Source organism: Zingiber officinale, chromosome 6B, assembly GCF_018446385.1.
Source record: "Zingiber officinale cultivar Zhangliang chromosome 6B, Zo_v1.1, whole genome shotgun sequence".
NCBI lineage: Eukaryota > Viridiplantae > Streptophyta > Magnoliopsida > Zingiberales > Zingiberaceae > Zingiber > Zingiber officinale.
Genome location: NC_055996.1, coordinates 29,797,095 through 29,868,669, shown reverse-complemented (window position 1 = coordinate 29,868,669; position 71,575 = coordinate 29,797,095). Strand labels below are relative to the sequence as shown.

General features: G+C 37.2%; 6 protein-coding genes and 2 non-coding genes across 10 annotated transcripts; 3 read left to right on the top strand and 5 right to left on the bottom strand.

The window, feature by feature from the left end:
• Positions 1-8,107: 8,107 nt before the first annotated feature.
• LOC121992327 (FCS-Like Zinc finger 7-like) lies at positions 8,108-8,742 on the top strand. The gene is made up of 2 exons (XM_042546621.1): positions 8,108-8,445; positions 8,551-8,742. The coding sequence occupies exons 1-2, from the start codon at positions 8,126-8,128 to the stop codon at positions 8,636-8,638; spliced, it is 408 nt and encodes a 135-aa protein (XP_042402555.1). The 5' UTR covers positions 8,108-8,125; the 3' UTR covers positions 8,639-8,742.
• A 6-nt stretch (positions 8,743-8,748) lies between these two features.
• On the bottom strand, positions 8,749-11,828 carry LOC121992326 (helicase swr-1-like). Its single transcript, XM_042546620.1, has 3 exons — positions 11,689-11,828; positions 9,289-11,150; positions 8,749-9,215 (listed from the first exon to the last, which is right to left on the bottom strand). Exons 2-3 carry the CDS (start codon positions 11,093-11,095, stop codon positions 8,872-8,874), a joined length of 2,151 nt encoding a protein of 716 aa, XP_042402554.1. The 5' UTR covers positions 11,096-11,150; positions 11,689-11,828; the 3' UTR covers positions 8,749-8,871.
• A 7,091-nt stretch (positions 11,829-18,919) lies between these two features.
• On the bottom strand, positions 18,920-23,700 carry LOC121992321. 2 transcript variants are annotated; one of them, XM_042546615.1, is made up of 3 exons: positions 23,420-23,700; positions 23,106-23,357; positions 18,920-21,412 (listed from the first exon to the last, which is right to left on the bottom strand). In XM_042546615.1, exon 3 carries the CDS (start codon positions 21,240-21,242, stop codon positions 19,305-19,307), a length of 1,938 nt encoding a protein of 645 aa, XP_042402549.1. In that variant the 5' UTR covers positions 21,243-21,412; positions 23,106-23,357; positions 23,420-23,700; the 3' UTR covers positions 18,920-19,304. The 2 variants fall into 2 exon arrangements, with proteins under 2 accessions (XP_042402549.1, XP_042402548.1); XM_042546614.1 differs by lacking the exon at positions 23,106-23,357.
• Positions 23,701-27,159: 3,459 nt separating this feature from the next.
• Positions 27,160-31,783, top strand: LOC121992322 (CBL-interacting protein kinase 32-like). 2 transcript variants are annotated; one of them, XM_042546616.1, is made up of 15 exons: positions 27,160-27,341; positions 27,802-28,019; positions 28,201-28,263; positions 28,720-28,791; positions 29,033-29,140; positions 29,231-29,311; positions 29,379-29,432; positions 29,523-29,648; positions 29,727-29,816; positions 29,961-30,083; positions 30,206-30,316; positions 30,408-30,545; positions 30,740-30,796; positions 30,876-30,950; positions 31,455-31,783. In XM_042546616.1, exons 2-15 carry the CDS (start codon positions 27,849-27,851, stop codon positions 31,527-31,529), a joined length of 1,344 nt encoding a protein of 447 aa, XP_042402550.1. In that variant the 5' UTR covers positions 27,160-27,341; positions 27,802-27,848; the 3' UTR covers positions 31,530-31,783. The 2 variants fall into 2 exon arrangements, with proteins under 2 accessions (XP_042402550.1, XP_042402551.1); XM_042546617.1 differs by having other exon boundaries at positions 27,160-28,019; positions 30,408-30,521.
• A 256-nt stretch (positions 31,784-32,039) lies between these two features.
• On the bottom strand, positions 32,040-35,121 carry LOC121992323 (calmodulin-3-like). The gene is made up of 2 exons (XM_042546618.1): positions 34,863-35,121; positions 32,040-32,615 (listed from the first exon to the last, which is right to left on the bottom strand). Exons 1-2 carry the CDS (start codon positions 34,936-34,938, stop codon positions 32,242-32,244), a joined length of 450 nt encoding a protein of 149 aa, XP_042402552.1. The 5' UTR covers positions 34,939-35,121; the 3' UTR covers positions 32,040-32,241.
• Positions 35,122-35,368: 247 nt separating this feature from the next.
• On the top strand, positions 35,369-45,385 carry LOC121992324 (trafficking protein particle complex subunit 2-like). The gene is made up of 6 exons (XM_042546619.1): positions 35,369-35,527; positions 35,827-35,930; positions 36,881-36,966; positions 37,075-37,136; positions 37,453-37,538; positions 44,949-45,385. Exons 2-6 carry the CDS (start codon positions 35,850-35,852, stop codon positions 45,039-45,041), a joined length of 408 nt encoding a protein of 135 aa, XP_042402553.1. The 5' UTR covers positions 35,369-35,527; positions 35,827-35,849; the 3' UTR covers positions 45,042-45,385.
• Positions 45,386-47,488: 2,103 nt separating this feature from the next.
• On the bottom strand, positions 47,489-47,562 carry TRNAN-GUU. The gene has a single exon. It is a non-coding gene; the product is annotated as a tRNA-Asn (tRNA).
• An 8,367-nt stretch (positions 47,563-55,929) lies between these two features.
• Positions 55,930-56,003, bottom strand: TRNAN-GUU. The gene has a single exon. It is a non-coding gene; the product is annotated as a tRNA-Asn (tRNA).
• Between the last annotated feature and the right edge of the window lie 15,572 nt (positions 56,004-71,575).

Here is a 71,575-nt window from a genome sequence, read left to right as displayed (position 1 = left end):
AAATCTAAGGATGGGTGACCTCCTGGGAAGTTTTCCAAGGTGCGTGCGAGTGAGGACAAAGCACGCTGAAAGGACCTCCGGTGGTCTGTGGAGCTAGTCGTCAACCCAATGGGCAATTTAGGTAACGTTCCCGGTTCGGTTCGGGTGGAGCCCGCCTAGGGCCGGGGTGTTACATTATGGATAACAAATCAGCCCAAGTTAGTGTAAGTTAACATAGTTAATTGTTTATTAATATTTTATTATATCATATTGGCATCTCACTTGTCTATTTTTATATTTATTAAACATTATAAGTTATTGTAATATGGACATTGTAACAAAAAAGGTGATTGAGTTCACTCGGGTAACCCTCACAATCCGTCCCTAGGTTATCTAAATGAAGATAAATTATCAACTGATAGTTAACTGCTAAGTTAGGGGTGGAAGGAGTTTTTCCTCGAGGGCATATGCCCGCAGGGATTTGATTCATGCCCCATTTAGTAAATCTATCACCCTTTAAAAAACTGGGTACCCCCGTGGGGACTATTGTAATATGGACATGAACAATATAGAACAGAAAAAATGTTGATGATCACTCTACTCATCTTCCATTCAATCTCAAATCATGGTGTCATATTGTGGGTGACCAATGTAAGGGGAGGGTATATGGATTTGAACGTAATCAACACTTTGGAAGATCATGCATTAAAAGTTCCAATAAAATGTGTTACAATGAGAAGAACAAAGAACTTTCACAAGAAATTGAAGGCATGCATGCTACTAGCAAGAGAATGGAAAAAGGAATTATTGAAGCACAAAAAATGGAACTCGTTATCACATAAAATAGGCAGAGGGAAGAAAAACTTATTGAGGAAGGTAGAAGAAAATCTCAAGGAGATGGTTTGTAAAATAATTCAAGAGGTGGGATATACAAATCATTTGTATCCAGTAGGATCTGATCCTTGTGAGCGTCGTGATAAATAACATAAAGATTAAAATTAAATTAATTGGATGATATGAATATTTGGATGATGTGAGTATTTATTCAGGTCAGATCCGCTGGACCATTTTTTGTGGTCCAGGGGATGATCCCTTGATGTGGATTGGTGGGGATGAATGATCCCCACCTATTTTATGAATGAGGATCATTCATTTCACCAATCCATGCTAAGGGACCATCCCCTGGACCGCAAAAAATGGTCCAGAGGATCTGCCCTTGTATTTATTTATCTTAATGTTAATCATATGATACTTTTAGATTAAAAATTTAATTTTTAAAAATATTTTTAATTATTTGAAATCTGTGGTTGTTTTTGGTAAAATAATATGTAGATGAGAAATATAGAAATAAAATCTAATAAAAATTAGTGATAAATTTAAATATGAATTTTGTAAATAGATTTATAAACAAGTTAAAATTATTTTTGATACCTTATTTGAGACTGACTAATGATAGAATTAAAATAAACTTGGAGACAAAGTTTATATATGAATTTATAAACAAGATTGTAAATATATTTATAAATAGATTAAAATTATATTTATTATATAATTTAAAACACACTAATGATGGATTTAAAATAAAATTAGAGATGAAATTTATATACAGATTTATAAACAAGATTGAAAATGAATTTATAAACAGATTAAAATTATAAACAGAGATAGACTAATAACAGATTTAAGAAAAAAATAGAAATATAATTTGTATTCAAAATTACTTTTATTTGGTTAAATTAAAAACTTATTTATAAATAATTTCCCAATCTATTTATAAAATTAGAGATGGAATATTTTTATAGGAAGAGAAGTTAGGAAAGGAAGATAGCCTTGCCTAACTAGAATGAAAATGCTTGTTAAAAAAAAAAGTTAGTGGGAAGAAGCAATCAAAGGTTGTTGTTAATTAGATTGATAGCGAGGGAATTCGATGAAACAAATTCTCAAAGATTGACAGCTGATTGGACTTAAATATTGTTGAAAAGAGAAGTAGCAAAAGTCATTTGGAAGAGAATATATGAGATTAAGAGAAAGGTATTTGTATAGAAAAATTAACATTGAAATTCCACAGTCCTCACTGCAAATTCCACTAACTCTTTTCTTTCCGACCTCAGCTAAAAATAGATATAAATTTAAGCACAGAAACTGATAATAAATCAAAATACTTTATACGGATTCGTAGAAAAGTGATCAGTATATCCTCTAGGTCTGTTAAAATTGTTTTCTTTTTCTAATTGTAGATTGTGAAGAAGAACGACTTTGTATTAAGATCAAGATCTCTCCTACAAAGATCTTCAACAGAGAACAACAGAATAGAAAATTTTCAACAGCTTTGCTTTTGTTTTTCTTTTGTTGTGCATCCTTTTTTTGTGTGTGCAAATTCGGCAATATTTTTTTATGATTTTTACCATCAATTGATTGATTGAACGTGATCTTATTGTATTTTTTTCCATTTTAGGGTATGTCAAGGTCTTCAATCAAATGTGTTGCTGGTTAGTCAATTCCTTGAGCCAACTATTCATCCTTCTGTTTCTTCTCTAGTACCTCGACTTTTTAACCTTCTATTTCTTTTCTGAGTTCATCAGTTGACTAACCAATTGATTGTTCATCCTTCTATTTATTTTTTGAGTTCATTAAACTGTTCATCCTTCGAATTCAAATATATTGAGGTTTTTATCAGTTTAACGGGATACAAACCACAATCTTCAATGACCATTCTACAGGATAGAAGCAATAAACAAAAACAATAATAACACAATTCCTTTTTTAATTGGTTCACAGCATGTGCTGGTAATTCAAGACTCGTGATTATTGATTGTTTTCGTTGGACAATTCATTAAAGATTCGATAAGTACAAGAATTTGAATGTTTATAAAAAGAATAATAATACCGACAACACAACAAAGTAAAAGCTTGAGTGTTTGTTGTCAAAGCAGCACTTTAGCGTCATGGTAGAGTTTCAAATCAACACTAGAGTTGTTCAGCGTAGAAGATTGTTGTATTTGAGCTCCTAGTCGAGGGTCCTTTTTATAGCCTTTTCTAGGTGCCTGGACAGATCCAAGGCATCTCAACTTAAGCCTATCTGACCCTCTGACCCCCCCCCCACCAACTTCATCGTTGAGCTGACGTAGTTTCACCAGGGTGAAACTCTAATCGTGTTGTCTTTATCCCTTCTTGGGCGCATGCATGGATCCCTTTCGAGCACCTGGAAGATGACGTGCTCTAGCCAACCAGAATCTGGCACCTCACATGTTGGACAACAACCGTTCCAGGCACCTGAATCAACTGGTTTTGGGGTGTCTGGAACCATTCTAGCCGCCTGGATCAGTTTGTCCAAAAGCGTCTCCTGCATCACAAAGTTAGCATAACAAGTACAATAATAAAAATAAGTATAAAACATTTTGACAGTCTCGACACTGTCTAATCTTGACTTTTAAATTTCAAATGAAACCCTAGGTTTAACCGACACTCACTGTTCCCTTCAAGGGAACGTGTTCTCACCTATTTTTTTCAGGAGAAGTTACCTAACTTAACAAATATCCGATCCTCTAGACCTATTTGGACTCTCCGCTCGGCATTCGATCCTCTGACCCCCTGGCTTCCTCTCGATGTCCGGTCCTCTAGACCCATCAAACTGCTAGACGTCCAGTCCTCCAGACTCGTTTAGATTTTCACCTAGTGTACTCGATCTGCCAAGTTTTCCTACCTAGTCCCACTGACCCGAAATTCCTTGCCCAGTCCCACAGACCAGAACTTTCTTGTCTAGCCACAATTAGGGCTTTCTCTTTTTTTAGTATCAACTACGACTTTTGTCTTGCCTAGTATCTAGTCAACTTGACCTACTAGAACCTTCTAGTTGAACTACTTGCACACTTAGCCAACTTTGTTAGATCATAATACAACTTAAGTTTAAACCCCTTGCTAATATCAAAATCAAGTTTGATTATCTGGTGCTTCCAATACCAACACATTCATGGTATCGGTCAATCAGCTCCAATAGTGCATGCAATAAGTTGATTTCATACAACAAGTCTTAACTTGTTTGAATTCAAAATTTGTAAACTCTCATGCCACAGTCAATTAAATATTAGTCGAATGAGACACCACCACTCAACCCATTTACAAGTTGAGTCCACTTAGCTCTAAAAGTTTTATTTTGGACTAATTAAGCATGAGTTTCCGAAGTTAGCTTCTAGGTTGTCGTGAGATATAGAGATCTTCTTGAATATCAGAACAATAACCGCTTTCTTAGACAAAACTAATTTAAGAATCTAAAAGTAAATCAACTTTAATACAATGTCTTAGTTTAATTGGTTTAAAGTGAGGTGAGTTAGCTTCTTCTAATTCCACTTGACTAGATTTTACCATGTCGATTGTAAAATAACATATAACGAGCATAAAATTCTTATGCATAATACAACCTAAGCAAGCATGAATTTCAACAAAGGGCCTATAGGAAAAATTTTATGCACAAACCAGATCTACTAAAAATCATGACTGAATATACAAAGAAGGATTCCCTTATGCTTTTGTGAATGTCATAAATAAAGCAAAATGTCTAAATTTTGTATACAAAGCACAAATAGCAAGCTAAATTAAGTATTGTCAGCTTCAAGCTGAATTTTATTAAACTCCTGTACCACAGTCGACTAAGTATTAAAGTGCATGAACCACTTGACTTAAAAATAGAAGACCTCTATGCCAACTGGACTTTCATGCTTGGAGTCTCACCAGCCGGGTCTTCCTCGCCAAGATCTTTCTTGGACTTTCTTCACCTAGTACTCGACACTCTTTGTCTGCTAAATCTTCTAGCTCTCTGCTCAACCTCTGACATTCCATGTCTGTTAGGACTTTCATCATATCCATATGCTTAACTTTCAGCATCTCATGCCTACTAATTAAGACTTCTCTGTCTGCCCAATATTTGACATTCCATGTCTGCTAGAACTTCCATCGTATCGATCTGTCTAGCTCCTAATATCTCATTCTTGTTAGGACTTCTATGAAATTTGTCTAATCATCTGGCATACTTGACACACAATATTAGTTACAACATTAGTTCACAATAAGTACTTAATTTAAACTTGATCCAAACATTAAAATTATACAACACAGCAATGTAATGTCATCATGCATGCACCCATCAGGTAGGTTTCTTTCCCTTTCCTTATCATCTTGATTAATTAATGGTCTCTTTCTTTCAATTGTCAAACATCGTTGTGTGTGTGTATATATATATATATCAATTGCCAAGCATGTCTGTGAGTTTGGCATGGCAAGTTAAGCTATTGGACAGTGAGATTAGTGGTAGAGCTTGTCTGTTTGCCATCATCAAGCCACTTTAAGAATATAGCTAAAGAGTTGAGTTAGAAGAGTATACGGTTTATCTAAAAAGAAAGTTTAATTTATGGGAATAATTATTTGTTCATGACTAATTTTTATGAAATAATTGTTTCTGTGTTTTTTTATTATGAAATAGTTTTTTTTATTATGAAATTTTTACGATTTATTTTCTCTGTGTTGGTTCTGGGACGGACTGGCAGAGACACTGAGGATGAGTGTATTCACCTTTTGCCGCATGAACAAGTATGAAATTGCAGAAAAAAATCCCTTCAACCCCTACCTAATTTGGCAGCCTAACTATAGGTTGATTCAATAATTTTTTCTCCTTCACATAACCTAGGGACGAACTGTGAGGTGTTTGAGATGTGCATAATTACCTTTTACTATAATGAACCAAGTACGAAAACAAAATGTCTCCTAAGCATGGCGCAATGGTAAGAAGTACGATGGGTTCTCATGTAATGAGGGTTCGAAATTCACGCAGGGTACCTCATACATTCGTGGTGTTCGAACCGCTCATCATACTGGGCCATTCGACAGGACTCATATATGCTTCTTGGATTTATCTTGATGACTAAATTAGTCATCTTTAAAATTAATCGATTTCAAGAATTAGATACGTTGATTAAAATAAGGTAAGAAAACAAAAACTTATTTTTTATTCTTTACCTATTTTATTCCTCATAAAATAACTATATCATTCCTTACCTATGATTCTATCCTGAGAACCAATGTGTTTCCTAGAGTGGAATGAAACGAATGAGAAAAAAATGCTCCATTCTTTCCCTGTCAATTCAATTAAAATTTAAATGTTTAAATAGACAACCAATGACAATGTACTCTCTGAAAAATACCGCCATTGAAGTCTCTCCCTCTCCATTCCAAGACATTAATGCTCTGATTTTTTTTTTTAAAAAAAAATAGTTGGTATTATAATTTTGAAAATGATTGATTTAATCTCACGGAAGTTTTTTACTAACTACCATATTAAATTAAAAAGTGCCTGTAGCAGTAGTCCATCAACCCAACGTTCTTAGGTTAACCGCCTATTAAAAAAATTCATTCATTAATTTATTAAAATTGAGATTCAATCCTTAGATATATGAGAAATTGAAAAAATGTTAAATCATTGTACCATTATACCGAGAGTAATATTAATGATTACTTTGGCGAGAGAGGGGAGAAAGAATCAATTATATAAAAATTGAGATGTTTTTCTCTATTTACCCCCATAAAAACAATAGAGAGATCATTTAAAAATTCATATATATGAAGTATTTTGAACAACAAATTTAAAAGATGTCCCAAGTAAATGTCTCTTTAAAAGTCAAATGGGTACCCACAAGATATTTATTTTGAGAATATCTTTATTTTCAGTGTGATTGTAACAACTACAACTAACTGTTACAATATATAAAAGCTATTAGATAGTTGTTATAATATATTAATATACTATTATTATAATATTGTAGTAGTTATTTGGTATCTTCTACACATTATAGCAGCTACCTAGTTAGCTACTATAATTATTTTCAATTGATTTTAATCCATTTAAAATGATTTTAATGAAGTTTAAATCATTTTGAATAAGTTGGTAAATAATATTTTAATATAATAGTATTCAAAGTTTATGATTTAAGATGCAAGATATTAGTGAAATAGTTGATTTTTTGTAATAACTTCTAGTAGTTTATATACGATGTAACAGCTATCGAGTAGCTTCTACATATTATGGCTAAATCTTAAATTTTAAAATTTTGAACCCTAAATCTTAAACTCTAAAATAGTTTATTTTTCACTTTGTTGCAACTAACAAGTATTTTTTACGCACTATAGTAACTATCCAGTAACTTCTACATGCTATGACTAAACCTTAAATCTTTAAAATTTTAAATCCTAAACCTAAAGTCTAAATACTATTATATCAAAATACTCATTAACAAGTTAGTCAAAATTATTTAAACTTCATCAAAATTATTTTAAATTAATCAAAATTATTTTAAAACAATTTTAACAGTTACCTAGTAGCTTCTAGTAACTACTATAAGATATGTTAGATAAGCGATATTTTGGGATGAAATATCTTATGAGACCCTCTTTTGATTTATTTATTTTTTTAAAGGGATTATCATTTATATAATTTAGGATGCTCCTTTAATTTTTACCCAATTACTTTTTAAAAAATAAGAAAATGAATTTTCCTGCCTCTCCAGTGGCCTCACACAGCAGTGAATTTCTCGTGGTCGATTCAGGCCACAATCTCTCGCAGCCACCATGAACTCACGGCTAAGTTATCACAAATTTAGTAAAGTTGCAATTATTGAATCTAACAATCTCCTTTGCTTTCTTCTTTCTATCTTTGGTTTTTTTTTTCCTTTGCTATCTTTTTCTTTCCTTTTTGTGTGACAAAAGATGATTCGCGTTTACCCTTAATGTTTCTGTCAATATGTTTCTAGGTCAATACTGAGAAGATAAATCATGAATGACTACTAGCCATTAATATAAATAACCAAAATATAAAGAAAGATATGTTCAAACGCGCTTTGCGTATAAACATCAATAACATTTATTTAATTTTGGGCCTACATTAACATTAAAAAAAAATCCAGTGTTTGGCAATGGTGGCGGCTCACCTGGCCACTCCTCCACCAGATTGTTTGTTGTTAGCATGTCAAATCAAAGTCATGTCACTTCCCTCTCGCCATGAATTACCAGCCCTGCTTATATTTTGTCGTGAAGCCAACAATACTGGGTCCTTGGGATAAACTTGCTTCGTTACTAATCATTCACAGCGATTAATGAATGAATGGTGTTCTTCATAATGGATCCTATAAATCAATGGTCTCGCCACAAATCTAGCACTTCTTCTTCCACATGCATGCGATCAATAAGTGGCAAGGTAGTAATGTCTGCGCAACACCATCCATCCACAAACTTATCGAGAACAAGAAGCCAAAGGGACATACAATTCCCCAAACTTGATCCCCCAACCAAAGTAGTTTCTTCTTCTTCTCCTTCTTCGGAACAACTCAGCACAAGAAGCACAACTCCCACTCTCCACTTCTTGAAAACTTGTGGAGTGTGCCGACGATCACTTGGAACTGGACATGACATTTATATTTACAGGTAATTACATCTTTCATAGTCGATGAAACTTTATTTTATTTGATGATCCAAACTTATTTATGCAAATTCCCTGACTGTATTCCTTTTTTTTTATTTGTTTTACAGGGGAGAGATTGCATTTTGCAGCAATGAGTGCCGTGAGCTACACATGAAACATGAAATCAACAAGGGAACTTACCATCTGCACCATTGACAGAGCTTTGCAGTCATAAATTAAGCTACAAGTATCTGTAACATCTGATTGTAAATTCTTAATATTAAGCATTGAAGTTTGTTTTCTTCTGATGGATTCAAAAAGTTCAATGCCATGACAAGAAACAGTGTGTGGTTCTAATCTTTGGGTATGAGCAAATGGCTCAATGAAAATGCCATAAATGATGAACAAGTGTAACACAAAGTTAAGCAACACAATCTATTGGACCAAGACTACAAGTCAGATTCAGCTATCTTCTCTTCTTTTGCTTCATTCTCCACAGCAGCTGACGAATTTGAGTGCAGCATTCTCTCCATTTCTGCTTGATCAGGTAAAGGTGTCAAAGCTGGACCATCAAAATCATCATGAACTCTGGTTAGCTCATCGCCGATCACATCGCGCTCATTGATCATCGATACCTCCTTTGACACCGACTCATTCTGGTCTACATACGCCAGGCTTGTGGGTGCAACCCATGGAATTTCATGCTCAGGTTCCTGTGCACTTTCTTCTGTTCTTGTTGTGATCGATGAGGCATCTGTTTCATCTGTTTCCCGAGGGGGACTTCCTCCTTTATCTGCAAAAGATGAGGTATAATCGTTGAGGTGCTGAAGGGGAATAAGAATTCAAAACTGAGAGATGTGAATCACCGGAAATGTGGAAAGCTTCATCGAGTGCTAAATTGGAGTGTGATCGCTCAGTTTCTGTTGGACTCGAATCATAAACAGGTTCAACATGGTTCTCGTGATTGCGATTGGCTTCCACCTCCATGAAATTTGATCCGGATGCACCATCCATTGGGTCTGTCTCTTGCTTCTCTGCATCTGATGTGTTGGAGGAATTCGACTCATTGTCTTCATCAACCATTCCAACTCGTTCTGAATATGAAGTGGGTGAATTTAGCACTGAAGCTTCACTGGTATCGCCTTCCATTTCGGTATCTCGGTCAGTATGCTCTGTCGTGACAACGGCGCCATTTGAAGGAACTGCATGGTCTTTGTTCATGGTTTGGCTGGCTTTCTCGGTTGTTTCTGGATCATGTTTAACAGGAGTTGCATTGTCTTGATTGGCAACTGAAGAAACTGAATTGAATTGTTGCATTGAATTAACTTTGCTAGGACCCTCATAGTCCTTTTTCTCTGATCCAATCTTTTCTGCACCGAAGTAAGGCTTGAATGCCATCGGTTGTCGAAACTCGAAAATTGAACCGACGCTGAAGCTTTCATGCCTTCTGAAGAAAGAATCACGCGGTGGAACTGCAACAAACTCTTTTTGGTTCGAGTTATCTTCACCGACTGCTGGCTCAAATGGAATATCAAACGGGTTTTGCCTCAGCAGAGGCATAGAAGGAGCTGAGCCTGGAACTTCATCTAGCTCAGGGATGTCAAATGGATTCCTTCTAGCTGCATTGATCGAGAGAAGTCGGCCATGAGCTTGCAACCTCTCCTCCATGTCATCGTCCAAGTCGATTAGATTCTTCTCAAGGATCTTCCTCGCCTTTCGTTTTTCGAGCAAGTTCTCCAAACGTTGATTCCTTTCGAGTTCAGAATTGCCAAGCTCCACAAGGCTCCTCTGGTCATCTGCAGTCCATGTTACTGCTACTGGGTTTCCTCCTTTCTCCTCCTCCTCCTCCTCCTCCTCCTGTGCCTCATCATCATCTTCATCATCTTGGTTTTCAGCTTCCTCTTCCACACTACCATCTTCGGTTTCATGATCACCGGAGAATACAGTCGATCCGCCATCGGAATTCTTCCCGGAGACAAGCGGGTCAAGCTCATCGAGCAGCGGTATGCCAGTTGCTGCCGAGTTATCGGAGCTCAAAGCTTCATCCGATTCACTCTCCTCCAAAGTAACACCCTTGCGATCGACATGACATGAAGGAGAACCAACACAAGAATCATAACCACTCTCCACTTTTGTTTCATCCTCCACTTGTTTCTTCTCCACAGAATCTTCATCACCTGTAACAGAGTTCCTCTTGCTCACTGGATCTTCTTCCTCGCCGCAGCAACTCGATGAAACTGAAGTGGCAGCAGCATCTATCTGATCGACTTTGCATTGTTCTACTTCTTTTCCATCTGCATTGTGCTGCCTCTCATTGCCCAGCACAATTGTCCTGACTCCTGTTCTTCTTGTCTCCTTTCTGCTTCCACCATGAGCTTTGCCTTTCAACTTTCTATCACTCTTGGTGCCGAGGCCATTTGCAACCAAAGAAAGCTTCACCGACGTCTCTGCTGCTGCACAGCTACCGTCTTGATCGTGGCCAGGGATGTTCAGTTCGCTGTAGCTCAAAAGGATTCCAAGGAGAAGAATCGTGCAGACGATTACGGGGACACAATTCAGAACTAGAGAGAATAGAGAAGGGAGGAACTTGTGCAGCAAGAACAGGAAGCATGCCAAACCAAGAGTAAGAAGATGGCATATTACAGATATCCAGCTTGTCTTCCTGAAGCACATCACAAATATTTCATCAATTGTTGTATCCAACTTCTTTTCTCTTTTCGATTTCCTTCTGCGAGGTCGATGTGAAGGTAAGAACAAACCAACAGCATCAAGAATGGCAAGAGAAATGATAAAATTGCATACATATAACTGAAGAGGATGATGAACCGAATCGATATGAATCGTTTGTCGTAAATATAAACTTACTATTCACTGAGGCATACAATCAAACACTTGAAGTGCACGATCCTTTTACCTTCCTTCAAATCATCATAAAGTTCATATTCATCTAAAAATTTCTCATGAACAATACCATAAACATGATCTTATGAGATGATCAGTAGATCTCGCAATACATTATTTATATACAATTAATTTCCAGAAACAATGTGATCATTTGGAAGACAAAACATTAGACATGGATATAGATTTCTAACATCAGTGATCATTTCTATTACATACCAAATTAACCAGGCAAATGATTGCAAAAAATATTTTTTTAAGAAAATCATATCGTCTATTAAATAAACACCATTGAACACCAGAGAATAGTAAACACTTTTTCGTGAAAAAAAAAAATGAAAATTGGATTTGGTTTAAGCACTTACTTTTGTGGAAAAGAGATCTCTTTGGTGTAGAATGAAGAGGAAAAAATTGAAAGAAGGGAGTGAAGAGAGAGGAGAACTAATTAAGTCGAGCTCATCTAATTGAAATAGTGGTTGAGAGACGAAGAGAATTAAACCATGATTCTTCCACCAACCATGTGTCACTAGATTAATGCGCCATGTTTATTGTTTACCATGAGATTTGGATTACCAAATTATATGATAAAACAATTTGATATCTTAAAAAAAAATCATGGGAACCATAAACTTATGATAAAATTTTTAACTATGTTATTCAAGTGCTAGTTGTATTTTACATTTAGCACATGAATGATAAATAGAGAATTAATTATGATCTTGTTTTAACCATAGAAGAATAATTTGTTTGAATGGTTTATGAAAAAAAGGTTAGAGTTGAACAAAATATCCATTTACCGGCCAATCCATTCTAAATCGAAAGTCCGATTAATTTAATTTTTTTTTAAAAAAAAATATTGATTAATTTAATTAGTTCAGTTCCATTCTAGATTTGGGCATTACCTGTAAAGCGCTATTCTACTACCCCATTACTGGGATTAGACTGGGTAATACGACCAACGCAAATATGTATTCTCATGCAATCAATGGAGGTAAACAGTCGAAATTTAGTGGATGACAGAATATATGTTAGCTTTACTAACTATATTGCAGCTTGAGAACAAAATGATGAAATTGAGCACGAGCTTCTGGTAGCTTTGAAAGAAAAAACCATCAAAATTAATTATGAGGATGATCCAACACAATATCCTGAAGCTTCAAATCAGGAAAGTTTTCCTTATATACTAGTTCATAAGTTAACTAGTACAGCAGTGATGATGAAGAATAAAACCTCTGGAGCAGCAGGATTTGACCTTGCCGCTAACCAAAGCATTATTATAGAACCCAGAGGACGAGCCTTAGTTCCAACAGAGCTTAGCCTGGAAATTCCATGGGGAACTTATGGAAGAATTGCAGCTCGATCCAGCATAGCTTGGAATCTTGGGCTTGACATTGGAGCCGAAGTAATAGACTCTGATTATCGAGGTGAAATATTTGTTTTACTTTTCAATCATTCTGATGAAAGAGTTTTTCTCCCACAGGGTATGACAATAACACAAATAATCTTTGAATAAATTATTCACCTAAATATATATGAAGTTACTCAGCTGTCAACCACTAATAGAGGAACTGGTGGGTTCGGATCCACAGATGCCCAATTATCCGCAGGAAGTAATTCTAAAAAGTCAAAATCAAAATCAAAGGCTAAATATGCTACCGGACGATGAGATACCTTGGGTCAACCAAGTGGGAAGTTTGACTATTATGTTAATTATGATATTCCCAAAACTCTTCCGGATTTGGAACTATCCCCACCTTCATGGGATGACGAAGTGGTTGAGGAATCTAAACCAAATTTGGATGTGCAACTACCAAAAGAGAAACATGCGTTATCTACATTCTTGGAAGAGGAAGCTCTGCCACCAAAGGAAGCATCTAAAAACCTTGCAGGGACTACAAGCCCATGGGCCTCTGTACCCCGGTCCAAGGACCCTTTTGATGATATTCCGGAGGGAGATAGTGATTTCTCATATATTCAATATTTGGCACAATTATCTCAACCAAAGGATGCACAATTATCTCCGCCAAAGGACATAATATAGGATTCTTACGAAGACATTGAAGAATTTAGTAATCCTTTTGCCTCTAAATCTTCTCAACTTATAGCAACAGGCTATGAAATGGAATACCCGATATTACGAAACTTAATAAATTCCATACCAAGGGAAGAAGCAAATCAATAAATATACTCAACAAGTACAGTAGTTTCGCCCTATCAACCACTTGCTGATACAGCTATGGGGCTACCGGGATATCCTCCAGCAGTACAAGATGCAGACCCAGCTACACAGCAGCAATCCACACAACCCATATTTCGAAACCCAAAATTCCAGAGAAATTGAAATACTGAAATGTGGACTCTTCCTTCCGCACAACAACAAAGAGGGGCAATTTTTGTTATACCAGAGCAGCTGGGATTATTTCAAGATGTTTGCTCCAGATGGGAATCGATAACTTTAAATCATGTTGCTGCTCAAGGATTTACTTATCCAGCAGAAAAGATTGAATATATGGAGAACCTGCTAGGAGAAATGAAAAAATTAGTCTGGGTACAATGGCGAATGACATATCCTAATGAATATGATGCCCTTATTCAAGCAGCAGACGGAAGACGAAGAACTCAAAATATACTATCTCAAATGAGGAGGGTTTTTTCATCAGAAGACCCTACACAAGGGTCAACTGTGATTCAGGATGAAGCCTACCGAGATTTAGAAAAACTCTCATGCGATAATATGAAGAATATTCTCCAATACATGAACGACTATATGCGTCTTGCATCAAAAACATGTCGCTTATATACAGGACTTGAATTATCAGAAAAATTCTGGTTTAAAATGCCTGGAGATCTTGGTAAGCGAATTAAGGAAGCCTTCGACGAAAAATATAAGGGACTAACAGTCGGTGTAATTCCTAGGGTATTATTTGCATATAAATTTTTGGAACAGGAATGCAAGGATGCTGCTTTCAAAAGATCTTTCCTTCTGCAGTCAAATACCCATCCCAGGGTATTATAAGGTATCAGGAGGATCAGGAATGAAGAAATATGGCCTCCGAAGGAGCAGGACTTATAAAGGGAAACCACACGATACCCATGCGCGAGTAGGAAAACGTAAGCATTTATTAAAAAATAAGAAATGCAAATGTTATCTTTGTGGACAGGAAGGCCATTTTTCAAGGGATTGCCCAAATGATAAAAGAAGCAGCAAAAGAGTTGTCATGTTTGAGCAACTTGATATCCCTGATGACTGTGAAATACTATCAGTACAAGAAGGAGAAAACTTAAGTGATGCCATTTATAGTATTTCAGAAGGAGAAGAAACAAATGATCTACAAAGATCAATACAAATGTTGGTACTCTCTGAAAATATTTTTATCCTGCTGGGACAAATAGATGGAGGTTACAGGCCATAAATTAAAGTAACATATCAGCAGTATGAGTGTGCTCATCAATGGATAGCCAATGGGGGCAAATAGATGGAGGTTACAGGCCACAAATTAAAGTAACATATCAGCAGTATGAGTGTGCTCATCAATGGATAGCCAATGGGGACACTTATCCCCCACAACCAACAAAATGCACGGGATGCCAACGAGACACACAAAAGAGGGCACGAATTCATTGCCCAAATTGTTTAATCACCTCATGCAATTTATGTGGTCCATATTATTTTGGACAAAAGGTACCTATATTACCTCCCTCCTCTACGCCTTTCTTCCCTAACAAATTGTTACAGGAACAACAAAAATACATTCTATGGTGTGAAGTTGAGATGGAAAGGCTACAGCAAGAAGTAACCTATTATAAAAAGCTTTATGAGGAGATGGTTCTGGAACATGATCTGCAGCACGACTTTAATAATCTTGCAAACACTCATATTGAGGAAGATGATGAGGATAATATACAGCTTGCACATGTTCTTTTTACTGAAGCAACGGAAAAGATCTCGGCAGTACAAGGAGGTAAAAATCCTCGATTAGTTAAAAATTTACTGTATAATCTGCAAGTGGAAATTGATATTCCAGGAATTCCTAAGTTCACCCTAAAGGCAATCTTAGACACTGACGCTACAACTTGCTGTGTTGATCAACATTCCGTACCAAGAAATGCTCTTGAAGAAAATTCATTTTTGGTACATTTTTCTGGAATTAATTCTCAGCAAATAGCAAGATTAAAGTTAAAACAAGGGAGGATGATGATTGGTGATAACAATTTCCGAATATCATACACATACAGTTTTCCTATGGTATTGGGAGATAAGATCCAAATGATTATTGGCTGCAACTTTATTCGAGTAATGAATGGGGGAGTTAGAATAGAAGGTAACATTGTTACTTTTTATAAAAAAAATCTCACTATTATCAATACTTTTCCAGAAGTAGATACGCAAGCAGCAGCCATTCAGGAATTAAATCTTGATGAAGAAGAATATTTACAAATAAAAGAAGTGGTTTTCTATTCTCTTGGTCAATCATCACAAGCCTTTTCAGAACAGTTCGGACCTCTATTAAAGGAGTTAGAACAACAAGGCTATATTGGGGAAAACTCATTGCAGCATTGGGCCAAAAATAAGATTCTGTGCAGATTAGACATCAAAAACCCAAATTTCATTATTGAAGATCAACATATTAAGCATCTAACGCCGACACAGAAATCTGCTTTCACCAAGCATGTAGATGCATTATTAAAACTTGGAGTTATACGACCAAGCAAAAGTCAACATCGGACCACAGCAATCATTGTCAACTCTGGCACAACCATTGACCCAGTTACTGGAAAGGAAAAGAAGGGCAAGGAACGACTAGTCTTTAACTATAGCGTCTTAATGATTTAACCAACAATGACCAATATAGTTTACCAGGAATCAACACGATTCTCCAAAAGGTTGGTACAAGTTCAATTTATTCAAAATTTGATTTAAAAAGCGATTTTCATTAGGTAGCAATGCACCCAGACTCTATAGAATGGACGGCCTTTTGGGTACCAAATGGGCTTTTTGAATGGCTCGTAATGCCTTTCGGCCTGAAAAATGCTCCTGCAGTTTTCCAGAGAAAAATGGATGAATGTTTTAAAGGCACTGAAGATTTTATTGCGGTGTACATTGATGATATATTGGTTTTCTCGAAATCAGAACAAGAACATGCAAAACACCTGAAGATTATGCTCTCTATATGCCAAGATAACGGGCTAATTCTTAGTCCTACCAAATTAAAAATAGTAGTTCCTGAGATTGAGTTCCTACGTGCTATACTAGGAAATCGGCGTATAAAACTTCAGCCGCATATTATTACAAAAATCACCAAATTCCAAGAAGAGGATTTGATGAACAAAAAGGGGATGCGATCATGGCTAGGGATTCTTAATTACGCAAGGAATTATATTCCCAATCTAAGCAAGTTACTCAGCCCCCTTTATGATAAAATAAGCTCCACTGGGAATAAACGTATGAATTCCCATGACTGACTATTAGTACAGCAAATCAAAAATATAGTCAGAAATCTTCCTTATCTGGAAATTCCCCCAGAAGAAAGCTTTATTATTCTTGAAACTGATAGCTGTTCTGATGGTTGGGGAGGGGTTTGTAAATGGAAACACTGTAAGTATGATCCTCAATCTTCTGAAAAGATATGTGCTTACGCAAGTGGCAAATTTTCTCCCTCAAAATCAGCCATAGACGCAGAAATCTATGCTGTTATGAACTCCCTTGAGGCATTAAAGATTTATTATCTTGATAAAAAAAGAGCTAGTGATCCAAACAGATTGTCAGACAATCATTAGCCTCTTCGGAAAAACAACAACAAATAAACCTTCGAGGATCCGTTGGCTTGCATTTACGGATTACATAACGGGCATCGACATTCCCATTAAATTTGAACACATTGAAGGCAAGGATAATTTACTCGCGGATTCTTTATCTCGACTAATTACTTACCTTACTGTTTCAGAATGGCCGGAAGCAGTTCTCAATGGTCTGGAATTAATCCCCCAGACTCTCCAGGAAGCCCAACAAGCACCAACACCGAAAGCAGAAGCGAGTCTTTTGGAGGCAATCAACAGCCTCTCTCACTGGTTGAACAATACCAGCAAAAACTCAAGACAAAAACATACCCTATAAGTCTTGAGGACGATAACAGAAGACAAGAAAAATTACATCAACTACAACAACAAATCGCGGTACAAGCACAAAATGCACTATAGCAATTACGTATAATACATATGCTCAAAGTACGTGAATGTCGGTCTCTCAGTACCAAAGACAATTGGTGGCATGGCTGGTTGCCTGTTACAAAATAAATCGATAAACAACTGGAGCAAACAGCGTATTTACTTAGTGATGCAGTACGACGCATGTCCAACTTCAAAGTTTAGAATAACTTTGTGTCGTGTCAACTTTATGTGCTGTAAAGAAGGAATATATTCCTTCTTTAAGTTATGTCAACTTTATGTGCTGTAAAAGAGGGAATATATTCCCTCTTTATGTCGTGTCATGTTTATAAAGTGTGTCGTGTATAAAGGAATATATTTCTTCTTTAGTCATGTCAAGACATCTCATGTCATTCGCTCTTATCAGATAAGGATGATAGCCTGTCGATGGGGCCCACTGAGCACCCGAGGCTTTCTTCCCTGTCTATATAAGACGAAGAGAGAAGCCTTTGCAAAAGCATTCAAGTCTAACTTGAGCTTTACTTAGGCAAAGCTATTTGAAGTAAGAAGCGTCTGTAATTTAGTATGTGCTTTAAAGTTCTTATCTAAGTTCTTATCTCTTTTACTTCAATTCTCTTTCCGCATCGTTTTTGATATTTTTCGCATCGTTTTTGGTATCATTTAAAATATCAATTTAACCAATTAAATCGAACTCGAGGTCATCAGTCCGAACCACGACTACAATATTTTAATAGTCAATATTTTAATTTTTAATCAAATTAATTAATTTTTTATATGTTCCATTTTCAGAAGAGAATTAACTAATTTTTTATATGTTCAATTTTCTCAATTCAGTTAATTAAAAAAAATGATTTATTCAATTTTAATTTAATTAGTTCGGTTATTAACAGGTAACTTATCCAATAACAAAAGATACACGGTGGATGAGTGGACTATACCTCACCTGTTAAATAGGTGAGGTCCAGTTCATCCCACCAATGAACATACAGGACCTCCTTTGGTCCAGAAGATTCTGAACTAGAGGATCTGACCTCGTCAGATGAGCCTAGCACGGAGGTGGCCTATGTTCACGTTGGGCACGAACTCGTGTGTTGGCTTCACCTGAACCTAGCTGAGTTTGGACGTGAGCCATCGGTCGGCCAGGCCAGCCTGCACGCTAGGTTTGGCACAAGCCCACGCTTTAAAATAACTTTTTATTCAGAATCTTTGAACATTTAAAACAATAAAGATATTCCTAAGAATTAACACTAAAGATATCATTTTATCTTAAAGAGATATTCTAATTAACCAAGCCAAATTAAGATAAATTATATGTTCCAGTGAAGAAAATAGTCATGGGAGAGAGAACTCGCAACCTGACGTTTGAATCACTTGGCATGGAGAATAGAATCTTGTTAGTATTTGTTAGAAAATGAAACCCCGCACATTTACTTACAGGAAGGTCAACGTGCTGTTGAAACTGGAGACGACAGTCGTTGGGACTAAGCCACTACAAATATTACAGTGTAAAAACAATGAGAAACAGATGAAATCACTGCAAGAGGTTGTTTCCGAAACCACGCAGAGATCGCGTTGGTCGGATGACAAGGGCATTGGGCTGGTGGTAGTGACTGGAACACAACAATTCGAGCAAATATGTGAAGCAAATCAAACTAACTAAATCGTGTGCAAAAAATGACGACAAGGCAGAGCTTTGTTTTGGTGGAAAATACCTATTGGCTCGATAAAGAAGCTAGCCACGAGTAACACTTGGACAGTACATGTCGCCACTACCGTGAGAGAGATGGGTCACCTACCAATTGGTTGCCTTGAAAATTTAGTTTGACGTGCTGATTTCTTTACCATGATCTTCGTCAATGCTTCTTAGCAACCTCCTCAACCATATGTCGTGATTGAGGGTATAAGGAGTTCTACATAGTGTATCGACATAATCAGCAAAAGCTTTCAGGACGGCTGAGATATCCCCAAGCTTCTGTTGTATGACCCTTTTTGACAAAGATTGTTCTCTCCAGTAGAGTGCAGATTCAACCGAATCCAGCTCTGGAAATTCTCCACCACATGAGTAGTATAGCAAGTAGATGAGACTTTCTGCATCAGATGAAGCATACAGCTTTCCTTCTTGTAGAGCGTATGTGGAGGAAAAGAAAAGATTCAGCGATGGACGATCCCTATCTTCAAGAACAGCATGACCCCAACCAATCAGGCAAAAGAATGGATGCCTCCTGCCATTGTTCACAAGGATCACATTCTCTGGACGGATGTCACCATGTTTTATTCCGGCTGACGATGCAATTGCCAAAGCAGATAAGCAATCATGACAACATCTGAGAGCTTTTTCAGGTCCAAATAAGCCATTTCTTGTCAAATTAGAAACAGTCTCGCCAACAGGAGAGATCACAAGGATTGGGGTACCACACCAAGGGTGACTGCAAATTCCACCTAAAGCTGATTTGTTACACTGGCCAGAGTGAATCATTCTTCCAGATGCAACAATTTGAGAAAGATACTGACTGGCTAAACCTCTTTGTTTCATTAGAGTCAACACCTTAGTTTGTCTTTGAACCAGGTACCACAGATCCATGTCCTCCCAAGCAGATTCTAAATTAGAAGTAACTGAACCAACATAAAGCATAAATTTCTCCCCCGGTTCTTCTACAGGAGTGACGATATAGATTCGAACATCACTATCTCTTATTATTTCAACAATCTCAAAACCCTTCTGAGCCCCTGAGTCTTCCATCCATACAACTGATCCTTTTTCTAGCTTCAGAGATTCTTCAGAATTAAGTTTTACAGATTCTTCCTGGATTTCTACAATTTCAGGGGAATGGCTTCGTTTCTGGAAATGGAACAAACCAGTACCATTAGCATGCACATCAACTAATTGCCTTTCACTTCTACGATTCTGGAGACGAGAACTATGTTCTGTGGCCAAATCCTCAAGTAGATGTTTTGGCATACCACAAAACTGAATCATACAATGAAAGGTTGCAAGAAGAACCTGTAGAGTTCCAATATCACCCCAGTTGGCATTCCCAAGCTTGTTCCAGATGCGATCAACTGTTGAAACTGAGACTTTTGCATGCTTCTCAATCCATTTTGTAGCAGATTCATAGACATCACTGCCATCAAAATCTAACCTACTAACATCACCTTTGACTTTTACTACGCCACCATATTGTGAATCAACAAGAAGCAAAAATACACAGTTTGCGTTATGGGACACAGTGGATGACTTGCTAAGGCTTCTGGCTAACAACACACGGAGTGCAAAGAAAAGTGCTTCTCCAAGAATCGATGAAGAAGGCCACTGATCATTCTGCACTAAGATACCGACATCAGGCCTCAATAAAGCCAACTCAACAATTTGATCCCATTTCCCATGGTAATCCCTACTGCTTTGTTGCAAAATAGCAGTCGCACAAATACCTTCAAGTTTTCCTCTAGCAATAGCCTTTTCAGCAGGATAAAATTTCGAACTTGTGCTGTGTATACAGGCCACTGAGAAAGGCACTGGTTCATCATGACTCCAAAAAATCTCCCACAATCCCTTCACACTAGCATGTAAGAAATCTTCAACGGCAAGATGTACTGTAGCTTCCACCACATCAGATGTTGATGCATAGACAGTGCTAGGCATTCGTATCAACTGCTGAAATGAAACACCTTCAAGTGCATAATCAAAATTTTGGAGTTCTCCAAGTTTGAATGGAACATCAAAAGTTGGCTTCCTGAATTCTGATTCGTCAGACATTCCTGAAAGCCAATCTTCAAGGTTTGCTGTCAAAATTTCACTATCCACAAATTTCCGAAGAAAATCCTTATAAGTGGAAGATGATGAACCCCATTGTCTAGCTCTTGATGAAACACTAGATCTTTTCAGCCCAGACTCAACTGAGTTACGGTCTGGATCTGGGGGTCGACCTGGCAACAATAATGGGTAGGAACTTGAGCTTCGGAATGAAAGAGTAAACTTTCCACTAACAAATAAAAACTAACTTAATGCAGGCAGCAACTTGTAGCTAACAGTACCATAATAGACATATCTAGGAATCCCTTAGCATCAAAAGATTGGGTTAAAACACAAGAAATTCTTAGGAGTTGTTAAAAGTCAATATGCAGATAAAACATTGAATACCAGATAAGGGAACAGTTTAATTTTCCATCCACTCGTGTAATAACATAAATTTCATGAAGGTTAACATTCTTGAATTCAAATGTACCAAATAGAAAAATTATGTATTTTTCTTTGTTTCTTAGCTAATTAGGATGGCAAACGAACACCCTAATACTACACAATAAAAGAGGAAGCTATTCTACTGTGTTTCCTTTCAGGTATTCTGATAAAGAAAGCTCTTGAGACCAGTTATATTCACTTTTTGTGCTTCAATAATTTCTTAATTGTTATTTTATATAAAAGAGAAAGGCATTGCTAACATAGAATGAAATTGTTCTGCTCATTTCTTTCTTTTAGAGAAACCATGGGCTTAAAATTGGTCATTTCTTTCTTTTAGAGAAACCATGGGCTTAAAATTGGATGTATGAAGAAATTTTCACCAAGAAAGTTTCTTGTTCTAGGTGGGAACTATCTAATCAATTGGAGACAGGGTAGATCATAAAGGTTTAGTCCAATTTCACTTTCATTACAAATACCTATAATAGATTAGATGGCCACAAGAAGAACTTGGAGAGGAACATAATTATGGAAAAATTATAATATTTAAAATATGTGTTTTGCGCGGCACTAACTTCTCATATGTAAAGCCTCAAGAATGGGTCCCCACTATGTAACCAAAGGTTCAAGTCTATTAATGCAAATAATGGAACCGTGGTTATTATGGTGTATTGAACAAGAAGACATTAATGGCGTCATGCAAAGATAGAGTGATTAAAATGAAGAAAAGATTCAAGAGTACTGTGCAACCTCTCTGTATCCCTTATGGAAAATCAAATTTTAATTAATTAATATATATAATATTTTTCAACAATTTGCCAATTAACTACCATTCCCATCAAGAAAGTATTTTGAAACAGACAATATATAAATATCCATTTATATACTTAAACCTTATACATAGGTTATGTGGGTGTCGTGGATGAATAGAGAAGAGTATATCCGTCTAAGAAAACTAGAATACTACATCTATTACCCTGAAAGGGAAAGATGTCTCCTAATTGAATATTGCAAGAATAGTATGAATATCCATGACATTCCAACACGAATAGTCATATCAATACCAGAAGTATAAAGAATAAGGATGTCAAACCCCTATTCAAATGCCCACTCCATAGCGAGATGTGTTAGCGGAAATGGACACAACAACTAAAGATTTTTTTTTTCCATTTGCCATCACTAGTAATTTTTATTTTAAATACAAAGGGATTTATTCACTAGCCTTTATAAGTTTATCGAGATTGCAGGATCTCAAATTCATTGGCATATCATTTTAAGTATACTTTATTATGGTCAATTTCCATATTAAATAGTGAACTTCCTAATATCTTTATTAATCTAGTTAGTTCAGGTTTATATTGATGGCGAACTTTGAATCTTGTTGGTTAACTGGGACTATTGATTGGTTTTTGAACAAAGGGATTATTGTTAGGCCAGCTTTACCTGCGTCTCACGATGCCAAGGTTCTCGGTAGGCCTGGGTATGCCAATAGTTGTGATATCATAGTGTGGGCACAAACTCGCAAGGAAAATAAGTTACACTGACGTCAAACGAAAAAGTAAAGTGCGGGCGAAGCAAGAAACAAGCCCTAACTTTCCGATCCCAGCAAGCTCAATGTAACCACCAATTCGGTCACGGATTCTTCAAATTTCCATAGCGGATGGACCATTACAGGGGCAGTACAAATCGGCAGATCTAAAATACCCACAATTTCCCATAAGCAACGTCCGAGAATTGAACGAAAAACGACGTCTAACCTTCCATTTAAAAGAAGCAACGGATCAGAAACGGAAATGGTGATTAGGGCTTCTTTCGCGGCAAAAAGGGAGAGGAGAAGGAGAGCAACCCTTGCTGTCGTCGCTGTCAAAGAAGTAAAACCCGAAGTAACAGTCGTTGGAGTTCGTCCTCCTCCTCCTCTTCGTCTTCCTCCAGGTCCTCCTCCTCCTCCTCCTCTCTCTCTCTCTCTCTCTCTCTCTCTCCTTCCTCTTGCCTCGCCGTCGCTCGTCACTCGTCGCTCACAGTTTGGTTGTACTTGTGACGCTTCAGAAAAAGGAAAAGAAAAATTAAATTAATAAATCCATTTTTCATTCTCTAAATAAATTATTCGAAACTAATCCTCTCCTGCTCTGGTTCAATTACCGTTGCAAGTTACTCCATAGGCTACCTGGCTTTTAATTGGGTAAAATATCTGGGTTCCACGTTGACTGAAATCACATTCCCACTCAAAACGGTGCAGGCCCACCAAGACCTTCCATTAATAAAGCAGGTAATTTTCGTGTGACAAAGTTGTTCGGCAAGGCAGCCAGTTTCTACTAAATCTGTTGAACACGTGAAGTACTTGACCCATTCCAAGACCCACAAATCACCTCCCTATGCTATCCGGACCCAACTGGCCCGCCCGTCCAAAGCTGGGTCAAAGGGACGAGTAAAAAAGAACCAGTTTGACTTCTTCATCATTTCCACCTCAACTTCTTTTTGTTAAAAAGAAACGAAAATTTTGTTTTAAATAAACTCAAATCATTGTGAGCGAAGGTAAGCAATAATTTATGAAAAAAATTAAAATGACCTCTCCGTAAGCTTTCTGTTATTCTCTCCGGGGCCATATAATTAGATTATCATCTAAATATTTATAATTTAATCTTTAATTATTACTTATTTATAAAAAAAATTAAATAAGCATATAATTAAAAAAATACTAGACTTATTATTATTTTTAATATTAATTTATTATTATAAAGATATTCCATCTCCTTATAAGATGATAGTGCTCTCTAATTTATTCTTATTAATTATTACAATTAAATTGTCACGCAGTCATAACAAACTTAGCTACTATAACTAAGGGTAGTTAGCTAAGATGTTGATGAAGAATTTTTATATATATTCACATTATGTCTTTTATTAATTAGATTAACATATTATTAATCAAATATTTCTAATATCTATAGTATATTTATAGAAATTTTAACTCTAAATGAAATACGCAATCAAAAAATATTGGGTCTCTAAGTTGTCCACTACATGCACTTCCTGATTTATCTTGTTGGCCCATGAAAAAATTTCATAGGACATAACCGGTCATCCAGGGCTAACTAATGATGCTAATTGACTTTATTAATTTTTTATATATATTAATTTATTATTAAAAAGATAATCCATCTCCTTATAAAATGATAGCACTCTCCTCCAATAGTAATTTATTCTTATTATATTTATCTCCTATTTTTTTTATTTAAATCGACATGTTATTACAACTATAAATATATATCTGCTGCACAATTATAAGAGTACCCACAATGGGGTGTTAAATGGGTGTTATAACACCCATTTAACACCCTCTCTCCATTGTGAGTGGGCATTATAATGCCCACTCACAAGAGAGAGGAGAGAGGGTGTTCAAAGGTTTGAACACCTTTGAACACCCTCTTTCTTAATTTTTTAATATTTTTTTTTCTTTTTTAAATTATAAAATTTTTAATATTATTTAAAAATTAATAAAAGGGATGAATAAGTGGATGGCGGGACCCATATTAATGTTAAAAGGGATGTGAGTAAAAGAGATATGTTGTTATAATGAATATGTGACAGTGAGTCCCATATCTTTTGATGATGTGATGAATGTTATAACGCATTAGCGTTGCGGATGCTCTAATAGTTATAATGCCCTAGCTACTACAATTAAACTTGTCACACATGGTTGTAATAACTACGAACCGTAACTATTACAATTGATCAGGATGGTTAATTAAGGTGTTGATGAAAAATTCCCATATCTATTCTCATTATATCTTTTATTAATTAGATTGACAAATTATTAACCAAACATTTCTAATATCTGAATGTCTTTCCATCACCCTTGGGATAGAGTTGAGTTGGTTAGTATTGGGTAAAGTTACTACCATAAGATAAGAGTTCGAATATCAACAAACTCGAGGAAAAAAGTCCTCCCCACATCGACCAACTATAATTTTCCAATTTACCTTCTCATAGATGATCGTGAACCCGATCGTACAAAGCTAATGGGATGATAGATTTTACAATTTACTATTATAAATATTCTTTCATCCAACTCTCTTAGTTATTGATGTAAAGAACTTTATGAGAGAATTTAAAAGACTCTGACAATTGAAAACTTAATTACATCAAATTAATTTTTAATCAGGACTCAGATTAATTTATCATAAATTAACTATACATTGGATTAGTTTCTCGATGAGACTCAGATTAGTTTATCAGAAACAAACTCAAAGATGCATATATCAAATTTATTTCTTGATCCGTAATAATTTTAGATTAAAAAAAATGTTCTTTTCAAGGGTTATAAGAAAACTTAGTGCTTAATTTTTTTTTCAACTACAGTAATACAGTTACTTATAATATTGTGACACCTATGAAATTACAACTACTACAATTACAACGTCACAACAGCTGCAAACCAACAACTACTACAATTACAATCCATGCATGATTTTTTTAATTGAGAGAAGAGTGACAATTCCAAAGATAGTTGCTTGTTCATAAATCTTAAAATCTAAATCTTAAAAAGAACAAATCAATGAATTTTTGTTATGTATATGCTATATGTGCCAAGTGATTCGATGAGTCATTAAATAATTATGATATATCATCTCTAACTTAACATGATGAGATAATTAAGAAATGAACTTAATATTTGAGATATATTTTTTACCTCAAAAGTCTCTAACACTATTAAAAGAATGAAAATATTAAAAGAGAAACTCATATGTTCGAAGTTATTCTGCTACAACACAATTTGTTGTTCAGTTATATAACAGCTACAATTTATTAGTATTACAATATAGTTTACTGTTTAATTATAGTAATTACGGTTTCATAGCTACTATAAAATAATTTATTATTTAATTTTAATAGTTATGTATAATGTGAACAAATTTAATAGGAAAAATAGGTGGAAGTAAACATGTGGGGATGAGTTGCCCTTTTAATAAAAAATTAAAGTGGAGCTCGACTCTAACGATCTAACGATTCTGGAAAAATGGGACGCTTCTGTGATTTCTGCCCATAATTTATTATTTCAAATTTATCATAATTCAACGTAAAAGATATCTGCTTTAAGAATAGATTGGGCCCTGATAGAATTAATTACAAGCTTATATAAGAGAATACTTTATATGGTTAATTGCTTGTTTCAGCAAATCTTTTCATAGCAAGCAAACAATATATCGATCGGTTGGTGGAACAACCATAGCTCCATTAAATCGATAAAAATGTTTAATTGCAACAGAAGTTCGACGATTCAATCTTCTTCAACTAGTCTTTGATATCTGTTTGCGCTGAGTGATGAACTAATGAAGATTGCATCAGATGATAAATAAGCAAAACATGTGATTGGCAGCTTTTTTCTTCACCGTGCTGTGATTCCTTGTAAAGCTGTAAAACAGTAGTGAGTGAGATCAAGAAAAAGTGCTGCACTGAAGAGCGAAGAGCTATAAATGACCACATGCTTCTCTTCCTCCTTGGCCTTTGCCAGATCCTTCTCATTTCTGCTGCTTTTTTTCTTTCTTTGCTTCTCTCCTTTTCTTTTCACTTTGAGGAATCCTCTGTGACTATCCACAGCCACACTGCTCACTGTTCTGCTGGCTTAGGGTTGTTGTCGTTCTGTGGATTTGTTTTCTTTCTTTCAGGGAAGGTAAGAAGGTAGGTTCCAGTCCTCTCTCTATTTCCCTTTTTCCTTGATGAATCAAAGGTTGTTTGGCTGCTTCTTCTTCCTACCAAGACTGGAAATTTCTGGTATTGTCATTACGTTGCTTGGTGATTTTGAAAACTTGTGTGCAACATTATTTCTTCTTCCTTGTTGAATCTATGGTAGCGAGCTCAAAGATCAAACTTTCTTCCTCTATTTGACAAGATCTTACTGTTTTTTTTTCTCTGTTATTTGTATAATTGCCTTCAGCTCAAATGCCAGTTTATCAGGTTCTTGTTGTTTCACAGTGACATCCTCTTCATTCACTATCAATCTGTTGCTTTAACTGCTTTTTTTCTTCTGGAATTTGTGCTATCAATCATGCTTGGTATCTTGCAAAATCTTCTTGTCTTCTTTCTAGCTTGTGTGTGTTTTCTGATATAAGAAAATTTGGGACATTGGGCATTGGCATAGTGTTCATAGCTCCATACCTCTTAAGAGCACTCCTAAAGATATAGGGGATGAATACAACCAAAGTCAAGCGACGAGTCAGTAAATATGAGCTGGGGCGCACGATCGGAGAAGGAACCTTTGCCAAGGTCAAGTTTGCAAGGAATATCGAAACTGGAGAGCCTGTTGCAATCAAGATTCTCGACAAGGAGAAAGTTCTCAAACACAAATTAGTAGAACAGGTGGCTAAATTTTTCAAAAAGTTTACAGTTTCTTATGTGTTTGCCATATTAGATTTCAGACAGTTGAGCTTGCATTGATGTGGTTGAAAACTTCTAAATGTATTTCTGAATATTGTCACCATAGAAGTAGCTTTCTAAGTATTCCTTGATTGCATCCTGCTAACCTACAAGCTCTGTGCAGATCAAGCGAGAAGTAGCCACTATGAAGTTAATAAAGCATCCTAATGTCGTTCGCATCTATGAGGTTGCCTTCAAAAGCCTTTTTCCATGTCATCTATTTTCCCTTAGGTTCCTACACTGTGATACTCTTTTTGGATCCTCATGCCATCTATTTCATGATACATTTTACTTATCATCTAGTGACTTGTCGCTGTAGTTTGATAGTTAATCATCAACTATGGTCCTGTGGTCCATTCATTCATCTCTTAAGTGATTGAAACTTATTTAAAGATGATGTTCAAAGGATCAATTGTGCCACAAAACAAAGTTTTGATCCAAAAAACAATTCTATGGTCTCATTTTGGTTCCATTTTTCCCATCAACCTAAACATTTTATGGTTGGTTCTTGAACCTTTCTATCTAAGACTAGAACTAGGCAATAAACACACACGGTTGCCGCCGGAATATAAAGTTTCTGTCGATGTCTTTATGAGTGTGCGTGTGTGTTAATCTAGCTAATAAATGGTTTTACCTATTTCAGGTGATGGGAAGCAAATCAAAGATTTTTATTGTACTTGAATTTGCTACAGGAGGAGAGCTTTTCGACAAAATAGTAAGATCAAATTTCCAGAAGGAAAATATATACTTTCTGAAATAGACCATGAATTTGGTTAGGTAACAAAAGCTTTAGTTATCAAGAAAGAGAGTACTAATTTATGTTTTAATGAGATTCAAGTGATCGAAGCCCGACATGAGAATCAATAGTGAACATATTGCCAAGGCCATGGAATTCAAAGATAGGACCTTTCTTTTCTTCATTTACACTAATGTTGTCTAACAATTGTATCATGCAGGTAAACCATGGTCGGATGAGGGAAGACAAAGCACGAAGATATTTCCAACAACTTATCAATGCAGTTGATTATTGCCATAGCAGGGGAGTTTACCATCGCGATCTAAAAGTAAACTCACTAACCTCATACACTTGTTATGATGAGTGGTTCAAGTCATCAAGCAACAATAATCAGATTGTGTAAAATGCATTTCCGCAGCCGGAAAACTTATTACTCGATGCCTGCGGTAACCTGAAAGTTTCAGACTTTGGATTAAGTGCATTGTCGCAGCAAGTCAGGGTAACTTCATCCTTATCTTCATCTAACTTATTATCGAAATTCTGAAACTATTTGGTGTTTCTTCCAGGATGATGGCTTGCTTCATACTACTTGTGGCACTCCAAATTATGTTGCTCCTGAGGTTGAGATAATTGTCTCGTAACGAATGTTTTGTTCCTAATTCAAAGATCAAAAGTGTAATTGACTAGAACAATTCTGCTCGAGTTATTAGGTTCTCAACGACAGAGGCTACGATGGAGCAACTGCAGATTTATGGTCATGTGGAGTCATCCTATTTGTGTTGCTTGCAGGTTACTTGCCCTTTGAGGATTCTAATATTATGACCTTGTACAAGAAAGTGAGCATTATATTGTAGACAGGATTTCTACATGGCATTGCATTTTCGAAAAGTTGTACTCATCCATTTTACATGCAGATCTCATCTGCTGAATTCAAATGCCCATCTTGGCTTTCCTTTGGTGCCATGAGATTGTTGGCAAGAATCCTCCACCCAAATCCATCGACTGTAAGGACTTTGTTCATTCAACTGGTTAAACTCACTACATTTGATTCCTTTGGTTTCTTTTTGATTGATTTTGGACAATACTGTTTCCAAGTTTCGATTACTTTGAGTTGTGAAAATCAGTTACTTCTTTCAAACTAATTGCAGCGTGTTACTATTCCGGAGATATTGGAGGATGAATGGTTCAAGAAAGATTACGAGCCTCCTGTTTTTGAAGAGAACTATGCTGCAAATTCAGATGATGTGGGAGCTGTTTTCAAGGATTCGGAAGTGAGTCAAAGACAACTTCCGCCGCCATTTCTAGAATACATTTCAAACTTGTGATTTCGTGAAAGAGGACGCAACAAACATGGTCTCATATCGTGTGAAGCTTATTGGTGTTGCTGTTACAGGAACATCATGTAACCGAGAAGAAAGAGGAGCAACCAACACCCATGAATGCCTTTGAACTGATCTCGATGTCAAAAGGGCTAGATCTTGGCAATTTGTTCAGCCAAGAGCAGGTTCAGATGCCGAACCAAATTTCGATTACTCATGAACTGCATAGAGTTTCTTATTTAGTAGCTTCTCATTTGAAATGCCTCTTTGAAACAGGAATTTAAAAGAGAAACAAGATTCACATCCACTTGCTCGGCCAAAGAGATTATTACTATGATCGAAGAGGTTGCAAAGCCACTTGGATTCGATATTCAGAAGAAGAACTACAAGGTCCGTCTTATAAAAAGAAAAATGGTACGAGAGATCTGTGTATAAGTAGTAATATAGCATAGCATTAAGCATAAATGATGGATAGGAAATGTGCAACTGAATCCACACAATTGGGACTAATGTGGTTCGATATCATGATGATTCAAGAAATATAGTGAAGTACATCATAAGAAGTACACTTTGTTTGCAATTTCTCATTGTTAACGATGCTTATTCAGATGAGGCTGGAAAATGTAAAAGCTGGAAGGAAGGGAAATCTCAAAGTTGCTACTGAGGTAGCCGAAAGATGCATCACTTTTTGCCAAGACACTGCAAGATTCCATTTCGCTAATGTTTGTTCCAACAAACTTGTAGGTATTTCAAGTCGCCCCATCTCTACATATGGTTGAGTTACGGAAAGCTAAAGGCGACACTTTGGAATTCCACAAGGTACAAACTGAAACTTCATCTATGTTCTTCGCATTTTTCTGGACTTGCAGGAAGTTGCCAGTGCATTCTTCATAGCTAACACAAGAAAAATATCTATAAAAGCAAACTCGAATTATCACGAAAAGCTAAAGAAGATACTCTGGGATTATTAAGACAAACCTACTCCATGTTCTTAGCATCGGTCAAAGGTTGTCGTAAGTTGGTGGTGGTGGAGGATCGACATAGAGTGATGATGAAATCTGAATGTTTCTTCACACGATCTATCGACTAAGTATAAACAAGTATATACATTGTGCATCAAGTAAAACCTACAGAAACGAACCAAACCTGGCTTGACAAAATCAGTTATGCCTTCTAAAATCTTAGAATCATGAATCTGAAAATGAGCATCCTAAATGTCAATAAACTTGATTTTTGCAGTTATCTTTTCCTTTGGCACGAATGTGTTTCGGTTGTTCCTTTTGGTAGATCGGTTATCTCTACCATCTCTTCTCTACTATGCAGTTTTACAAGAATCTCTCTAGCAGCCTCAAGGATGTTGTATGGATATCCGAGGACAGGCAGGAGCAAGCTAAGTAGGATCACAACTTACAGGCAGCTAAGGAATATACTGTGGCTACATACAAAAGAGTATGATTTCTTCATTGTTTATTATGTTGCCCTTTTTTGGAGCAGACCAAGATGAACTAGTCCTTTTCTTGAACACCATGCACATTTCTCCTCTAATTTCCTTTTCCCTCTACTAAAATGATGCTTCCCTGTATCCACTAAACGAAAAAATAGGATCTTTTCTGCAACCGTTTGACGATTCGGATGTGTCACTGTCACTGAACAGAGAGAGAGCACTTATCTTGTTATTTTTGGTGTCCCATTTGTTTTCTCTCCTATTTTCTCCAAGTGAATAGGCCACAATGGATGATGATGATCCAGAATCCAAGTGGGATAAATTTTTAGCATGCCAATATTAATGCTAGAAGCTGACATATCCTGTAACAAGTACTCTGGATAGAGCAAGCAATACTATCCACTGAAACTATATCAAATCCAACTTCGTACGTTACAAAAAAGTCAAAGACAACGAAGGGCAGATAAACATAAAAAGTTCTATAAAATTTCACGGGCATAATAAGACAGCCAACAACAGAATGCAAGAAGAAATTAAGCATCGTCTATCCTGGCGCCTAGGGATAAAGATAACCAAACTAGTACAAACATTACAAATTGAGAAATGCCACACGCACAACGTACATATCTGCCATGAAAGTTGCGGACGGTTTATATGGAAGTCACGTTACTTGGCCATCATGACTTTAACAAACTCGTCGTAGTTGATTTGGCCATCACCATCCACATCCGCTTCACGAATCATCTCGTCGACCTCCTCATCAGTCAACTTTTCCCCCAGGTTGGTCATGACATGACGGAGCTCAGCTGCAGAAATAAAACCATTCTGGTCCTTGTCGAACACTCTAAAGGCCTCCCTGAGTTCTTCCTCAGAGTCGGTGTCTTTCATCTTGCGCGCCATCAGGTTAAGGAACTCTGGGAAATCAATAGTTCCATTGCCATCAGCATCAACCTCGTTGATCATGTCTTGCAGTTCTGCTTCTGTAGGATTCTGCCCCAAGGATCGCATCACAGTCCCAAGCTCCTTGGTTGTGATACAACCTGACAAGTTTCAACAATATCATGAAATTATTGAAATAGTTTGCTGAAGAGCATGCATTATGGGCTCTAGTTGAACAAAATGAATGTCATGACTATTCTATCCAATAGATGAAAAGTTATAGAATTACAGGATGATGACAAGCAATATGTGGTTTACAAAAGCTAGCAACCCAATAAAAAATAAAAAGGATGGTGAACTTGAGAAATTACAAGCGTTACTGTGAGTATTTTGCGCAATTTTTTAAAAATGACCACAAATACTGAATATAAGTGAACTTTCTCTACATCAACACTCAAACTAAAAATAAAGTAGAAAAAAAAGAGAGGCACAAAACAAAGATAAAGACGCTTCATATGTAAGGTGATCCATCTTCTAAGAGAGCTATTAAGCATGCTGAAAGCTGATGAGCTTGGGTGGAAAGCTTTTTCTCATTTCCAATGTTTGTCCCGATGTAAAATCATAGTAGAGCTTTTCAGAGGAAAACAAATTCCACTTAACCCGGCTACTTCTCTCTCATGCAGGCCTCCCAAGCAGTAGGAAAGAGGAAACAAACAATTTGTTGCAGTGATATTGTGATATCTCTAATGCTCTAATGGAACCTTTGACATCGATTTTAAACTTTCAGTGGCTTTATGATTCCTTGCAGGAATGCAGAAACAGGATACAAATTGAAATTGGAGATGCCCTAAAGTCAAAAAATATGACCAAATCTTTTTTATCTTTAGCTCTCTATGTACTCTGATACTACCATCAAAATGACCAAGTAATTTGGGGGTTAAAAATTTTAAATAAGAACATTAAAGCCAACCATGCAGTCAGCATAGTTATTTGATATTTTGCTATAGATTATCTTATTATTATGTAAAATTTGAATTTTGTATTGGTTCTTTAAACATGCAATATATCATGTTGTACCCCTTTATGTTTTGTGTGTTGTATTAATATTATAGAGATCAGTGACGCCTAAATTGAGCCCTACAACTTTTTTATCTTTTTAGTTATGTTAGTAGAAAAAATTTTGTGATTGCACTTTCTTTATATCCATAGGACACTACTTCAAGGTTTAAATTGTATTGACTATTGAAGAACAAGATGTTCATTACTTGTATCACGCTAAGTTTCATTTATGTTTACAATTGTTCAGGTATCAAGCCATACTTTCATCTGTTATAAATTCAAATTCATTGATACTAATATTGCCCAGTATGATGTAATATTTAACTTTATGTTATCCTTATTAACTAACCGTTTATTATTTTACAGAAACAAGAGAAACGAAATGTGAAATTGTAAGTAGGAAAACTCCAGTGAGATTCCAGATTCTTACATATAGTGCTATGGAATTGAAAAGGGAATAGAACATTATTATTATTCAAATATGGGCATCCAATCACTGATTCTAATATTCACTCCCTCATTTTTTATGCTAAAAATAAATGATTAGTTGAATCAGACTAAACAAAGGAAGTTCACTATCCCTTGCGTCTGGAACTGATGGAGAGGCCCAAACTTTCAGTCACTCTCGAACAGACTAAAGTGGAGGGATTTACAAAGTGCAAGGCACGGAGAATCAATCTAATTTTAGGACCCACCTTAGCATAAAGGAATTCAAAACAAGCTCGAGCAGACATGCTAGTCAACAGAATATAGCACAGTGATGACTACGAAAGGTTAAATGGACTAAGACAGGGTTACGATCGTTCATTATTCAAACACTCAACTGAGATCCTTTCTTGTCAAAGGAACATAAATCATGATGGAACTCCTACTCACACTCTATCCTGAATAGTATAATAATAAAAAAGTGTGTATCTTATCGAATTCGGGAGGCTTGTTTTGCTTCAACTAATCGAGCAGCATAAAAGGATTACTAACAGCGCCAAATAATAACTAACCCGAGTCAATTCATGGTGTAGGAAACGGACACGACTATGTAAAGATCGAAACAGATAACTGGTCACGAGCCGATCTGTCTATCACAGATCGATTAGAAAGAGCAAGCGAAACCTAAGCAACCCAGTCTGGGTAATGCATCAGCGAGATCCATCGAGCACCATCAAGACAGATTCCTTAAGCGAGGTTCATCTAGCAAAACACACACACAAAAAAAAAACTAATCCACAGCACGGCTGGCGAAAGATAGAGTAAGAAGGCCACCGATCGGGGGATAAATGAACTGCGAAGAAACAAAAGAAGGAGGTCCAAGAAAATGAAAGAAAAAGGGGGAAAGGAGAGGGAGATCTTACCATCTCCGTCCTTGTCGAAGAGGCTGAAAGCTTCCTTGAACTCGGCGATCTGGTCATCCGTCAACTGCTCCGCCATCGGCGACCTTCGGTTCCAGCAGTAGCGACGGCAGGGTGGAGGAGAAGGAGAAAGATTTTGTGGCAGATCGGAAGCGGAACGGTGCAGAGAACCTGTTAAGTAGAAAAGGGTTAAAAAAACCCGCAGTGGCGACCACGACGGCGAGGAGACAAGTCTTGGAAGACAAGTTTCATTTTGCCTCTCAACATTTATCTTTTTTGACATATTTAAAATTATTAATTTACCAATTTGTTTTATTTGAATCAAGTCAATTACCTTTTCAGCAATTTTCGCCTGTATTTTTTATTTTCTTTTTTGGAAACAATAATTAATATACTATGCGTAAAAAAATTGATTTAATTTTCGATAATTGTTAAATTTTATTTCTGAAAAGCCAAAATGGAAACAGAAGATTGGACACGTGGTCCCAAACCAGTTAACTCGAATTTGAATCGGCTTAGTTCGACCGAGCCGAGCCGGTTCCCTCGGGGAAAAAGGGATCTCATCCCAGCTTCCGCATTCTCGATCTCCTTCTTCCTCCTGAACGGCTGTCGACGACAACCCTCCGGCGAGATCCCTTTGTGGCTTCAGTCTTCATGTTGTAATTGAGGTATGTTTGATCTCCAGGTTTTAGGTTGTTTTGGGGGTTCGATTTGTATGCCCTTACTTCGAATTTGTTTCTGTTTGGGCGGATGGTTTAGCTGTACTCATCCACTGGAGTTGTTTTCCTCCGAAGTATCTGATTTTGTTTAGGCCTTGCATTGTCTATTTGGTTATGTTTACATGTTCATGTATGCTTGTTTAAGCAGAGTTTACTTCCTCGCGTGAAATTTTATTATTAAGGAGTCTATAAAATTGAAGGAAACCTTTTTCAGTAGAGAATGATCTCGAAACTACTTTATTTTACAGGTTTTGGAGTACAGCTTCTTGTTATGGCCGGTACAGCATGCTTCATTATCGTCAGTAAAAATGACATTCCAATTTACGAAGCTGAAGTTGGCTCTGCAGCGAAGGTATTAACTTTCACTTTGATCGTTCATTTCATATTCCTCTTTTTCACTCCACTGTTCTTTGATAACAATGGTACTACTTGGACAAGTAATTTTCCTCGTGGCGCTACTGATAGAAAAGCCTATTACTTCATAGCATATTCATTTTTTAATGACTGAAAGTTGCATAATACATAGTCCCTACCACATTTCTTTTGGTCAAGAATGTTCACTTATAGAGGACTTTGATAATGCTCTGTAGCATTCAGAAAAGATGCTGCTGCCTTCTGGGTTGTGTGTGCATGATATAAAATATGTATTCGAGCATTCGCCTTATCACTTCAGATTGTGTATATATATATTTATATTGTAGTTTTTTCTTTGGATCATCTCATCCAGGTCTGTACTTCTGTACATATTCTGTTTCTTTTGCTTATTTATGTAGGTATTAGTGGTCATTTCTCTTCAAGCCCTTCCATTCATAAAAGAAAATTGGAAATTTAGTTGTTCGGATTAACTAGTTCATTACATGTTCCTCACTTACTCTGGATAAAATTTCACCAAAAATTTCCCTGAGTCATCTTAAGGTTTAGTCTAAATCCAATTTTAGCTGGGCAGGAGTGATTGATGACAATGATCCTTATCAATCCAACACTTCCTGTGTATCATTATGCAAGACTTCCATTTTGACACTTGAAGTGCATCTGTTTCTCTTTTATGCTGGTCCTTTTCTCACACAAAGAATCTGTTTTACTGTCATATCAAAAAAAAAAAATTATTAATTTTTTGATAATATTTGTATAAGTTGCCTCATGTTGGTGCTAATTATAGGCACAGTGGACATAATTTTCTTCCCTGTCATGATTTTTTCTTGGGAATTTAATGATTTTGGAGTTGGAAGTGGTATAATAATAATAATAATAATAATAATAATAATAATTATTATTATTATTATTATAATTTGTCTATGACAGAAAGAAGAAGCTTCTCAGCAGCATCAGTTTATTTTACATGCAGCCTTGGATATTGTCGAAGACCTTGCATGGACCACAAATGCTATGTGAGTCTCTGTAATGATGCATTCTACTTGCTGTTTATGTATTGATTGAACTGATGATTACTCTCTTCCATAATTGCCTAAGCTCATGCTTCTCTTATATGACTGCAGGTTCTTGAAGGCAGTTGATAAGTTCAATGATCTTAGTGTGTCTGTATATGTTACAGCTGGTCATATCCTAGTGACAGTTCTTTGAAATTATATTATTAATAGACAATTTGATAGAAATCTTAAATCCACTTCTTTGTGCCACCTTGTTTTATAAATGACAAAGCAAAATGCATAAAGTTTCTTAATTCAATTGTCTTGGCTAATATCAGTATTGTTCAAAATTTGTTTTTCCATTTATCACAATTGCAAATGTTGAAGACATTATTCTGCAAAATCAAGATCAGGAAGTTTTTTTATTGGGAATATGTGCCCTATAGACCATATTATCGATATATTAGGGTTTTTTGTTCATTTTGTGTCCTTTAACCAACTTCATACACACTAGATTTATGTTACTACATGATTCTCGTAATGAGGATGGAATAAAGAGCTTCTTCCAAGAGGTCCAAGAGCTCTACATAAAGGTTAGATTTTTGTTGGGTATATATTTTTAGTTTATCTTTCTGCTTAAATTAATGTTGCTCTTTTTAAGATGGACACACTATAGATTATTCATATCAGTTAATCATCATTAGGAGCAGTTTATTTTCGTAAAATTGCCAGTAGGAAGCCCTAGCTGTGATATATGCTCATATGCCAATTCAGGGAAAAAAAGGACTGACCAGGACAACTACACTGCCATGTATAGTTTAGGTGAATGCAGAATGTTTTTTAGTGTGTTCATTTTGTTTAAAAGAATTTTTTTCTGTTGGTCTACTTGCTGCATAGTTCTATCAAAGCTAAGCATGCTGCTCACAGCCTTGTATCCATTATTTTAAGCTTTGACCAATATTACATGGAACCACATAATTTGTGACGATGTGGCTAGAATTAATTAAACCTGACTTGTAGATGAATTTGGCCAGTCTACTTATATGCTGCAATGAATAATAGATCAATAATATTCAGAAAACGTATATGGTTCTCTTCATAGTCACCCATGTCACATTATCACTACTAAATTTCATGTATTCAATTCAACAAAGAAAATACTACTCATGGCAATCAATGTAATTAGCTATTCAGTGTTATAAAACTTATCAATTAGTGCCAAATACAACATTTCATTGAACTGATCCGGCACTGGGAAGGAAGAGAATAAGCTGTTTAGTGATATAACAGGTCAATTTGTGACCTTGGTCTTAATGTGGACTTTTGGTAGCACTTGATAATTATACAGACAGTAACCATTAAATGCTGTCCCAATGGCTGGATGAAAATGTCCGAAGTGTTGTGTTAGGCAGGACAATCACTTTTAGTTGTATCATGTGATGGGTAGAGCAAAAAAAATTAGTTAACATAATCATAAGTGTTTAAGAGAGTTAAATATTACTTGCAATAAGAAATAATGATATAACATTGATCAGGAGGGATAATGTTCATATATCCAGTTCCAAATAGTTGTTTAACAGTACTTGTATTATGCATTACATAGGTAAAGCCTATATATAATTCTTGTTTAGCAAGATGAGAGAGAGACTTCACACAATAGTATAGATGATCATCATGATCTTATGTTGTTGACTAGCAATACTTTTTAAGTAAAAGTTGCCTTGACTTTGCTCAATGACTATGGACTGAAGCATTTGAAGCCTCTAAATGAGATAGACACTACAAGAAAACCAACTATTAGTGACCGAAATTATTGGCAAGATTTTTGGTCGTTAATGTAATTAGCGATGGAATTAAATATCTTCTCTAATTTAACCACGGAATTTTAATTTCGTGGCTAAATACAGCGTCAGAATTACATTTTTGTCACTAATTTTAGCAACAGAATTAAATTTGTGTGGTTAAATATAGCGACAACCATGGAATTTTAATTCTGTCATTAATTTTATTATGAATTTCATCACATATATATACACCTTAATATATTTTAAAAAAAAACTGTATATCATTATAATATCAATACAATTAATATCAACACTAATCAAAATAATATCAACACCAATAATCAATATCAACATCAATCAAAATTTAGTTTACTAATAACATCCAGGTGTGCATGCATATCTTCACTATAAAAAGTTTACCCTACCTTAGTTTTTAACAATTGATCTAGAGGTGTTCTGGATATGACGTTGTTATCCGTTGACTGAGGTGTCGGGTTCGAGCCATCTTATCAACTCTTTATCCGTTGGATACGTGGTATTGAGTCTCCCAAAAAACCCTTCGGGGTTTTCTGGGATATGGAGCCGCGAAGCGGTGGCCCAGTCACGTTAAAAAGTTTACCCTACCTTAGTTTTGTCCCCTCAGGACGGTCTAGTGGCTAACACATGAGGTGTTGCCACCATGAGGTCTGGGGTTCGAATCTCGACAAAGTCGAGGTAAATGCCTCCCTTATGTGCTAGTTAGTATTCCAAAGGCTAGTAGCCGCTCGTGATTTACCTCCTCCGTGTTGGGACGGGTTGACGGGGGCGCTGGGACGTTTCGTCTTTTGCCACCATATCTTACAAAATGAAGAGTAAGAGCATCTCCAATGGGAGCTCCTTCGGAGTTCCCACTGGTGACGTGGAGTGAGGGATGGACCTCCCTCCTTCCCTCAAACAACGGAGCAGTGATTTTTTTAAAATTAATTTTTTATATATTTGTTATTAAAAATTTTATAAATTCCATAAAATATGAAAATTGTTGAGATAAAATATATAAATATTTTAAAATATTTTTCAATGTTTAGATTCTATAAAAATTTAGTTATATATAAGGTAAAATATGAAGGAGAGATAAGAAATATATATAATGAAAAAATGTGAGACCCATAAAGAAGTTGTTGAGAAGTTTTTTTAATAGTGGAGAGATATGTAGGGTTTTTTACTTTTGACATGACGTTGACGTGGCATTAAAGGAGCTCTTGAGGGCGTCCACTACGGGGGATGTTCTAAGGGCATAAATCTAGTTTTGACAATTATTGTCGACGATAACAGCTCCTGGATATACTCTAAACCTGTAAAGGGATGGAAAACAACCATAAATAGGATATATGGCTAAATCTATATCTCTGAACTCTAAGGACAGTAAGATAAATAGCTAACTTCGCAAACCAAAGCAATGCGGCTTTATCTACACAAGCTGTAAGATTGGTCATATGAGCAAATGACAATGAGATTTTGTTAAGAAGAAAATCAATGAGCAGATCCTCCAAATTTACACAATAAGATCTAAATTATTTTACTCCGTGCATATAACTATGAAACTGAAGGATCGATAGAAAGCGATATGGGAGGGGGGTGAATATCGCTCTTTAAAAACTGTTTCTTTTGGAACGTTTAAAGCACGAGTAGTGCAGCGGAAAGAAAAAAACACGTTTCAGTTACTTGATTCGGAGCATAGGTCGACTCCTACTCAAAGGCCTACGATGCTTGACCGCATCGTTGGGCAATCCACTAAAACTTTTTTTTTCGAAACCTTTTGAAAGAATCAATTCGTACAAATGAGAGTATAAGATAGTAACATCCTACTATATAATATGAAATTAAATACAGTGCAACCTAAAATAAAATATACTGAAAAAGTATGTAGATGAAGATTGTCTAGCTTGCTTGAAGATGTGTTGCAGAACAGTAGCATGAACAGAACTTTTACACTATGTGGACAGAAAACTTGTTGACTTAATTCATCTTTTCTGCCTCAGGACTTCAAGCTCCTTTTTATAAGAATCGTCAACGATCGGTCGACCAAACCCGCTCCCTTCTTTCTTCGCTGAGATTCGATCTTCGGGCATTGATGACATTTAATGGTTCGGTCGACCGACCAGTGAATTTCCTTGTTCACTAAGATTCGTACTTAATGCTTCATTAATGCAGCGATCCTTCGGTCGACCGATCAGCCTGACTTCCTTCTTTGCTTTCGGTCAAGTCTGCTCTCTGTCATGTCATCATGGTTCTGTCGACCAATCTGCTGTTTTAGTCGACCGATCAGGCTTTGATCGGACTTTGATTTGTTCTGCTCTGGTTTGATTTCTAGTCTGAGTTAGCCTGGTTCGATCAACTGTTCCCTACGTTCGATGGACCGATCATGCCGAACCTGCAACACAGAATTAAACAGAATATTCGAACAAAGGTTAGCATATATGATGCATGAATAGTATAAGACAGTAGAACTCTCTTGATCTCAACTTGAAAACCTTCTTATTTTTCAGTTGGATCAACGACCTAGAGTTTGTTACTTTCCGGAACACAACCTCACTGTCACTCCTCCAGTTGCTTACCTCAACCTACTTGTTAAACATTGTTCCTCCAGACCTGTTTGGACTTTCCGCTTAGCCTTGGATCGGCTCGCCAGGATTTTCTCTTGATGTTTGGTCCTCCAGATCTCTCGATCTCCTTGCCAATTGTCGGGTCCTCTCTACCCATTTGGACTTTCTGCCGGGGTTCCACGATCTGCTAAGTCTTTCCTGCCTAGTCGTGACTAGCACTTTCCCTATTGAGTAAACAGCCTGCACACTCAGTCAATTTGTTAAATTACAACAAGACTTAACTTGAACTGTTAATAACATCAAAATTCAGATTTGATTCTGGTGCACCCTGCACCAACAGAAACAACTCATTTTGTTTCTTCACCCTTTGCACAAAGCGCCTAGGGGAGACAACACCAGTTTTCTTCTTTTGAGAACTAATCTGCACAAAGTGGAATGCAACTTGACAGGATTATATGCTTTACCTGGTTATATAAACTTTCTAAAATCACTATCATTTGGATAAAATAAGAAGCTTTTAAGAGAGAAATGACAAGTTCAATTGGTTGAGTACAGAAGGATATAGCCATATTGACAGATCTGATCACATACTCTGAACAGAATAAGTTGCTGTGCAGAAGAAGCTATTGGCAATTTTCCACAAATTTCAAGAGAAGCAGAAGGAACAAATTCCAGAGTTCAGGCAGATTTAAGATATTAGATGAGGACCAACACACTTAAAACAGAAACATGCAAGCAAAACAAACCTTCTAGAAACTAAAAAAAGGGATGAACATGGCATTAAACTAGATCTTGGAACATTTTTAAGAACTTCAGCACTGGAAAAAGAATTATAATAGACTCCAGTTTGTGAGTTAAATGAACATTAGCAATAATTTAACTTTGCTAATACTTTGACAGTCATATCCAATAATACGATAAGATTGCAAGAAATTTTAACATTTACAGAAGTCATGTATTGTCTAACAAGTTTGAGAACCAATTATTCTGCAGCTTTAGAAAATGTTAATCAAGTCAGAAAGAAGATGATAGTTTATCAATCCAGCTAACAAGAAAGCAGAAACATTATTAGGCCACAAGAATTTTTTATTACTTTTAAATCTATAACAAACAGCAATATCTTTAAAATTTTAATTTACAAGGAGTCATCTTCAAGAAATTACCCACCTGAGAAAATAGGTCAGCAAGACATGTCAAAAGATTCTCCTCTGCATCACCATTATTTTTATTCTTTTCATGATACTCCAGCAATTGCTCCCTCCCGGAAAGGGGTACATAAAAAACGAGCCAGTCTTTAATGTCAATTTCAAGAAGGAGAAGAGAGTTTACCAATGGTGAAAACACTGAACATCTTTTCAAGTTCCAGAGGAAGTTCTTTGTAGTCACTATAGGTCATCAAGTCAACTTTCCTGAAACATAAAGGGACTTTCCTAAAGCATACTCAAATAATGTTCCATTACGTTTTACGTTTAGTAGATTTACATCAATTAACAGCCCTTTCTTTAATTCAGAAGGAATCAAGACAGATTGAGAGGCAAAGAAAGAACAACTTGCAAAATAACTTGCGATATGGCTATGGATTCGAAATCTGTTGCGACCAAAGGAATTGACATATCTCCACAATAACATGATATTGTTCACTTTGGGTCTAAGCCCCATGACTTTGTTTTTGGGCTCTATCTAAAAGGTCTAATGTCAATAGAGATATCTTATATTCTTTTAAACTCATGATTTTTTTTTTCATATTTTTGCAATGTGCCTTTGATTGTATTCCAGCAATTCTCCCCTCAAACGAAGGACCACCATTACTCTTATGCTCCGGACCTTCCCACGAGTATCTAGTTACTCTTGATCTGTTTCGGACCTCCCCGCGAGCATTCGATCACCTTGATCTGCTCCGAGTGTTCCCCGCAAGCATCTGATCACTTTTGACCTACTCCAGATCTCCCCGCGAGCATCTGGTCACCCTAACTTATTTCGAGTTTCCCCGTAAGTATCCGCATCCGGTCATTCTTGACTTGTTCCAGACCTCCTCACGAGCATCCGGTCATCCATCTTGACTTATTTCGAGCCTCCTTGCAAGCATCTGATCATCCTGACCTGCTCCAGGTCTCCTCGCTAGCCTTCGTATCCGACCACTCTGGACCTACTTCGGGCCTCCCCGCGTGCATCCAGTCACTCTGACATGCTCCGTACCTCCCTCAATTTCGTTTAAAGTCACCCCATATGACATCTGGTCTGGACTATGACTTTGATACCATTTGTTGTATTCAAAAGGAATTCACATATCTCTACATTGGCATGATATTGTTTACTTTGGGTTTAAGTCCTCATGGTTTTGTTTTGGGCTCTACCCGAAAGATCTTATGCTAATGAAGATATCTTACATCCTTTTAAACTCATGATTTTTTTTATATCTTTTCAATGTGTGACTTTGATGGTATCCCTAACAGAATCATTAAGCTGCAATTGTTTATTTGCATTTATTGTAAAACTTTTATTACCTCTCGTGCTCGTCGATACCGTTACATCCACCCTTAGCGAAGTGGAGGCGAAAGACCAGGTGGCAAACGAGGTTGGAGCCGGTGAGCACCACCTGGTAGGCGAGCATGAGAATGGCCTTGCTACGAGAGGCCGCTAGGAGGCCGATGTCGACCCAGAAGCGGTAGCTGAAGATGATGGTTTCGCCGATGTTGTTACATCCGCCCTTGGCAAAGTGGAGGAGAAAACCTAGGTTGCAAACGAGGTTGGAGCCGATGAGCGCCACCTGGCAGGCGAGCATGAGAATGGCCCCGCTATGAGAGGCCGTTAGGAGGCCGATGTCAACCCAGAAGCGGAAGTCAAAGATGATGGTTTGGGCAAGCGTGACAGAGAGGATGGCAATGACCTGGAAGGATCGAGAGAATTTGAGACCGAGGAAGGACATGCAGACGAAGGCGGAGTGGCGGAATACAGTCGCGAGGGTGCAACGGCGACGACTGAGGCGTCTTCACCACCGCAAGGTTGTAGGCAACTGAGGCACGACCTCGCGGTGCGATCGTAGATGGCCAGGGCGTGACCTTGCCTGTGTGTCCGGCGACTCCTTGGAGAAAGAGGAGAGGGAAGATGTGGGAGAGAAAAGACGGGAGAGAAGAAAGTAAGCAGAAGAAATTTGAAAATGTAAGAGAGAGAATTAGCGACCCAAAATTAATTCGATTGTTAATTTAGCGACTGAATACAATTTGGTCACTATTTCAGCGACAAAAAATATTGTGTAACTAATTCGGTCAATATTTACTGGTTTTCTTGTAGTCAGACGTCACTTTGGCATAGTTGATATGGATGAGTGTTTTGTTAGTATATTGGATGGTTGAGTGCCTCTTGATAAAGCATATCTTCCAGAGGAGGTGCAGCATCTATCAGCCTATGAGGATCTCGTAGAGTGCCTCAGCAGGTTTGCAATGCTGCAAATGATCTTAATTAGCTGGAAATGAATCATCAGTTCACTTTACGAACATGAACATGCTGGATTCATATAATTAGGATCGGTTTCTTTTGCTCCTCTTGTATTATGCTTCACAATTTGTGCAGTCTATGTGTGAATTATACAAGATTTAAGAAAGTACTAATCAGCTTTCTTTCAACTGCACATGAACAGATCCTACTGAACCCGCTTTACCTTCCTAGCGCGCGCATTGCATCGTCGCACTTTGATACCAAAGTTCGTGCTCTTGCAAGAAAGTATCTATGAGCGTGGTGAAATTCCTGGTCACGAATGTTTGCCCCTCAAATACAGGATCATAGGGAGTGTTTGATCTGTCTTAATTCCTTCTTTCCCTTTGCTGTTAGAATACATGGGAGATGGCATTTTATTCTGCATTTCTTTCACAGAATTGAGCGCCGCTGCTTATAGTGCCTGAAGCAGTTCTCTGGACTTCTAGTGTTGATGTTTAATCACGAAGGAAATGATTGTTGAGAAATGGCAAGTAGTTTCGATCAAATTTTGTGACTCTCTTTTTCGGCATGTATATAAGAGTTTAATATTGTGCAGAACTCATTGTGGGATTGAATATTAATGACAATGGTTTCAGATAATTTTCAGTCTTTTAAGAAAGAAAAATTCGTAGCATGAGCTAGGAAATTTTTGCGGAATGAGAATAGTGATGCAAAAGCTCACGCCCCTTCACTACCGTTTCAATTTCTTCGAGCATAAGATAAGTAGTAGAAAAATCGAATAGATTTCAAAGTCTTAATTGGGAGCTGGAAAAAAAAGAAAAGTAGTAGAAAAATAAGACATAATTTAGGGGGAAAAAAAATAGGCTTGCAAAACGCTAGAAGAAGATAAAATAAGTAGTAGAAAAATAAGACATAATTTTAGAAAATAAAAAAACATACATACTTGCAAAGTCTCACACTGGTAAATCAAGAAATCGAATAGATTTGTAGCTGGAAAAATAAGGTAAGTAGTAGAAAAATAAGACATAATTTTAGAAAATAAAAAAAATATAAATACTTGCAAAACACTAGAAGAATGACTCAAACCTTTGACCTTGTGGTTAAGGCACAAAAATAAATACTCCAAATAAAATTTAATTATTTAATATATATATATATATATATATAGATATATATATATATATATATATATATATATATATATATATATATATATATATATATATATATATATATATATATATATATATATATATATATATATATATATATATATATATATATATATATCATATATAAATAGATCACCTAGACATTCAAACTACTATCAAATCACCTAACACAACACATTCACAAGTTATTAAACCAAAATGTCACTGCTACTTAAAAACAGAAGAGGAACATTTGAAATTCATAAGGGTTTAGGACTTAAAAGCAATCTAAAAATCATGAATACTACGACATTTCAATATTTCGTAGAGTCATAACTATCAAAACATTACCCTGGGTAGGATTGAGTTAATTAGTGCGGGGTCGAGTTGCTACTATAGGATAAGAGTTTAAATTTTGACAAAGTCGAAAAAAAAGTCTTCCCTTGCACTAGCCAACTACAGTTTCCTGATTTACCTCCTCATATATGGTTGTGGGGTCGACCGTGTGACGCTGTTGGGGTGGCAGATTCCACCTTTTTGCTATCATGAATGTCATAACATTTTAGAAAAAACTTCTCTCACCCCTTAGTCATTTGGCAATCGGCTATAAACTGATCTTGTGATTTACCTCCATTCATATAATATGTGGACGAGTTATGAGGGGCGTCTAGGATAGTGAACGTAATCACATTTTTGCTACAATGAATGTCATAACAATTTTTTCAATTGACACCAAATATCTAACTTTTTGAACCAATTAATCCTAGAGGTAACTGGCCCGATTCCACGAAAATTTTCCATCGGCTATCAAGGAAATCATGAAGTACTCATAGAGACTCATTCAGATAGACAATATTCTTAGGCCTATTTTTCACCCGAGGAAAAATTCTATCTAATATGCTATGATTGAAATTTGATTATTAGATAATTGGAGGGATAAAAAAAATATGAATGTCATAACATTTGTTATATATGTTTATAACAATTCATCTTATTATCAACATAAAATATATTTTCAAAAATATATTCAAATCACACATTTTGGATCACATGACTTCAATATGCTCCATCCAAATAGGAGCATATTTCTTTAATAGAGCATGTCGCACTCTTTTTAATTTATTTTTCCCTTTACAAAAGTTGAGAGTAAACAAATAAATATATGGGCTAGCTAATGTTAGTTGTATGTAGATGGTAAGAAAATGAGGTCAAATTTTGCTTGGTTTCTCCATCACAATTGGAGAAGAGTTTAGTGAGTATTGAGAACTTTTTTATACTAAGGATACTAACTTAAACAGATTGGTGTGTGGAAAGTAACTTAGACCATATTGGTGTGTCCCCTTTGTTGTCATATTGTATAGATTTAGAATATTCCCACAGTGGGCTAAACTTAAAAGGAATTACGTTATATGATACAATGAGTAAGGTGAGATATATAAGATGAGGCCTTTAAAGTGTGATTCGATATCAACAAAGTCGGTTGATATGATGATTAAAGTCAAGAAAAGGTCTCACACTGGTAAATCAAGAAATTGAATAGAAACAAGACATAATTTTAGAAAATAAAAAAAAAAAATACATACTTGCAAAACGCTAGAAGAAGGGCTTGAACCTTCGACCTTGTGGTTAACAGCCACACGCTCTAACCAACTGAGCTATTCCAGCAATGCGTGAATTATTTGCCAATAACTTATATATATATATATATATATATATATTAAAGTCAAATATATAGCCATTCATAATTCATAAAAAAATGGATCACCTAGGCATTCAAACTACTATCAAATCGCCTAATACAACACATTCACAAGTTATTTATCCAAAATGTCACTGCTACTTAAAAAACAGAAGAGGAACATTTGAAATTCATAAGGGTTTAGGACTTAAAAGCAATCTAAAAATCATGAATACTACGACATTTCAACATTTCGTAGAGTCATAACTATCAAAACATTACCCTGGGTAAGATTGAGTTAATTAGTGCGGGGCCGAGTTGCTACTATAGGATAAGAGTTTAAATTTTGGCAAAGTCGAGGAAAAAAAATCCTCCCCTGCACTGGCCAACTACAGTTTCCTGATTTACCTCCTCATATATTGTTGTGGGGTTGACTGTGTGACGTTGTTGGGGTGGCGGATTCCACCTTTTGCTACCATGAATGTCATAACATTTTAGAAAAAACTTATCTTGTAACGCCCAACCTTCTGACCTTACCTTACAGGGCGGACATTACTCTTTTATTTCTAAATTTTTATATTTACATTATACACTGCTTAGTTCAGAGATATACTCTGAACCTGTTTCGACTGATAGGACGTGATTTGGAGCAATGCAGAGCTTCTAGAGGATTTGGGTCGTGTGGCTCTGACCGACCGTGTAGCCTTACTCGAGAAGGAGCATGGCATGTCCGTGTGGTGATGACCGACCGTGTAGTCTTACCCGAGTAGGAGCATGACCTGACCGTGTGGTGATGACCGACCGTGTAGTCTTACCCGAGAAAGAGCATGACATGGCTGTGTGATGATGACCGGCCGTGTAGCCTTGTCGAGGCCAACATTGGGCACGATCGTGTGTGACACACGACCGTGTAAGGCATTCCCTGTTGTGCAGGGCACGACTGTGTGAGGTTCACACGGCCGTGTCACCTTGGCCGAGAGGAAGAGGTCCGAGGTCGTGTGAATCCACACGGCCGTGACACCTCGGCTGAGAGGAAGGGGCCCGAGGCCGTGTGAATCCACATGACCGTTTCACAGGCCGTGTGGGGGTCACACCCTGCTTTACACAAGGGTTTGTTCTCCCCTTTGTACTCATCCTTGGGTTAGGGTTCTCTTCCATTGCCTGAAGAGGGGTCCTCCCCTTTTGGGAAGACCCTAGATCCTCCCTCTTTGCCACTTTAATTACTGTCAAACTAATAAATTCATCATAAACAACTCTTGGTAGTATTGTTTTATTGCAGAGCGAAGATAAGAAAATACATCCACCAAGACCTAACACGTTTCATGCATTAGCAAGTTCCAAGATCTTCTTCCACTGTTCCGTCACACACACACACAAAATACTGCTCCTGTTTCCTTCTCTGACTCGAGTTTTCCTTTACCTTTATCTGCGGTATAAGAAAATATAAATCTATAAGCGAATGCTTAGTAAGTACCATCGACTCACAAAACACGTATTAAAAAGGGAAAATACTTTTCAAAACTGCTTGGGGAAAACACAAAACTTGCACTTGACAGTAATTCACGCTAAAATACCTAAATCGGGAATATGTACATGACATGCATTTTTAAATAGATTTGTCATGTAAAACATCCACTTAAAACGATGCTAACAATGTAAATATGAAATGGAAACATAAGTCTTGTCATTCTATAGAGTTCATCAATGCTACACTTTATACCTCAAGTTCTCAAACTTAGGAAGTTTACACTAAGACAAACAATGAATGTTGAAAACTTTATATTACATAACTAGTGAAAATAATAATAAACTTGCTTGGGCCTGACATTGTACCACTTTGCGCGCATCTTTAATATGATCCGGGGTAGCTAATCCCGAACCTATTAAGGGACTACTCACAGTTTCTATTTTTGTCGGGTCCACCATAACCCTATCCTTGGAAATAATATGACCTAGGAAGGACACTTATAAAGCCAGAACTTGCACTTGGAGAATTTTACATACAACTGGCTCTGCTGAAGAATCTGTAATACTGTCCTCAGATGTTCAACATGTTCCTCTTGAGTTCTGGAGTATATAAAGATATCGTCTATGGAGATGATTACAAACTTGTCTAAATATGCTTTGAATACTCTGTTCATCAGATCCATAAATGTAGCAAGAGCGTTCGTCACTCCAAAAGGCATAACTACAAACTCGTAGTGCCCATACCTCGTTCAGAATGCGTCTTCGGTACTTCATCCACTTTCATTTTCACTTGATGATATCCGGACCGCAAATCTATCTTGGAAAAGATTGTGGCTCCCTTTAACTGGTCAAACAGATCATCAATTCTCGGCAGGAGATACCTATTTTTGATTGTTACTTTGTTCAGCGCTCGGTAGTCCACACACATTTGCATGGACCCGTCCTTCTTCTTTACGAACAACACCGGAGCTCCCCATGGTGAGTGACTAGGGTGAATAAAACCCTTGTCGAGTAGCTCCCGTAGCTATCCCTGAAGTTCTTTCAATTCTGTCGGAACCATGCGGTAGGGTGCCTTTGAGATTGGATGGGTACCAAGGATGAGTTCAATCTCAAATTCAATTTCCCTATCCAGAGCTAAGCCTGGTAACTCATCCGGAAACACTTCTGGGTAGTCATATACGACTCTAACTTCCTCTAGCTTTTGGTCTCTTTCTTGCTGGGTATTAACCACATGAACTAGAAACCCAGCACATCCATCGGCTAACATTTTCTGAGCTTTTATGATCGATAAGAATTTCTGGGTTCTCTTCTTTGATTCTCCGATGAACTCAAACTCAGGTTCTGCCTCGGGTTGGAATAGGACTCGTTGCTTACGACAATCGATGGAAGCACCATACTTGCTCAGAAAGTCTATCCCAAAAATAACATCATAATCAGACATGTTCAGTATTATCATATCACTGTACAGTTCTTTGTCTGAAATTTTGACTGGTAGCCAGTGCGTAGATGTCATTATCTCTCTCGAGGGTAGTGTCATAAAAAATTGTCCGTGTAGGATCTCCGGGGGTATACATATTCTTTCAGCAAATGCTATGGAGACAAACAAATGGGCTACCCCAGTATCAAATAGCACAGTTGCATATTGACTAAAAATGCGTATCTGACTTGTGATAATAGTGGAGGTGTTTGCTACCTCCTCTCTGGTAAGGGAGAAAACTCGAGCATTTGTAGAACTTGGTGGAGCCTCCAGTCTACCTTGGCTAATATGAAGACCCTCCAACGCAACCTGCATCTGGTGTAGTTGTGTCTGCTTGCCTCCATACTAAACAAGTTGTATTGGAGGTAGGTTGCTCTTGGTCGGGCAATACTTGGCCATATGCCCCTCTTGACCACACGTATAACAACCACTAGTGCCCTTGCGATAGATTCCAGGATGCATCTTTTCACACGTGGGACACGTAGCATACTTAGGCTTTTTATTTACGAATCCTCCCTTTTTATTACTCCACTACTTTCTCTTGGAGCTCCCCTTCTAAGTTGAACCATGGCTTTGGGGTTTCTGAGTGCCAGAACTTTCTTGACTTTTATTCTCAATCAGTACTGGGTTCTGCTGCTTGATACTGTTCAGGCAATGCTCCGTGATCAGGGCACTACTAATCAACTCTTCTGCAGTATGTGGTCTATTAATTTCGCCAGCTACATTCAGAGCTATCTCTGGCCTCAACATCTTGAGCATTAGCCTTACCCTTTCTCGTTCTGTGCTGACCAGCTCGGGGCATAGGTGAGCCAGCCTATTGAATTTCTTCATAGCTTCGTCAACTGATAAACTTTCTTGTCGAAATTCTGTGAACTCATTGTAATGTTTGTTCGTGACTCACATATGAAAGAACTCTTCGAAGAACTCAGTCTCAAAGTTAGACCAGGTCATTTGATTCACTACTCTTTTTGCCTGACCCGTTCCCACCACATTCTTGCATTACCAGTGAGGCAGAAGGAAGCACACTTTATCTTTTCTACCTCCGGCCAGTCCAGTAGCTCCATTATGCTCTCCAGAGTTTTGAACCATGCCTGAGCATCCCATGGTTCGTTGGTGCCAAAGAAGTTCTCTGGTTTCAGTTTCTGCCACTGGATAAGGTATGCTTTCTGCCTCACTACCCTTGCAGGGCCTGCAGTGTAACTGTTGGAACCTCGACCGCAATTAGTGCCACCACATTGGCTTCTGGTGGGACTACAAGAGAAGCTCACTGGTTAGCAGTCAGGGTGGCTATAACCTGCTACTGCTCTGCCAATTATCTCTACAGCTGAGTTACTACTTCTAAAAGGTTGGGCAGTGGTGCAAACTCATTTGTCTCTGGTTGAGGTTCATTAACTCTCGGCTGTCTTGTCAGTCGTCCTCTGACCATCTACATATTCATAACCAAACCAGTGAGACATACGTCAGTCCATCATCATTCTTACTTGCTGCCCTTAATACTTTCATGTATAAGCATGTTTAATCTTAATAAACAGTTCTTACTAATCATAACAGAAATAAAAATGCATAAAAGTTGTGAGAAGGTACTTTCTTACTTGAAAGTTACAGGATCAATGCTTGATGTGTGTGTGGCGGAAGGGTGGAACTTGCTCTGATACCAAGCTGTAATGCCTGTCCTTCTGACGTTACTCTTTTATTTCTAAATTTTTATATTTACATTATACACTGCTTAGTTCAGAGATCTACTCTGAACCTGTTTTGACTGATAGGACGTGATTTGGAGCAATGCAGAGCTTCTAGAGGATTTGGGTCGTGTGGCTCTGACCGACCGTGTAGCCTTACTCGAGAAGGAGCATGGCATGTCCGTGTGGTGATGACCGGTCATATAGTCTTACCCGAGTAGGAGCACGACCTGACCGTGTGGTGATGACCGACCGTGTAGTCTTACCCGAGAAAGAGCATGACATGGCTGTGTGATGATGACTGGCCGTGTAGCCTTGCCGAGGCCAACATTGGGCACGACCGTGTGTGACACACGACCGTGTAAGGCATTCCCTATTGTGCAGGGCACAGCCGTGTGAGGTTCACACGGCCGTGTCACCTTGCCCGAGAGGAAGAGGTCCGAGGTCGTGTGAATCCGCACGACCGTGACACCTCAGCTGAGAGGAAGGGGTCCGAGGCCGTGTGAATCCATACGATCGTGTCACAGGCCGTGTGGGGGTCACAACCTGCTTTACACAAGGGTTTGCTCTCCCCTTTGTACTCATCCTTGGGTTAGGGTTCTCTTCCATTGCCTGAAGAGGGGTCCTCCCCTTTTGGGAAGACCCTAGATCCTCCCTCTTTGCCACTTTAATTACTGCCAAACTAATAAATTCATCATAAACAACTCTTGGTAGTATTATTTTATTGCAGAACGAAGATAAGAAAATACATCCACCAAGACCTAACACATTCCATGCATTAGCAAGTTCCAAGATCTTCTTCCACTATTCTGTCACACACACACACAAAAAACACTGCTCCTGCTGCCTCCTCTTACTCGATCTTTCCTTTGCCTTTATCTGCAATATAAGGAAATACAAATCTATAAGCGAATGTTTAGTAAGTACCATCTACTCACAAAACAAGTATTAAAAAGGGAAAATACTTTTCAAAACTGCTTGGGGAAACACAAGACTTGCACTTGACAGTAATTCACGCTAAAATGCCTAAATCGATTTGTCATGAAACGTAAAACATCCACTTAAAACATCCACTTAAAACGATGCTAACAATGTAAACATGAAATGGAAACATAAGTCTTGCCATTCTATAAAGTTCATCAATGATACACTTTATACCTCAAGTTCTCAAACTTAGGAAGTTTCCACTAAGACAAACAATGAATGTTGAAAACTTTATATTACATAACTAGTGAAAATAATAATAAACTTGCTTGGGTCCGACATTGTACCACTTTGCGCGCATCATTAATAAGATCCAGGATAGCTAATCTCGAACCTATTAAGGTACTACAAGGCAATCTAGGGCCTAGGGGCGATCTAGGAGTCAACCCATGGACCTTGTGTCCAGTACATGTCACTTTAAAGTAAAATACTTTCTTTTAAACTTTGCTTTCTTATACTTGCACTTACTTGTCATTTAAACAAGCACCGTATGTGCGCTTAATCCCCCATATTTATAGGGAAGCACTTTAGGACATTTGAATATGCTTCTTATCCCCAAAACTAAATGGGAAGCAAATCAAGATACTCCAAACATGCTTTTAATCTCAAAACTTTAGAGGGCCTCTTACAATCATAACATGTATCTTCTTTAACATGCATAAAACATATCACAACATATATCTTCTTTAACATACATAAAACATATCACACATGTATCTTCTTTAACATGCATAAAACATATTACAACATGCATCATCGAAGCAACTCATACTGTAGGTGAGTAGTATTTATATCCTTTCGCTATATCTTACTATTATAGGGTGCAAGAAAATAATCCTCTCTTATATGCCTTAATCTCCAAGTCACCCTTCCCACGCGTACTAATCCTTGTGAAAACTCTCCTCTTGAAGAACTTAAAACCTTGGAACCCTAGGGTTCTTGGCCGAAAACTAAAAAGAGGGAAGAGGAGGTTTCGGCTAGGGAGGAGAATAGGAAATGAAAAGTTAGGTTTTCTTTTCTTCCCTTCCCCTTTTATACTAAGTGGAAGTTGAAGCATCTCTTCACACATAATCAACATATAATGGATAGTTTTCTATTTTCAATGTGATGATTTACCATCACCCTAATGGCTACTTAAATCAATCTTAAATAAATGGTCTAGGGTTCAAATCTTAGCCCGGGTCATTTATATATATATATATTTATTTATTTTCTCTTCTTCTATTTCTTTTTGCCCTTTTAGAAGAGAGGAAATTTAAGGGTGTTACATTTCTCACCTCTTAGTCATTTGGCAATTGGCTATAAACTGATCTTGTGATTTACCTCCATTCATATAATATGGGGATGAGTTATGAGGGCGTCTAGGATAGTGAACGTAATCACATTTTTGTTACAATGAATGTCATAACATTTTTTTTCAATTGACACCAGATATCTAACTTTTCAAACCGATTAATCCTAGAGGTAATCGGTCCGATTCCACGAAAGTTTTCCACCGGCTATTAAGGAAAATCGTGAAGTACTCATAGAGACTCATTCAAATAGACAATATTCTTAGGCCTATTTTTCACCCGAGGAAAAATTCTATCCAATATGCTATGATTGAAATTTGATTATTAGATAATTGGAGGGATAAAAAAACATGAATGTCATAACATTTGTTATATATGCTTATAACAATTCATCTTATTATCAACATAAAATATATTCAAATCACACATTTTGGATCACATGACTTCAATATGCTCCATCCAAATAGGAGCATATTTCTTTAATAGAGCATGTCGCGCGCTTTTTAATTTATTTTTCCCTTTACAAAAGTTGAGAGTAAACAAATAAATATATGAACTAGCTAATGTTAGTTGTATGTAGATCGGCAGAAAATGAGGTCAAATTTTGCTTGGTTTCTCCATCACTATTGGAGAAGAGTTTAGTGAGTATTGAGAACTTTTTTATACTATGGATACTAACTTGAATAGATTGGTGTGTGGAAAGTAACTTAGACCAGATTGGTGTGTCCCCTTTGTTGTCATATTGTATAGGTTTAGAATATTCCCACAGTCGGCTAAACTTAAAAGGAATTACATTATATGATACAACGAGTAAGGTGAGATATATAAGATGAGGCCTTTAAAGTGGGATTCGATATCAACAAAATCGGTTGATATGGTGATCAAAGTCAAGAAAAGGTCTCACATTGGTAAATCAAGAAATCGAATAGATTTCAAAGTCTTAAGTGAGAGCTGGAAAAATAAGGTAAGTAGTAGAAAAACAAGACATAATTTTAGAAAATAAAAAAACAAACATACTTGCAAAACGCTAGAAGAAGGGCTTGAACTTAGTGAGTATTGGAGAAGAGTTTAGTGAGTATTGAGAACTTTTTTATACTATGGATACTAACTTGAATAGATTGGTGTGTGGAAAGTAACTTAGACCAGATTGGTGTGTCCCCTTTGTTGTCATATTGTATAGGTTTAGAATATTCCCACAGTCGGCTAAACTTAAAAGGAATTACATTATATGATACAACGAGTAAGGTGAGATATATAAGATGAGGCCTTTAAAGTGGGATTCGATATCAACAAAATCGGTTGATATGGTGATCAAAGTCAAGAAAAGGTCTCACATTGGTAAATCAAGAAATCGAATAGATTTCAAAGTCTTAAGTGAGAGCTGGAAAAATAAGGTAAGTAGTAGAAAAACAAGACATAATTTTAGAAAATAAAAAAACAAACATACTTGCAAAACGCTAGAAGAAGGGCTTGAACCTTCGACCTTGTGGTTAACAGCCACACGCTCTAACCAACTGAGCTATTCCAGCAATGTATGAATTAATTGCCAATAACTTATATATATATATTTAAATTAAAGTTAAATATATAACCTTTTATAATTCATAAAAAAATGGATCACCTAGGCATTCAAACTACTATCAAATCACCTAATACAATATATTCACAAGTTATTGATCCAAAATGTCACTGCTACTTAAAAAATAGAAGAGGAACATTTGAAATTCATAAGGGGTTAGGCTTTAAAAGCAATTTAAAAATCATGAATACTACGACATTTCAATATTTCGTAGAGTCATAACTATCAAAACATTACCCTGGGTAAGATTGAGTTAATTAGTGCGGGGCCGAGTTGCTACTATAGGATAAGAGTTTAAATTTTGGCAAAGTCGAGGAAAAAAAGTCCTCCCCTGCACTGGCCAACTACAGTTTCCTGATTTACCTCCTCATATATGGTTGTGGAGGCGACCGTGTGACGCCGTTGGGGTGGCGGATTCTACCTTTTGCTACCATGAATGTCATAACATTTTAGAAAAAACTTCTCTCACCCCTTAGTCATTTGGCAATCGGCTAAAAACTATTTTTGTGATTTACCTCCATTCATATAATATGGGGACGAGTTATGAGGGGCGTCTAGGATAGTGAACGTAATCATATTTTTGCTACAATGAATGTCATAACATTTTTTTTCAATTGACACCAGATATCTAACTTTTCGAAACAATTAATTCTAGAGGTAATCGGTCTGATTCCACGAAAGTTTTCCACCAACTATCAAGGAAAATCCTGAAGTACTCATAGAGATTCATTCAGATAGACAATATTCTTAGACCTATTTTTCACCCGAGGAAAAATTCTATCCAATATGCTATGATTGAAATTTGATTATTAGATAATTGGAGGGATAAAAAAAACATGAATGTCATAACATTTGTTATATATGCTTATAACAATTCATCTTATTATCAACATAAAATATATTTTCAAAAATATATTCAAATCACACATTTTGGATCACATGACTTCAAAATGCTCTATCCAAATAGGAGCATATATTTCTTTAATAGAGCATGTCTCACTCTTTTTAATTTATTTTTCCCTTTATAAAAGTTGAGAGTAAAAAAATAAATATATGGACTAGCTAATGTTAGTTGTATGTAGATCGTCAGAAAATGAGGTCAAATTTTGCTTGGTTTCTCCATCACTATTGGAGAAGAGTTTAGTGAGTATTGAGAACTTTTTTATACTATGGATACTAACTTGAACATATTGGTGTGTGGAAAGTAACTTTAACTAGATTGGTGTGTCCCGTTTGTTATCATAGTGTATAGGTTTAGAATATTCCCACAGTGGGTTAAACTTACAAGGAATTACGTTATATGGTACAACTAGTAAGGTTAGATATATAAGATGAGGCCTTTAAAGTGGGAGTCAATATCAACAAAGTCAGTTGATATGGTGATCAAAGTCAAGGAAAGGTCTCACATTGGTAAATCAAGAAATCCAATAGATTTCAAAGTCTTAAGTGGGCGCTGGAAAAATAAGATAAGTAGTAGAAAAATAAGACATAATTTTAGAAAATAAAAAAACATACATACCTACAAAACGCTAGAAGAAGGGAACCTTCGAGCTTGTGGTTAACAGCCACACGCTCTAACCAATTGAGCTATTTCAGCAATGAGTTAATTATTTGCCAAAAGCATATATATATATATATATATATATATATATATATCATAAAAAAATGGATCACCTAGGCATTCAAACTACTATCAAATCACTTAATACAACACATTCACAAGTTATTGATCCAAAATGTCACTGCTACTTAAAAAACAGAAGAGGAACATTTCAAATTCATAAGGGTTTAGGACTTAAAAGCAATCTAAAAATCATGAATACTACGACATCTCAACATTTCGTAGAGTCGTAACTATCAAAACATTACCCTGGGTAGGATTGAGTTAATTAGTGCAGGGCCGAGTTGCTATTATAGGATAAGAGTTTAAATTTTGGCAAAGTCGAGGAAAAAAAAGTCCTCCCCTGCACTGGCCAACTACAGTTTCCTGATTTATCTCCTCATATATGGTCGTGGGGCCGACCGTGTGACGCCGTTTGGGTGGTGGATTCCACCTTTTGCTACCATGAATGTCATAACATTTTAGAAAAAACTTCTCTCACCCCTTAGTCATTTGACAATCGACTATAAACTGATCTTGTGATTTACCTCCATTCATATAATATGGGGACGAGTTATGAGGGGGCATCTAGGATAGTGAACGTAATCACATTTTTGCTACAATGAATGTCATAACATTTTTTTCAATTGACACCAGATATCTAACTTTTCGAACCGATTAATCCTAGAGGTAACCGGTCTGATTCCACGAAAGTTTTCCACCGCCTATCAAGGAAAATCGTGAAGTACTCATAGAGACTCATTCAGATAGACAATATTCTTAGGCCTATTTTTCACCTGAGGAAAAATTTATTCAATATGCTATGATTGAAATTTTATTATTAGATAATTGGAGGGATAAAAAAAACATGACTGTCATAACATTTGTTATATATGCTTATAACAATTCATCTTATTATCAACATAAAATATATTTTCAAAAATATATTCAAATCACACATTTTGGATCACATGAGTTTAATATGCTCCATCCAAATAGGAGCATATTTCTTTAATAGAGCATGTCGCGCTCTTTTTAATTTATTTTTCCCTTTTCAAAAGTTGAGAGTGAACAAATAAATATATGGACTAGCTAATGTTAGTTGTATGTAGATCGTCAGAAAATGAGGTCAAATTTTGCTTGGTTTCTCCATCACTATTGGAGAAGAGTTTAGTGAGTATTGAAAACTTTTTTATACTATGGATACTAACTTGAACAGATTGGTGTGTGGAAAGTAACTTAGACCAAATTGGTGTGTCCTCTTTGTTGTCATATTGTATAGGTTTATAATATTCCCACAGTGGGCCAAACTTAAAAGGAATTACGTTATATGATACAACGAGTAAGGTGAGATATATAAGATGAGGCCTTTAAAGTGGGATTCGATATCAGCAAAGTCGGTTGCTATGGTGATGAAAGTCAAGAAATGGTTTCACACTGGTAAATCAAGAAATACTTTGAACCTTCGACATTGTGGTTAACAGCTACACGCTCTAACCAACTGAGCTATTCTAGCAATGAGTGAATTATTTTCCAATAACTTATATATATTGAAATTAAAGTCAAATATATAGCCATTTATAATTCATAAAAAAATGGATCACCTAGGCATTCAAATTACTATCAAATCACCTAATACAACACATTCACAAGTTATTGATCTAAAATGTCACTGCTACATAAAAAATAGAAGAGGAACATTTCAAATTCATAAGGGTTTAGGACTTAAAAGTAATCTAAAAATCATGAATACTACGACATTTCAACATTTCGTATTGTCATAACTATCAAAACATTACCCTAGGTAGGATTGAGTTAATTAGTGCGTGGCCGAGTTGCTACTATAGGATAAGAGTTTAAATTTTGGCAAAGTCGAGGAAAAAAAGTCCTCCCTTGCACTGGCCAACTATAGTTTCCTGATTTACCTCCTCATATATGGTTGTGGGGTCGACCGTGTGACACCGTTGGGGTGGCAGATTCCACCTTTTGCTACCATGAATGTCATAACATTTTAGAAAAAACTTCTCTCACCTCTTAGTCATTTGGCAATCGACTATAAACTGATCTTGTGATTTACCTCCATTCATATAATATGGGGATGAGTTATGAGGGGCGTCTAGGATAGTGAACGTAATCACATTTTTGCTACAATGAATGTCATAACATTTTTTTCAATTGACACCAGTTATCTAACTTTTCGAACCGATTATTCTTAGAGGTAACCGGTCCGATTCGACGAAAGTTTCCACCGGCTATTAAGGAAAATCGTGAAGTACTCATAGAGACTCATTCAGATAGACAATATTCTTAGGCCTATTTTTCACCCGAGGAAAAATTCTATCCAATATGCTATGATTGAAATTTGATTATTAGATAATTGGAGGGATAAAAAAAGCATGACTGTCATGACATTTGTTATATATGCTTATAACAATTCATCTTATTATCAACATAAAATATATTTTGAAAAATATATTCAAATCACACATTTTGGATCACATGACTTCAATATGCTCCATCCAAATAGGAGCATATTTCTGTAATAGAGCATGTCGTACTCTTTTTAATTTATTTTTCCCTTCACAAAAGTTGAGAGTGAACAAATAAATATATGGACTAGCTAATGTTAGTTGTATGTAGATCGTCAGAAAATGAGGTCAAATTTTGCTTGGTTTCTCCATCACTATTGGAGAAGAGGTTAGTGAATATTGAGAACTTTTTTATACTGTGTGGATACTGATCAAATTGGTGTGTGGAAAGTAACTTGATCATATTGGTGTGCCCCCTTTGTTGTCATATTGTATAGGTTTAGAATATTCCCACAATGGGCTACACTTAAAAGGAATTACGTTATATGATACAAGGAGTAAGGTGAGATCTGTAAGATGAGGCCTTTAAAGTGGGATTCAATATCAACAAAGTCGGTTGATATGGTGATCAAAGTCAAGAAGAGGTCAACTTTCGGGTCGTACCAATGTCATGCCAAAATAAGTCCAGTGTCACTACCGAATGCTCTGGCCGACTGGACCAAAAGGTTGATCGGACATGTTAGGCGCATAACTCGGTTGGACCGGACCCTATCCTCAAGTAGAGCGCCTGAGTGTAAGATGAACCCCCTGAGATAAAGTCTGACATGACATATTGTCTGAGTAAATGCTGAGTCCTCAACATAAACCCGGTCGGCTCAAAGACCGTTAGAATCTTAAGTGTTCAACTCCCCACTTCTTCAAATGCAAGGATCTCAATTTACATCCGTCCGACCCCAGCGTTGGATAGACATTCGAGCCCCAATTCTCTACATGAGTATGACTCCTTGTCTACAGTCAGTCGGCCTAGAGCCAATCAGACTCTCGCTAGGAGTCAGCATTGTCAGATAATCGTAATGGCCTGTCAGAGAATATGCAATTACTCTGACATATGCATACAATAAGGTCTTTCTCCGCTTATAGGAATGTTGTCGTACATACTCCACCACCTGACATACTCTAACACTAGAGATTCTTTGCCACTTCATTAATCCAAAAGTTATGAGAGACGGTATAAAAAGGGGAGGTCCTCTTCGTTGGCCGGATACACACATAAAGGTATACACATCTGTATACTCACGCATTTTACACTATTGTTCTCTATTGGCCGGGTACACACATAAGGTATACACATTTGTATACTCACGCATTTTACACTATTGTTCTATCATTCATCATCTTCTCCATTTTACTCGACTACTGTTCTGACTTGAGTGTCGGAGGACCTACACTATAGATCCCTTCCCTGGTTCACGATCTAACACTTCCGTGGGATCTATCTATGGTGTGCACAGGTCCGCAGCTCTTAGATCTAGGATAGCTTAGCGCCGTCATCTTCTAGCTTAGAGTCAAGCAAGGGACCAAAGAAGATCTATCTATGGTGTGCTCATAGGGATTCTTTGGTCCCTTGCTTGAGTCTTCTCCTAGTTAGCATACAAGTCACCTCGACGCCCCTAGCTAGCGTCTCGTCTCCCTCTCTTTCAAACAAGATCAAATTTGGTACCGTTTGTGGGAACTTCACCTGAATATGAAACACAGAGATGGAAGAGGTTGGATAACTCATCACCATCACCTTATCACAAGAAGACTTAGAGCTACTAATAACTGCCCAAGCGCAGAAGTTAGTACAACAACAACAAGTAGTAGCCGAATGTCCTTTATAGAACAACCTTGCTACATCAATTTCAGACCCTCACACTGAATGAGGAACCCGAGTGGAAGGCCCATTGGAGTTCCAATCAATTCCTCCTCCTCCGGTAGGCTTCGTGTAAGCATTGTGCAACCAAGTAGCTTGCCATCAGTTTCACCCTCCTCTCTTGCATATCATAGGGCATTATTTTGCACCTCATTCAACAATATGGAACAAGCAAAAATGCCCCGAATATCATCTTTTGGAGACATGCCCACTCGGGACCTTCGAAAGATAGAAGTGTCGCTGGCTAATATTTCCCCCGAGTGGATAAGCGTGTCGTAATCTCAAGAAATTTTAGAAGACAGACTGCCAAATCACTTTCTCCCTTTGACGATCGGATAATATGGAGGAGCGACTGACCCAGAAGATCATTTACTTAAATTTGAAAACATACTCATCCTTCATCAATATACGGATGACATCAAGTACCGAGTGATCCTTGCCACGATCTCCGACTTGACACAAAGATGGTTTAGCTGACTCTTGGCTGAGTCCATTTGCTACTTCAAAAATTTTCGCAAAGCCTTCCAGCACCACTTTGTTAGTAGCAAAAGGTTTCAAAAGAGCAGCCTGAGTTTGTTCACACTCAAGCAAGGGACCAAAGAATCCCTGTGAGCACACATCAGGCGATTCAACAAAGTGGTGCTAGATCTTCTGTCAGCCACTTCCAAGATATTAATAAACGCTTTCTCCCCAGGCCTTTCAAAAGGAAAATTTTTCCGAGCCCTTGTCAAAAAGCCCCCAAAGGACTTCAACAATATGATGAGCAAAGCGATCAAATACATTAATATAGAGGAAGCCCATGCCACCCGGAAGGAGGTGACTATCTTAACTTCGGTCTATCAAGCCTGTCGAAAACCACCACTACCTCATGGAACACCCCAGAAACTCCTGGCCAAATCTTCCACCAGTCCAGGAAGAAAGAGCAATGCGGGAAGTGGATCAGTCACAACCTGAAAGGAATAGACAATTTTGTGACTACCATCAAACTCATCATCATGCATGCTATGAGTGAATGTCATATACCAAGAGGCTCCGTCGAATGGCTAAGTCAGAAGAAGCGAATAAGGGATCATCTTTGCTCTCCTTCTAATGATCTCCTTCAAGAATATAGTAGGAATGGCCTAACAAATGCTCGAATTAGACATCCAATCGACATCTACACACAAGTGTCTGATTGGCATCATCAAGTGGGAGCCAATTGGCAATTAAAAGTTGAGCGGTAAATTCAATCGATAGCTTGGCCATATCGAGTGGCTCATCTATCCCTGCGTTGTAACTTGAGATTATCTGCTCAGGCCAGCTCGACAGATAAGTCTAAAATTTGGGTTTTATATTTTAAAGTTCAAAGTATATCCCTATTTTTAACAATATAAAAACCCCAGACTCTCCTACCGCTCACTCGAGTTATAAGTGAGCATGCTCTTGCGCCCAAGCTCCAAGACATCAGGGTCATACATCGTGCCTCCACTCTTTAAGGCATTTGGGTCATACACTGTGCCTCCCAGATTCTTGTGTCGTCCAGCAAAGTTATAAGTGAGTTTGCCCTTGTGCCTATCCCAAACTCTCATGTCGTTTGACCGAGTTATAAGCGAGTATGCCCTCGTGCCCATGTTCCAAGGCATTCGGGACATACATTGTGCCTCCTTAGATCTCTAAGACATTCGGCTCATACACCGTGCCTCCTAGACTCTCGTGCCAATCGGTTGAATTATAAGCGAGCATGCTCTCATGCCTGTCCCTGACTCTTGTACCGACCGACGAAGTTATAAGAAAGTATGCCCTCTCACCAATGCTCCAAGGTATTTGGGTCATAGACTGTGCCTCCTTAGCTCTCCAAGGCATTCAGATTATGCCCCATGCCTCCCAGACTCTCGAGCCAACCGACCAAGTTATAAGAGTTCTTGTGTTTGTCCCAAACTCTCATGCCAACCAGCCGAGTTATAAGCTAGTATGTTCTCACGCCTATCCCAGATTCTTGTACTGATCGATCGAGTTATAAGCGAGCCTTATCTCGTGGTAGCCGGTCGAGTTATAATCGAGTCTACTCTCGCGCCTATCTCAAACTCTCATGTTGACCGATTGAGTTATAAACGAGTCTGCTCTCGCGTATGTCCAATACTCTCATGTTGATCGATCGAGTTATAAGTGAGACTGCTCTCGCGCCTATTCTAGACTCTCGTGCTGACCAGCGAAGTCATAAATGAGTTTGCTCTCACGGCCTATCCCAGACTCTTATGCCATCTGACAGAATTATAAGCAAGTCTGCCCTCGCACCTATTCCAAACTCTCGTGCCAACTAGCCAAATTATAACCAGGCTTGCTCTCGTGCTTGTTCTCAACTCTTACCACAACTGCGAACTATTTGAATGGGCAATGCTCCCAACATAAAAATTGCATGGCAGAAATGAGACCGAGTGTCCAATCCAGTGACATTAAAGAACACAAGTGTCTAGTCAGTTGAACTTGCAACCTCTTTCAACTAGACTTGAAAAAGAGGTTAGTGATACGATGAGTAAGGTCGGACCCCAAAGTGGGTTTCAACGTCAAGAAAGTTGGTTGATGTGGCGATCAAAGTCAAGAAGGGGTCAATTCTCGGGTCATATCAGTGTCATGCCGAAATAGGTCTAGTGTTACCACCGAGTGCTCTGGCCCATCGGACCAAAGTGCCAATCGGGCATGCTAAATGCATCACTTGGTTGGACTGAACCCTATACTCAAGTAGAGTGACCGAGTGCAAGATGAACCCTGACATAAAGTCTAACCGGACATGTTATTTAAGCGGGTGCCAAGTCCCCAACATAAACCCTGTCGGCTCAAAGGTCGGTCGAACCTTAGGGGCTTAGCTCCCTACTTCTTCAAATGCAAGGATCTCAATTTACATCCGCCCGTCCCCAACACTGATCAGGCATCCGGGGCTCAGTTCCCCATATGAGCATGACTCCTAGACTACAACCGATCATCCTAGAGCCGATCGGACTCTCTCTAGGAGGCAGTATTAAGAGAATCATAATAGTTTGTAAGGGAATAGGACATTACTATGTCATATACATGCAATGGGGCCTTCCTCTGCCTATAGAAAGGTTGTTGTACATACTCTACCATCCAACATACTCTGCCACCAGACATTCTCTGTCGTCTCATTAATGTGAAGATTATGAGAGACGATATAAAAGGGGGAGGCCCTCTCCGTTGGCCAGGTAGGCGCATAAAGGTATACGCATCCACATACTCGCATATTTTACACAGTTGTTCTACCGTTCATTGTCTTCTCCATTCGCTCGGCTACTTTTCTGACTTGAGTATTGAAGTGCCTGTTCCAGGGACCCCTTCCCTGTTATCGCTCTAATGGTTCCGTGGACTCTGTTAGCACGCCATCTCTCCTACTTTCCGATATAATCATTATATTTTGCATGTCCTTTTTTCTTGTGTGTTTATGCTCTTTAGAGCATCCACACCAGCTTGCTTATAAAAAATATAAATTTTAAAGTTAAAAAATTATTTTATTAAAATTTAATTTTTAGAGAATGAAATTTATTTCCTAAATTTAAAGAAATATTATTTATAAATATAAAATTTAAAGAATAAATAGGATAACTTTGTAAAGATTTTTTAATTATTCAATCTAAATTTTAAAGTAAAATCTTTCAATATGATAACTATGTGTATACTCTTGCTATAAAACAATAAAATGATCAAAATAATAATAAATAATAAAAAATAAAAAATAAATAAATATATACATACAAGCCCATGCACCCAAAATTTATTGCACCACGTATGCTGCCTCAAGGAAATGCCACTAAACGACGTTGCTTGCTTCATGTCACCCTTTTCCATCCTTCTTCTTAATTACTTCAATGTCTGTGCCGGTAGTTGTAGATCGATATACCTTTGTGATTGTGGAGGATTAACATACATTTGTTAGATTTAGATAGTCGATCATCAATTCATTGTTTTGGTTGGTCCGATCAGCAAGGGATCGACTTACTCTATTTTATAAAAATACTGATCTTTGGGTGATTCGTGCTTAGTTGGATATCTTGAGCACGTTGGGTACATGACTTGTACTGACGTGGAAAAGACTGAATTAGCGGTATACCATTATCGGTTTGGTCAGTCTATAGAGGATCGATGTATCCTATTCCATGTGGACTTTCATTTTTTGACTATATGTACCTAGTTGGATAACATAGAAGGTAGCATAGGGAATATCAGGTTGATTGGATTAAATATGTTGATTCTACATATCTATGTGGTGTGTACATATGATTATTATGTGTTGTAGGAGCGTTATGATGGACGGTCTAATTACATGTAGTGGGTATATACTTTTCTAGTTATGATTGTTGTGGGTTTCTAGTAGATTATACTGAGTGGTCTGATTGCTTTATTGTAGGTATTTTGTCGATTAAATCTATGTTGTGAAATGTACACATGTGTTTGAGTGTTTTATTGGAGGTATCTTATCGACTTAATCTGAGTTGTGATATGTGCAGATGTGTTCGGTGTAATATTCGAGGTATCTTGTTCATCATATTTGTTCTGTGTGTACACTCGTGTCGATTATGATTTGTTGGAAATATTACGTTGATTATACTCTTGGCATAGGTGTATATATGTCATGTGAGTGTTGTTTGAGGTGTATTGTCGATTATACCTATGTTGATATATGCACACGGGCTCGGTATGCATTGTTGGAAGTATCATGATGATTTATACCTATGTTGTGAGTATGTTTGGTGTGTACTAATTGGAGGATTATGTCGACCATACATATGTTGTGTGTGCACGTGTGCCAGGTGTATGGTTGGTAGCATCATGATGATTCTACCTATGTTGAATGTAGAATGTTGAGTGTCTACCTAATGTTAGTGGTTGTATTACCCTGTCAACTAATTCTCCTATTAGTGGGTGACCGACCCACTAGGATGATGATAGAGTTGACTATAGATTTGATTTGCTTACTAGGTTGTTATACCCTAGGCTACCCATAGTGATCTGTGGTAGAGAGATCTCGTGCAGTCTCTAGCTGGATAGTTAGGTGCCTTGGGCACTTATGTATTGTTTGTGGTAGAGTGTTGCTCCCACACATGTTATGGATTGTTTGTGGTGGAGCGTTGCTCCCACATATTACGGATTGCTTGTAGCGGAGCATTGCTCCCATATTTATTGCAGATATATATTACGGATTATTGTAGTGGAGTATTACTCCCACATATGGAGGATTTCTTGTGGTAGAGCGTTGCTCCCATATATGTGGTATTTCGTGTGATGGAGCGTTGCTCTCACACTGGAGGATCTATTCTTTGGTGATTTATATCGTTGGTAATCAGATTCCTGACTTGTTGTCGGGGATCTTATGGTTAGGAATGTCTGTGATACGGACATTATGTGTCTTGGTTTTACCATTAGGGCTTATGGAGCCTTAGATGTTTTCAGGGACTCGATGAATTTGGTATTTCTAGGATGTTTGGATCGGTTTTCATTGTCTTTGTTGACGATGTTGCGATCTATTACGGATTCGATGTGAGTCTCATACACCATCTTCGCATAGTTCTAGAGATGTTTCGACGGAAACGTCTATATGTGAAGATCAGTAGTGCGTATTTTGGTTGTCTTCTGTGAGATGTTTGAGACACACGGTCACCAATAGGAGTATACCGTGGTTCCTCAGGAGATCGAGGTTGTTACCATTGGGAGTAGACGGAGTCTATAGAGGAGGCTCGCAACTTCTTTTGTTTGGCTTGATATTTCCGGAGATACGTTGAGAGTTTCTCTCGGATTATCATGCCACTGACACACCTGAACAGGAAAGGAGTGAAGTTAACGTGCTCCGAGGACTACGAGAACAACTTCCAGGAGTTGAAGAGGAGATTAGTGTCGGCTCTAGTTTTGATTTTACCTTCTGGAGAGGACGGATTTGTACTCTACACCGACGCATCTCTTCAGGGTTTGGGCGCTGTTCTGATGCAGCACGGCAGGGTAGTCTCCTATGCTTCTCGACAGTTGAAAGAGCATAAGAAGAACTACCTAGTTCATGACCTGGAGCTAGCCGCCATCATCTATGCTTGGAAGATTTGGCGACATGTTATTACAAACTAAATTTGTAAACCAGTCTCACATGTTATTAACCACACATATTTATAGTACATTATTAATAATAGTTTTCATAGTACGCCAAATAAAGCGTGCTGCATATACTATAATATTTTTATAGATAACATGTAAAAATAATATAAAAGTGCTCAGTGCATGCTATTAATATTAATTAATAATAAAGTATTTGTAGCACACATGACACGTTAAAATTACTTTTAATAACACATTCACAATGCACTGCGGATGCGCTGTTAAAAATCTAATTTCATTTTAGTACTCCTTGTTGGTGCAATTAGTACCGATGGTCAAATTAATGTTTTGATAAATGATAAATGATAAATGAATTAAAGTTAGATGCTATGTTATCTAACAACTTTACCGAGTGTGCAAGAATTGATGAGTCTAGAGAATCTGATACCAGGCTGAAATCTAGTTAAGTATGAGGACCTAATAACTGTCATGAAGTTTAAATAGGTCAAGGAATGACTTGATATTTGGCAAGAAGTCCAACTGGGTCTACAGGACCTAGCAGTTGGCCAAAGTCCAGTTGAGTCTGTAGACCTAACAACTGGCAGGAAGGCCTAGTGGGTCCAGAAGCAAGTCAAGTGACTGCAAATGGTAAGTAAAGGTAAGTAACTAAAGAAGAGATCACTACAACAAAAACTGCAAATGACAACACCCCTACGACAACGATTTTAAGAGAAAGCGTTGCATATTTGCTCAAAGACAACGGTTTTGGCCAAAACCGTTGTCTTTGAACTCCCCATTAAATATAAAAGACAACGGTTTTGGCAAAACTGTTGTCATTGAGAAATTTTTTTTAAAACGACAACACTTTTTCCAACGGTTTTATAAACCGTTGTCTTTATCCGCGTTTTTAGCGGCTATGACAACAGTTTTGAAAAAAACCGTTGTAATTTAATTTGGTAATTTTCTCCCTCGCTGTTTTCCTTTCCCTCGCCGTTTTCTTTTCGGCGCCGTGTTTTCCTTCGCGCTCCCGACCCTAAGGAAATTTTCTTTCTGTAAGTCCCTTTGGAGGCCGGTAAGAGGGGAGGGGTGAATTGCCCTACAAAATAAAACTTGAACCTTTCTCGGATTTCAACTATATAATGAACACTTGTAATAAATAAATAAAAGAGACTAAGTAAAGAAAAGCAGACACCAGAGTTTTACTTGGTTTGCAATCAGGGGATTGCTAATCCAAGGAATGTAAGCGCACTATCTGATTCTCCCCTGGGCAGAGTAGCCTCTTTACAACGTTGACAGCACAAATGAAAAGAACAGAATTGAAAGCACAGAAGGAATTGATTACAAGTTAGTTGTCTTGAATGTACGGATCAGTACTTTATTTATAGTACTGGTCCGGGCGCCTGGAAGGGGTTCCGGGCGCCCCCGGGGGGATAAATTTTATCCCCCAACGGTCAGCTCGCGATCAGCTTCGATCTGGTCAAATATGAACCCCCGGGCGCCCGGAAATGATCCGGGCGCCCGGACCTATCAAGTCAACAAAGTTGACTCTGGTCCAGGCTCTCTGCTCCGGTTCAGCTCGTCTCTGTTCGCCTCGTCTTGGTCCGGGTCTGTTCGCTCCGGCTCCGCTAGTTTGGGTGATCTCGGCCTTCCGGAATAGGGCTCACCCGAACCCATGTTCCGGCCTTCTCCTCGAGCAGCCTTCCTTCCCGCTTTCTCGTCCACCGGTGTACTCTTCCGCGGACACCTCGTCCCTCGGACGCACCGAGCCCGTCGGCTCTCTCCCCGTGTCATCCTTCTCGCTAGCCGCGTCTTCCGCTCGACTTCCTGTGTTCCTAAGCTCCTGCACGCTTAGACACAAGGGTTAAACAAATGCAGGACCTAACTTAGCTTGTTTGATCACATCAAAACACCTTGGGATTCCAACAATCTCCCCCTTTTTGATGTGAGCAACCCAAGTTAAGTTAGGGTAACCATATGCAATAAAAATAATTTATATTCAAATAAGTCCAAGTATTTTTCAAATGAAAAATTATATAACCTCCCCCTAGACTTAACATACTTCTCCCCCTTTGATCACATAAAAATTGGGGTTATAAATAAGTCTAAGGTAAATTCAAAAAACTTTGAGTGTAAAAAAATGTCTAAGTAAAGACACTCTTCAGAATTTTTCTTTCGAGAAAAATTAAGTAAAACATTTTTCAGAAAAAAACAGTCATAATTGTTAATAAAATTTTAAGTTTGAAACTTATTTTAACATTCCCAAAAAAAACTTTTCTAACTAAAAAAATTCTAAGTTAATATTCATAAAAAAGTCAATTTTAAGAAAAAATTATAAGGCAATATTATCATAAAAAACATTCTAAGATTTCTAAGTCAATAAAAATTTATAAAAAAAAATTTCAATTTTTTTTAAAAATATTTTCTAACACAAATTGAATAACTCTTTTAAAGCATTAAGTAATTTAAATTAATGCTTTTTTAGTTAGTCAATTAAACTTTTCATTTCGATACTTGGCTTCCAGGTTGTGGCGAGGCACTAGGCCTTCTTGGTTATTGGAGCAATAACCACTTCCTTAGACAAAGCCTCATAAAGAAATTAGTTGTTTAATTTCCTTGCTGAAAATGCTAAGTCTGACTTTAATTTTAAATTAAACAGGTTTTTGGAACCCAGTAGAGGTTCCTACCTACAGGATTAACCAAGTATTTCCTAGGTATATAGATTTTTGATATATTTCTAATTTGACTTTGATGAAATCTATAATACCAATTTAAACCTCTATAATTTCTAAAAGTAGAAATATTTGAACCATTAGATTTTTTTCAATCTTTCTATTTCTTCTTTTAGCTTTTCATTTTCAATTTTCAATTTTTCAAAATCCTCTATAAGACATGATTTTGCCAAAATTCTCTTTGTTTCTAAAATTTCATTTTCTAATTTGGCATTTTTATTTTCTAATTTATACATGGATTTAGTCATTGCCTTAATACCAAAGTAAAGTTCATCAGGGGGTAAGAGGCATACCTCACTTACCATATCAGACTTAAAGCCTGAATCTCCCCCTGCTTCGCTACTTCCATCTGAGGTAGCTCCCCCTTCATCGATGCTGGGTTCTGATGTACTTTGTCCTTCATAGCTTGCCATCAGTGCAATCCCCGTATATTCTTGAGCTTCTGATTCGGATGAAGAAGTGTCGTCCCAAGTTGCTTTTAGGTTGTGTTTCTTGGGTGTCTTCATTTTGACCTTCTTGAGTTCTGGGCAGTCTTCCCTTAGGTGTCCCTCCTTCTGACACTGGTAGCACCGTACCTTTCTTCTACCTTTTTGATTCTTTTTATTCTGCATTTTAAATTTATTAGATCTAAAAAACTTTTTAAAGTTTCTTACCATGTACGCTTCTTGATCGTCTTCGGAGTCTGACTCAGGTTCATCCTTGTTGGTTGCGTTCAGCGCCATAGTCTGGGTTGTGTCCTTTGATATCTCTGCATATCTAGTTTCGTGTAATTCAAGGGTAGAAAACAACTCTTCTAAAGTACTTACCTCCAGGTCTTTTGAGATGTAGTAAGCATCGACGATTGATGTCCACTCCGGAGTTCTTGGAAACGCGTTGAGCGCGTAGCGTATAGTGTCCCGGTTT

Coding starts and splice junctions, on each gene's coding strand:
- LOC121992327 (XM_042546621.1), top strand. CDS start 8,126: ATGGTGTTCTTCATAATGGATCCTATAAATCAATGGTCTCGCCACAAA. Junction 8,446..8,550: donor CATGACATTTATATTTACAG/GTAATTACATCT, acceptor TTTGTTTTACAG/GGGAGAGATTGCATTTTGCA.
- LOC121992326 (XM_042546620.1), bottom strand. CDS start 11,095: ATGTGCTTCAGGAAGACAAGCTGGATATCTGTAATATGCCATCTTCTT. Junction 9,216..9,288: donor TGAAGCTTTCCACATTTCCG/GTGATTCACATC, acceptor CATCTTTTGCAG/ATAAAGGAGGAAGTCCCCCT.
- LOC121992322 (XM_042546616.1), top strand. CDS start 27,849: ATGAATACAACCAAAGTCAAGCGACGAGTCAGTAAATATGAGCTGGGG. Junction 28,020..28,200: donor AACACAAATTAGTAGAACAG/GTGGCTAAATTT, acceptor AGCTCTGTGCAG/ATCAAGCGAGAAGTAGCCAC. Junction 29,817..29,960: donor TCCACCCAAATCCATCGACT/GTAAGGACTTTG, acceptor AACTAATTGCAG/CGTGTTACTATTCCGGAGAT.
- LOC121992323 (XM_042546618.1), bottom strand. CDS start 34,938: ATGGCGGAGCAGTTGACGGATGACCAGATCGCCGAGTTCAAGGAAGCT. Junction 32,616..34,862: donor CTTCGACAAGGACGGAGATG/GTAAGATCTCCC, acceptor GAAACTTGTCAG/GTTGTATCACAACCAAGGAG.
- LOC121992324 (XM_042546619.1), top strand. CDS start 35,850: ATGGCCGGTACAGCATGCTTCATTATCGTCAGTAAAAATGACATTCCA. Junction 36,967..37,074: donor GCATGGACCACAAATGCTAT/GTGAGTCTCTGT, acceptor ATATGACTGCAG/GTTCTTGAAGGCAGTTGATA. Junction 37,539..44,948: donor TCCAAGAGCTCTACATAAAG/GTTAGATTTTTG, acceptor GCACATGAACAG/ATCCTACTGAACCCGCTTTA.